The sequence below is a fragment of the Oryza glaberrima genome, chromosome 1, assembly GCF_000147395.1.
Source record: "Oryza glaberrima chromosome 1, OglaRS2, whole genome shotgun sequence".
Classification (NCBI taxonomy): Eukaryota; Viridiplantae; Streptophyta; class Magnoliopsida; order Poales; family Poaceae; genus Oryza; species Oryza glaberrima.
Genome location: NC_068326.1, coordinates 26386664 through 26458001, shown reverse-complemented (window position 1 = coordinate 26458001; position 71338 = coordinate 26386664). Strand labels below are relative to the sequence as shown.

The 71338-nt window shown below is 42.6% G+C and overlaps 5 protein-coding genes across 8 annotated transcripts; 1 reads left to right on the top strand and 4 right to left on the bottom strand.

The window, feature by feature from the left end:
- Positions 1-39599: 39599 nt before the first annotated feature.
- On the bottom strand, positions 39600-41252 carry LOC127785431 (flavonoid 3'-monooxygenase CYP75B137-like). Its single transcript, XM_052312914.1, has 2 exons — positions 40356-41252; positions 39600-40259 (listed from the first exon to the last, which is right to left on the bottom strand). The coding sequence occupies exons 1-2, from the start codon at positions 41250-41252 to the stop codon at positions 39600-39602; spliced, it is 1557 nt and encodes a 518-aa protein (XP_052168874.1).
- A 9801-nt stretch (positions 41253-51053) lies between these two features.
- On the top strand, positions 51054-52400 carry LOC127760351 (probable methyltransferase TCM_000336). Its single transcript, XM_052284590.1, has 3 exons — positions 51054-51501; positions 51610-51882; positions 51969-52400. The coding sequence occupies exons 1-3, from the start codon at positions 51100-51102 to the stop codon at positions 52302-52304; spliced, it is 1011 nt and encodes a 336-aa protein (XP_052140550.1). The 5' UTR covers positions 51054-51099; the 3' UTR covers positions 52305-52400.
- Positions 52401-52594: 194 nt separating this feature from the next.
- Positions 52595-58818, bottom strand: LOC127760286 (PH, RCC1 and FYVE domains-containing protein 1-like). 4 transcript variants are annotated; one of them, XM_052284520.1, is made up of 11 exons: positions 58666-58818; positions 58060-58124; positions 57842-57946; positions 57682-57771; positions 57498-57584; positions 57223-57339; positions 54506-56515; positions 54284-54430; positions 53669-54102; positions 53389-53577; positions 52595-53158 (listed from the first exon to the last, which is right to left on the bottom strand). In XM_052284520.1, exons 2-10 carry the CDS (start codon positions 58075-58077, stop codon positions 53433-53435), a joined length of 3153 nt encoding a protein of 1050 aa, XP_052140480.1. In that variant the 5' UTR covers positions 58078-58124; positions 58666-58818; the 3' UTR covers positions 52595-53158; positions 53389-53432. The 4 variants fall into 4 exon arrangements, with proteins under 4 accessions (XP_052140480.1, XP_052140479.1, XP_052140478.1 ...); XM_052284519.1 differs by adding an exon at positions 58483-58516 and having other exon boundaries at positions 52596-53577; XM_052284518.1 differs by having other exon boundaries at positions 52596-53577.
- Positions 58819-59313: 495 nt separating this feature from the next.
- Positions 59314-62073, bottom strand: LOC127765763 (bidirectional sugar transporter SWEET2b). Its single transcript, XM_052290717.1, has 6 exons — positions 61941-62073; positions 61775-61811; positions 61475-61694; positions 60380-60538; positions 60145-60264; positions 59314-60018 (listed from the first exon to the last, which is right to left on the bottom strand). The coding sequence occupies exons 1-6, from the start codon at positions 61984-61986 to the stop codon at positions 59908-59910; spliced, it is 693 nt and encodes a 230-aa protein (XP_052146677.1). The 5' UTR covers positions 61987-62073; the 3' UTR covers positions 59314-59907.
- A 1002-nt stretch (positions 62074-63075) lies between these two features.
- On the bottom strand, positions 63076-66948 carry LOC127753862 (uncharacterized). Its single transcript, XM_052279316.1, has 4 exons — positions 66628-66948; positions 65854-66335; positions 65649-65756; positions 63076-63579 (listed from the first exon to the last, which is right to left on the bottom strand). Exons 1-3 carry the CDS (start codon positions 66824-66826, stop codon positions 65655-65657), a joined length of 783 nt encoding a protein of 260 aa, XP_052135276.1. The 5' UTR covers positions 66827-66948; the 3' UTR covers positions 63076-63579; positions 65649-65654.
- Between the last annotated feature and the right edge of the window lie 4390 nt (positions 66949-71338).

The window sequence follows — 71338 nt, the reverse complement described above, 5'->3', positions numbered from 1 at the left end:
CTGCTGAACCTATCACTTGGCTTGAATTCACCGCTGCTTTTCAGAAGACGCATATACCATCGGGAGTGGTGTCTCTCAAGAAGAAAGAATTTAGGTCGCTCACCCAAGGGTCTCGCACGGTCACCGAGTATCTGCACGAGTTCAATCGTCTGGCTCGTTATGCTCCAGAAGATGTGCGCACTGATGAAGAGCGTCAGGAGAGGTTCTTGGAAGGACTTAATGATGAGCTTTCCTACCCACTCATGACTGGGGATTACCATGATTTCCAGAAGTTAGTGGATAAGGCTATTCGTCAGGAGGACAAGTACAACCGCATGGAGCAGAAGAAACGTCGGATTGCTCACTTCAAGGCACAACAAGGGAATAGTCAGAGGCCGCGTCTTACTTTAGGACCCCAGTCCATGCCACAAGGAGGTTCTTCGTCTGTTGTTCGTCCGCAGCGTCAGTTCTTCAACAACAATGCTGGCAACAACATCCGAAATCAAGCTCCACGTCCTGTGGCAGCTCCAACACAACAACAGCCTGCCAAGAAGGAGCAAGGCAGCAAGCCCGGAGTATGCTTCAACTGTGGTGAACCAGGACATTACTCTGACAAGTGTCCGAAGCCCCGACGCGTGAAGGTTGCCCCTACCCAGAGTAACTTTACCGCACCTACGCCAAAGGCTCGTGTCAATCATGTTGCTGCTGCAGAAGCTCAAGGTGCTCCAGATGTAATTTTGGGTACGTTCCTTGTTAACTCAGTCCCTGCAACAGTGCTTTTTGATTCTGGTGCTACACATTCATTTTTATCTATGAGTTTTGCGGGAAATCATGGGATGGAAGTAGAAGATCTTAGACGTCCTTTGATGGTTAGTACCCCGAGTAATCAAGTACTCTCTTTGCAACGTAGCCCCTCTGTCAGAATAGAAATTCAAGAAGTGCCATTTCTGGCCAACCTTATCTTGTTAGAATCCAAAGATCTTGATGTCATCCTAGGGATGGACTGGTTAGTCAGGTATAAAGGTGTGATAGACTGTGCCAACAGAAAAGTAACTCTCACCAGCAATGATGGTCGAGTTGTAACAGTTCATGCACTGTCCTCTGAGTCTTTAAGGTCAAGTCTGAACCAAATAGCTTTGGAAGAGATTCCCGTAGTACAGGAATACCCGGACGTGTTCCCGGACGATTTACCTGGTATGCCGCCTAAGAGAGATATTGAATTCAGAATAGATCTGATACCCGGAACAACTCCGATCCATAAGAGACCTTACAGAATGGCAGCCAATGAGTTGGCAGAAGTCAAAAGGCAAGTCGACGATTTGCTTCAAAAGGGATACATCAGACCGAGTTCATCTCCATGGGGAGCTCCAGTTATTTTTGTGGAAAAGAAAGATCATACCCAGAGGATGTGTGTGGACTATCGTGCATTAAATGATGTGACTATCAAGAATAAGTACCCGCTGCCCAGAATTGATGACTTGTTTGATCAGCTTAAAGGTGCCACCGTTTTCTCCAAGATAGATCTTCGATCAGGGTATCACCAGTTGAGGATTAAAGAAGAGGATATACCTAAGACGGCTTTTACCACTAGGTATGGATTGTTCGAATGTACTGTTATGTCTTTTGGACTTACCAATGCCCCCGCTTTCTTCATGAACTTAACGAATAAGGTGTTTATGGAATACCTAGACAAGTTCGTGGTGGTCTTTATTGATGACATTCTTATCTACTCCCAAACAAAAGAAGAGCATGAAGAACATCTTCGTCTTGCACTAGAGAAGCTGCGAGAACATCAGTTGTATGCCAAGTTTAGCAAATGTGAATTTTGGTTGTCTGAAGTAAAGTTCCTTGGTCACGTCATATCAGCCGGAGGAGTTGCCGTTGATCCTAGTAATGTGGAATCCGTAACCAACTGGAAACAACCGAAGACAGTTTCAGAGATTCGCAGTTTCCTGGGTCTTGCAGGTTATTACCGGAGGTTCATAGAGAATTTCTCCAAGATTGCTAAGCCCATGACACGACTGCTTCAGAAGGATGTAAAGTACAAGTGGTCAGAAGAATGTGAGCAGAGTTTTCAAGAGCTGAAGAATCGCTTAACATCAGCTCCTATTTTAATTTTACCTGATCCAAAGAAGGGTTTCCAAGTGTATTGCGATGCATCTAAGCTTGGCTTAGGTTGTGTTCTGATGCAAGATGGGAAGGTGGTTGCCTATGCATCTCGTCAGTTACGCCCGCATGAGAAGAACTACCCTACTCATGATCTTGAGTTGGCTGCAGTGGTTCATGCATTGAAAATTTGGCGTCATTATCTTTTCGGTACTCGTACAGAGGTGTACACCGATCACAAGAGTTTAAAGTATATCTTTACTCAGCCAGATCTGAACATGAGACAACGGAGGTGGTTGGAATTAATTAAGGATTATGACATGGGAATTCATTATCACCCGGGAAAGGCTAATGTTGTAGCAGATGCTCTTAGCAGGAAAGGTTATTGCAATGCTACGGAAGGACGACAGTTGCCATTGTAGTTATGCAAGGAATTTGAAAGATTAAATTTGGGAATTGTTAGTAGAGGTTTTGTTGCAGCCTTAGAAGCAAAGCCTACTCTAATTGATCAAGTTAGAGAAGCTCAAATTAATGACCCCGATATTCAAGAAATTAAGAAGAATATGAGAAGAGGAAAAGCTATCGGTTTCTTGGAAGATGAGCAAGGAACTGTATGGTTGGGCGAGAGAATCTGCGTCCTAGACAACAAAGGTTTAAAAGATGCAATCCTGAAGGAAGCTCATGATACTTTGTACTCCATTCACCCTGGTAGTACCAAGATGTACCAGGATCTCAAGGAAAGATTTTGGTGGGCAAGTATGAAGCGTGAAATCGCAGAATACGTAGCAGTATGTGATGTTTGTCAGCGAGTCAAGGCAGAACATCAGAAGCCCGCAGGTTTGCTGCAGCCTTTGAAGATTCCTGAATGGAAGTGGGAGGAAATCGGTATGGATTTCATCACTGGTCTACCCAGAACATCATCAGGCCACGACTCTATTTGGGTGATAGTCGACAGACTTACCAAAGTGGCTCATTTCATTCCAGTAAAGACAACATATTCCGGAAGTCGGTTGGCGGAATTGTATATGGCAAGGATTGTGTGCTTGCATGGTGTCCCTAAGAAAATAGTGTCTGATCGAGGTAGTCAGTTTACTTCACAGTTTTGGAAGAAGCTTCAAGAAGAGATGGGTTCTAAGCTGAACTTTAGTACTGCTTATCATCCGTAGACAGACGGACAAACCGAAAGGGTAAATCAGATTTTGGAGGACATGTTGAGAGCTTGTGCTTTAGACTTCGGTGGAAGTTGGGATAAGAATTTACCTTATGCGGAATTCTCGTACAACAACAGTTATCAAGCTAGTCTTCAGATGGCTCCTTACGAAGCGCTGTATGGTCGGAAGTGCCGCACTATGCTTTTGTGGGATCAAACGGGAGAACGTCAGGTTTTTGGGACTGATATTCTAAGGGAAGCAGAAGAAAAGGTAAAAATCATTCAAGAAAGATTGCGTGTGGCCCAGTCCCGTCATAAGAGTTATGCCGACAGTCGTCGTAGAGATCTAAGTTTTGATGAAGGAGATTATGTGTACCTTCGTGTCACGCCTCTTCGAGGAGTTCATCGCTTCCACACTAAAGGAAAATTGGCACCGCGTTTCGTGGGACCTTACAAGATTGTCAGTAGAAGAGGAGAGGTCGCTTATCAGTTGGAGTTACCCCAATGTCTAACAGGAGTCCATAATGTGTTCCATGTGTCGCAATTGAAAAAGTGTTTAAGGGTACCAACCGAAGAAGCTAATCTTGAACAGATAGAAGTCCAAGAGGATCTGACCTATATTGAGAAACCGATCCGTATCTTGGAAACAGATGAGAGAAGAACCAGGAATCGAGTTATCCGTTTTTGTAAAGTTCAGTGGAGTAATCACTCGGAAGAAGAATCAACTTGGGAACGAGAAGATGAATTGAAGTCAGCTCATCCGCATCTGTTCGCCAGTTCTTCCGAATCTCGAGGACGAGATTCTGTTTAAGGGGGGTAGGTTTGTCACACCCTAAAAATTTCAAATATATAAATTGTTGTTTAATTGGAATTATTAGAATTGATTTTAAAAGCCTAGAAGAGAAGATCTAATTTTAAATAATAAATTCCAATATAAAATGGGGCTAGATAAAATTTTATTAAATACTTTGCTTAATTCTATAATTCCTAGATTTTTCTGGGATTTATTTGAGCTAAGGAAGTATTTTTAATAAATGGAATTGCATTTCATGAATAATTTAAATGGAAAAAGGTTTTTAAAAGTCTCTTTTGGCTTTGGGCCGAAAGTCGGCCCAAAACCTTCTCTCTCTCCTCCTCGGCCCAAGTCGGCCCAGTCCGCAGCCGCAGCCGTCGCTCGCACGCGCGTCCGCCCGCTGACAGGTGGGGCCCGCCTGTCAGACTCGTCGTCTTCCTCGCGCCGCCGCCGCCCGAAACCCTAGCGCCGCGCCGCCGCCGTCTCTTTCCAAATCCGGCCGATCCTTTCCGTTTCCGGTGAAATCAATAGAGGGGAAATGATCTTCTCGATCTCCTCTACCTTTTCCCTTTTGGAACTTCGGCTAAAATCGTTTGGAAAGCGGAGGATTCGATCTCGAATCGGATCGGTCTCTCTCCTCCGAACCCTAGACTTTCCTTCTCGTCGCCGGCCGCCGTGGGCCTTCGCCGCCGTGTTCTTGCCCCTATAAAAGGATCCCCGGTGTCTCCGCTACCCGTCGCCACCCTCGCCTTCGCCTCTCGTCGTCCGTAGAGCCCTAGCGCCGTGAGTCCTCGCGCCGCCGACGTCGCCGCCGCTCCAGCCGTGCGCCGCCGTCGCTCCAGTCGTCGCCGTCGCTCGGGAAGGCCGCCGTCGTGGTCGCCGTCGCGTCGCCGTCCTCGTCTGCCCCTTCACCGTCGCTGTCGACCGCCGGAACATCGTCGCCGTTGTCAAGCCGGAGGTCGCCGCCGTTTCTTCCTCGTCGCCGACGTCGTCCGGTCATCGTCCGCCGTCGCTTTGGTCGTCGGTGAGTTCGTCTTGCCGTCCGCTACCCGTAGGTGCTCTCCGTTCGCGCCGCCACGCCGTCGTTCGCCGGCGAGCTCGCGCGGTTCGGTCGCCGCCGGAGATGACGTCATCGCCGACGTCATCGATGCCGTCCGCCGTGGTCCGGCCGTGGACCGGTCGATCTCGGCCGTTCGTTTTGGATGGATCGATCTCGGCCGTCCGTTCCTGTGAACCGTCGCCGTGCACCCGGTCCACCGCTAACCCTAGCCGCTGACGCAATAAATCCTCTTTTCCTTTTCAAAAATAATTCATTATTGCGTCATAATTCAATTAAAATCCATATAAGTGTTTTAATCCGATTTAATCTTTAAAAATTCATAACTAATTCATCTTAGCTCGGATTTAGTTGGTTCAAGTCTCTAAATTTTTCTAAAATTGAGATCTACATGTTAAAAATATCCACATGTACTGTTCATGCTTGTTTATGTGCTGTTTTGGTGTTTTGCTCTTTTCTGTTTAGATTCCGACGTTTCCGGAGAGTCCGTTTTCGCAGGAGAAGAATTTGAAGAGTTCCAAGGCCAGCAAGGCAAGTCACACAGATCCCAAACAACCCCTTTGAGCATGTTGATCCCGTTTAAAGCTATTGTTTCTATTCAACTATTGCATTTATTTTCGAATGTCATTGGGTGGAATTAACCTATTGTTTGTTATAGCCCTTTTGTTCTTGATTACTTTATTCCTTGATACCTTGGGTTCTTATAAATTGACTAGTTGAGCTTTATATATTGGTTCAGCTAGATATTAGATGTGATTGCTTAGCCATGCTTAGAAACATTAGCACACTATTGGGATAACTTATGACTCCCTATTATTTAATGATGGCTTAATGATAACTCATGATGGTTAATCATGATTGGTTAATTAATTAATTTGCCAACTAAAACCTGTTAATGGTGGGTTGTGAGCACATGGTTTTGATGGTCGTGCTCATGACAATTAAGGACCGGTTCACGAGTTTCGGTTGTGAAACATTAACCGTGCCAACCACAAGCCAGCGTGGGCAACGGCTTTACCTTTTGTATAGCATAGTTCATTGCGGGGCACCAGACTGAGAACTGGCGGAGATAAGCCCACGGGGGTCGCTGGGGAGTCCATACCTTGTTTATAAGGGGGTGATTATGATCCAGGAACGGTGCGCTGTGGTGGATTGTGTTGTGCGAGGGGTACTGTCACAGCTCCTTTCTGAGGTACCGTGGTGGTATCAAGGCGCATGGTGACATGTCGTGGGGCTGTGTCTTGTGGGTACAGTGGTACACCTCTGGTCAGAGTAAAACTATTCGAATAGCCGTGCCCGCGGTTATGGGTGGGTTTAACAATGTCTTTCGTGATTAGTCTCATACCTCTCATCATAATAAAAGATACTATGACTGGTAATAATTTGATTAGCTCCTGGTTTGGAATGGTATATTCCTGGTTTGGAGATAGAACTGTGCAGCCGGGATTGGTTGTTCAGAATGGTTGGGCCTATGCAACAGGGTATGTTGTATAGCGTTGGAATAATATTGTTTAATTATTACTCAACTGTTTTACTAAATTCTGAAATGTTTATTAAATGTTGTTTATGCAAATGAAACCCTATTATGCCATCCTTGGTTATCCTGTGCACTTGCATATTTGCTGCGTGGCTTGCTGAGTATGTCATATACTCACCTTGCAATCATTCATCAGAGGAGGAGTTCTACAGTGATGCTGATGGTGTGGAGGATTAGGTGTAGCCCTGGTCAAGCTGCCTGTGGAGTGGAATCGTCTGCGCCGTTTATCTTATTTTCCGCTGCTTAGATCTTTATTGATTGAGAGGAACTATCTACCTCTGTAATGACATTTTATTCGCTTATTAATTAGAGTAATAATTGTACTCTATTATCAATTTGTTATTGTGTGCCTCGGCTGATTCCTAGACGAGGGTTCGCGCACATGTAAGCGTTTGGAATTTTGGATAGAAATTCCGGGCGTGACATGTCACCAGCCAAATCGAGGCGGATACGGTAGGAGCTGGGGCCACGAGTTGGACATGCTGCGTCCGATTTGTGTTGGTTGGGAAATTTTTCGCTCTGGAAACGGAAAACGAAAAATAAAGCAGCTTTGATCTGGATTAAGGAAGCAACACATGACATTTTGGTGTTTCCAGCCACATAGACGGACTTGCGAACGGACGAAAGCAAGATACGACGATCAGAAAATTACCCTTTTTTAAGTAGATTAGAATAGATTAGATATATTACATATATACTTTTATTGCTCCTTTAAAACTTAGGTTTGAATAGCTCCATTTTTTAAATAGATAACGCCTTTATCTTTTATAATAATATTTGATCATTCATCTTATTTAAAAATTAGTGTAAATATGCTAGCCGAGCATAAGCCATACTCAATGTAAGATATAAAACATATCACAATAAAATAAACGACATTTATATATTTTTTTAATAGAATAATTGGTCAAACATCATGTCAAAAATCAATGCCATCATCTATTATGAAACAGAGCCACGGAGGGATTATAAAGGTAGGAATAGAATGACATACTCATTCGATTTCGGTAGAATTTTGAAGCACAAGAAAGCCTTAAAATCGGCATAAAGGAAAAACATAGGAATTCAAAACATAGAAAGAAGAAAACATTAGATGGCACTTTCCTGCTTAGTTTCCTCCTAAATTCATATATATGTCGATTGGAATTTGAAAGAAATTGGTAGCAATCAATCCTTTGTTTTAAAGAAAAGGACCGCTAGAGAACAGGAAACATTATGAATCTAATCCCCTGTTTTTCTCGTTCCCATGCTCTTTGCCTCCTCACCTCTTTGCCCCCACCGACAGCAACAAAAAATGGAGGAAGAGGAATATACGTTGAGAAGAAGAACTGTGAAAGGGACAACGGGAGAACATAAGACGAGACAACGATGTGTGGCCATCGGTCAGCCAGCCGACGACACCTTTGACTAGACACCTAATACCTATGGTACCTGATACGTGATACCATGCACCTGGTACCTATGGATATCGGATGATACATAAGTACCAGGCATGATACCTTCAAGTACCCATATGATACCTGATACCTATGGTACTTGGTACCTGATACCATTGCACCTGGTACACATGGATATTAGATGATGCCTAGGTATCAGGCATGATACCCTCGAGGTATCAGACCCCTGTACTTGGTACCAAGCATGATTCCTAGGTACCAGGCGCCACGTATTATATGGCGCCTGACACAATCAACCCCCCTGCCCCACCCCCACGCACATTCAATTTAAACAGACCACATAGTTAATTTTTAACTCAGCGACCTACCACCCCGCCACCTCCACGTGAACTCGATTTGGTGCAAGCTACACAGTTAACTGTTAACTCAACCACCCACCCCCACGCGCAAGTTAAATTTTAACTTGCCGACCCACAACCCAACCCTTTCCCCACACGCACTCGATCTAGTGCATACCACACAGTTAAATTTTAACTCAGCTACCCACAACCCACGCGTACTCGATCTAGTGCATACCACACAGTTAAATTTTAACTCGACATACTGACTCTATATTGTATATATATTACGGATTCTCATCTTAGAAATCGTCTACCCACTCTTTCCTCTTCCTCTCCACATTTTACGGATCAGCGATGACTTGTGGTTCCTTGTGCAGAGAGGAGGAATGGCGATGGCGATTAGGGGATGAGGAGTGGCGGCGAGGCAGTTCCAGTGATGGCTTGGCGACGAGGAGGACCAGTGGCAGTTCGGGGATGAGGAGGACCGGCGTCAAGGAGGAGCGGCGGATCCGGTGGCGCTGAGGTGCGTGGACGGGCACGATGGTGGCATGTGCGGTATCGACGGGTGACTGTGGGCGAGAGGCGATGCGGCAGTGGATCCGGCTGCCGCTCTACGCCCCATGCGCGCGGATCCAACGCTGTTGCGGGCGGCGCGTCCACGGATCCGGCGCCCCCTTCCTCTTTGGTTAGAGTGAAGATTAGAGTGAAGATGTAATATGATGTATGCTAGTGATATACTTAGGGTGATGTCAATTTTAGAGTTGCATAATTTCTAAATTTTACTCTAACGTTATGTTTGAAGCATGTGGTCCAAGGGATATTCTCGTATTTCTTAAAAATTTATCTTTCCAATTAAGCCGAAAGTGTCTTCTAGCAAATTATCATTTTTTTATGTTTTTCAGCCGAGACATGTTTTTTTGTCTTTTAGCAAATTACACAAAATTTGGGTGTCCTGTAGTAAAATTTGCAAAAAAAAAAAAAACTCAACCTAAAATGTCTTCTACTCCCTCCTTCGAAATGTCTAAGACCTATTTCATTCTTTGGTTTTTCTAAAAGTCAATGTCCTATTTATAGTCATTATGTGCTAAATTAAATTGTTGATAGGAACCCAAGAAGTCATTTTTTTTTCTTATTAGTTGCATGTTCATTGGTTTTGTCACATGGTGACTGAATTAATTGCTTCTTGGTCTTGGTGAAAAAAGAAATAGGACTTAGATTTTTGGAAGGAGGAAGTAGTACAATAAATTCTGGACAATGGGTTGTTTAGATTTGTCGTATTAAAAGATGTCACATCCCTTTTTAGGTTTTTTTTGACAAATGGAGTATCTTGGACTAATTCGCGAGACGAATCTATTAGGTCTAATTAATCCATGATTAGCCTATGTTATGCTACAATAAACATTTGCTAATTATGGATTAATTAGGCTTAAAAAATTTGTCTCGCAGATTAGCTCTCATTTATGAAATTAGATTTTTTATTAGTCTATGTTCAATATTACAAATTAGTGTCTATACATCCGATGTGACAGGGACTAAAAAAATTTTAGCCCCATCCAAACACCCCCTTAGATTCTTAGGGATGAAGTCACGTAACATGATTACACTATCCACTGGTGGAGAAATGCTCTTTACTCCCGATTTAGAACCCTTTGTAGTCCCGGTTTTCCAACCGGGACTGAATCCGGGACTAAAGATCGCTATCTTTAGTCCCGGTTCAAATAACTGGGACTAAAGATCGATCTTTAGTCCCGATTGGTAACACCAACCGGGAGTAAAGAGGAGGAAGCGACAGTTCCTCGAGATCCTTTTTTGTTAATTTTATTGTTGATTTGCTAATGGCTAATGTTAATCCATGTATTTTCTCCTGAATCGAATGGGATGCACATCCCCAAATCAACATCCCAAATATTAAGTTACTTATACACACAGATCAATACATCACAAATCCTACACACAGATTCAAAACATCACAAATCCTAAAAAACTACACACAAATTAAATACATCACAGATTATACAAATTATACATCTCAGATCCATGCGATGCAATGAATCACAAAATCTAAAAAATTATACATCCAGTGAAACAGAAATTATATAAAAAAAAGAAAAGCAAACGAGCCGGCGCCCGGCCGCCGCCCGGCCACTGCCTGACCGCGCGCTGCCGCGCCGCCGCCCGCCGCCCGCCTCCACGCGCGCGGCCGCGCCGCCGCCGCATGCCGCCCGCCTCCTCGCGCGCGGCCGCGCCGCCGCCGCCCACCGCCCACCGCCTGCCTGCCCGCCGCCGCCTCCCCCCGCGCGGCCGCGCCGCCGCCGCCCGCCGCCGGCCGGCTGATGGAAGAGGGCGTAGAGGGGAGGAGGAGGAAGGGCCGGCTGATGGGAGGGAGGAGAGGGAAGGAGGAGAAGAGGAAGGGGAGGAGGGGGAGGAAGAGAGGGGAGGGGAGGAGGAAGAGGATTGGATCTGAGAAGAGGAAGAGAGGGGATGTTCCAATCTTATCTAAATATCTATCTGGAACTTAACCGATCAGATGTGGGAGAGAAATATTTACTCCCGGTTGATAACTCCAACCAGGACTAAAGATCGATCTTTACCCCCTTCTTTTTTTTTTTTTTGCTAAATGGAGATATCTTAATAATTAGCTAAACTATAGTCCAAACGGTAAATAAAAAGACTATGCATTTATTAATGCAGCGGAAGCTAATGGTTTGACTTCACCATATGTCCATATTTATTTTTAGATGCTAAACGGAGATACCTTAATAATTGGCTAAACTACAGTCCAAACGGTCTATCGAGGTTATACATTTATAAATTCGGGGGAAACTATAACGCAATTGCTTGACTTCACCATGCATATTATATTTTTAGATGCCGAATGGAGATACCCTAATAATTAGCCAAACTACAGTCCAAACGGTTTGTCGAGACTATGCATTTAAAAATTCAGGGGAAGCTATATCGCTAGTGGATCCTCAATCATCAGTGGCAAATAAGAAAACTTCGAACGGCCTCTTGATCAGTTAGTGTTTTGTTTATATGAAACATATATTGTTAAATGACCTATATATGTAATTATATATATTGGTATAGCTCATTCCACTAGAATGGATACCCTCATCTCAATCGGACGATAAGCCCCATCTCAATCGGGCACAGTGTCCGTCACAGGCTAGAAGTCACTGATGTGAAGAGTTATCTCAATCGGGCAAACGGCTATCACGGATGAATCTATCTCAATCGGGCCCTAAGTAAAGCCCGTCACCGATAGCTTTGGCCTAGACGACCAGTCAAACTATAGCCCGTCACAGATGACATATCTCAATCAGGCCACAACTAGCGCCCGTCACAGATGTCTACTAACCTTTATCGGTCCAAAACTAGAGCCCGTCAAAGATGATACTCATCTCAATCGGGCCTAAACTAGAGCCCGTCACAGATGACTACTGGCCTCAATCGGGCCTAAACTAGAGCCCATCACAGATGACCATCATCTCAATCGGACATTTAGTTATGGCCCGTCATAGATGACTATAATCCACAAAAAAAATAAATTTTATTTTTTGGCTAGCCTTAGGCCTTTGCTAGCCATGCCCACTGCAAAAATGACAGAAACAAACACAGATATCCAATATCCCTAGCTCCCCAGCATCACCCATTCATATACATATGCATTCACATACACAGACATCAATATATTTCACACAGCCACACATTCACAGCCATCTCATATTTCACATCTATTCACATATTTCACATCCATTCAAATATTTATCATATTTCACCTGCAAAACCGAGTTAATTAGATCAAATATTTATTTAGCAAGTCTTAACATAAACATATGAAATATATACATAAATATAAGCATCACAGTTACATCATCACAGTTGCATAATAAGTGTTCATCATTGCCTAAACATAAAAGTTCAACATTGTTCATCATTTTAGTTTAAGCCTAAACATTCCTTTGGGGTTAATTATTTCGCGGAGGATGAAACTGGCTATCTCCTCGTGAACCTCCTCAAAGCTGGTAGGCAGAGACTTGGTTATTGTGCCCTACATTGTCATAACTCCAGATTAGTTGATCGATCATATATAAGTACTAAAATGTAGTTAGTCTATCAGAATTGAGACCACCGACCTCAAACTTAGCCAAAGTCTTCACCTTTTCTCTGTACAGAAGGCGCATGTTGTGGTACAAATGGAATCCGCACTGGTCACCTATTTGTTGCTTCACCGGGAAGTCCTTTTTGTGGATGAGGATGTCATGTCCTGTCTTCCTAAGGCCTCCTCTTTGCACGTATTGGGCCCACGCTTCATCTATCGCTAGTTGAATTGGGGTCCAATCATATGCATTCTTATCAATTTTGGAGTTCAGGTAGTGACATGTACTCCACTTAGGTGTTATGACCAGAAGGATCCAATGGGCACTGCGGCATTAATATAGTGAAAGTTAATTAAGTACTGAAGGAATGTGTCATGCTGTTGTGTATATTTAGATAACACACTTACTATTGATTATGGGCGCACATAATGTACTCCTTGTCTCGGCAGGACCACAAGATGTCGTAGATGTAGTTGACCATTCCTTGACGGTCATTCTGGAGATTTGTGACAGTGACTACTTGTGGATCAAGGAAGGCAACTTCCGATGCATTCTTCTGACACCATTGCTAACTTAACCTACACACAGAATAAACGATCTTGTAAGCGAGTTAATCCGATTGTTATTACCAGATTGAGTTGGGCGACAATACTTACAAGGAGTAGCACTTAAGGAGGCTTGTGTCCACCGCTCAGAGCCTGTAGAGGTCGAATAGATCCTTGAAGTCGACCACGATATAATTTGTTGGACCAAGGAATGGCTTTCCATCGTGCTCTCCAAGGATATCGGTAGCTTTATTCGGCTTCCTGGCGTTCGATTTCTCCATGTAGTATGCGTGAAGGTCCTTGCAAGCGGTGCCCATTGCGGCAAGCATGTCATCTCCAACCAATGGCATGCCTAGTTGGAACTCCTGTGGAGCGACGTATTTCTTCTTAACCTCTTTTCCCTTAGTCTCTTCCTGGCCCTTGCCCAGATCTAGCTTCCTTGGAGCTAGAAGCGAGGCCTGCACCTTTCCTCCCCTTCCTCTCCCCTTTGCTTCGAGTTTATCGAGAGTAATTCTCTGAGGGGAAGAGTGTGCCTTCCTGCTCTTCTTCATCGGTGGGGGTTCATGAATCGCCTTGCTGTCGGCCTCCGTTCGGTCCTTCCCAAAATCCGTGTCGTACTGCAACTGCACATCGTAAGATTGTGCATGACGATCTTGAGCAGGAGGGGCTGAAGGAGCAGAGGCGAATGTCTTTGGTGGACGACTGCCTGGTGCAGTGGTTGGCCTCGCTGTAACCCTGATCTCAATGAGGTCCTTGGGCCATTGGATGAAGGTACCATGGGCATTTCCTAGTGAGAGGACCTCGTCATTCGGTGGATACTTCAGTGGGAACAGCTTGTATTCGGGCTTCACTGAGTCGACTTGAACTTTTGCACAGTCGCCCCTAAGTTGCGCTCCATGCACTCTTGTCTCTAGGGTCGGCTTGTACGCAAGTCCCTCGGCTGCTGGAACCGTGAAGGTCGGCATCACCCTAACCGTGAGTGTGCAGCTCGTTGGTTCCTGCGATAGATTAATCAATTTTTTTAGAATATTATATATCATATGGATTCGTTAAGTCTTTCATGCATTGTGTGGAAGAAACTATTACCGTTATGTGGTCGACGGCGCTGTCGATCGATGTTGGATGTTCCGCCAACTTAGTTGATGTGCAACTGCTGCGTTTTTGGGTGGGACTTCCTAAGTCTTCGTGCGCAGCAGCAGCGGCAGCCTGGGGGTTCTGTTGCTCTTCTCGGAACTCTTGCCTAATCTTGGCATCGACTCGAGCTTTTCGTCGAATTCAGATGTCAGCTCAGCTCTTATCGACGCCCGGATCTTGGCTTCAAGGCGTGCATCTTTCTCCGCCTTGTTGGAAGTCCACTTCTTGTACTGCCACGCATAGTCTGGAAATCTATACTTCCAGGGAATGGAAGACCCAGCACCCCGTGTCCATCCACGGTGTTCCTTGTTGCCCAACGCTTTCGTGAGGAGGTCGTCCTCGCGTCTTTGAGAGCAGGCCTCTTGCGAGGCTTGTTGCTTGGCAACCAACTCCTTCTGCATTACAATTTAGTGGGGTTAAATAAACTGCACGATGGGAAACAATGCGAACATCTAGTTTGACTAGACACTTACTATAGCTTTGTACACTCGTTGATTTTCTGCATTTGGCATGAAGATTGTGCCATCATCATTCTTCTGGTACCTGGCCCTGGCCTAGTTCCTAGCCCGAGGGTGTGGGATATCGCCAAACACGAGCGGCGTGTTCGATTCCTCCGCTTCTTCATCCTCATGATGACATTCCTCTTCCTTACCGGCATATCCGACGGTGCCAAGCCGGTGCGGATGCTGGTTCCTGGTTTGGAGCAAGTGATATGCCTCGCTTCTAGCTCTGGACTTGGGGGTCGACTTCTTCGCATGGAATTCCTCCCAGACCTGTTCCGTGATGCAAGGAAATTTCTCTCTTGGATCTCGATTCGCCGGGTTGTAGACGAACTCGCCGACTAGCTTGGTCTTGAAGTTCTTCCAAGCATTGCCCATAACCTTGAAAGCAACCCGCCTGATACGGTCCTCATGCTCCGCAGGATAATCGAAGCTCTCCTTGAACATTAGCCAAGCAATGTCCTTCTCTGCAGCCGGCACGTGCTTGATGTCATCTTGCAGAATACTAAATTTCTGCCTCCCTATGACCCCGCAGATAGACCTAAATCGGCTCAATATTTTCCTTGGAGATGTCGGCAACCCTACTTGGTCCACCGCTGTTATGCGGAACCGTTCCTTAGGGATTTTGTTCCCTGTCCTAGGAGTACGTGCCCTTGAGGACCTACTAGTTGTCGTCGACATTGGTTCGCCTTGCTGAGTTATCGTCTTCTTTTTTTCAAAATAACGAAAATACACAATTCAGTGCTTCAATGGCTTAGAGTCTAAAGTTCTAAAATCACTTAGTCACATAAATAAACTAAATTGCACATCTCACAGATCTAATAAACTGAATTCAATATCACATATAAATAAATGAAATTGCACATCTCACATAAAGAAACCTAATATCACATCACATCTCCTTCTAAATTTCACCAAGTCACAACAATCGTAATAATCCTAATAATTCCACATATCATCAAGTCCTAAAGTCATACATTCACCACATTTCATCTATTCATCCGACCACATGCATTTCATCTATTCATCCACATGGGCGGTGCGATGGAGGACTAACCTTAGCACGGTGAGAATGGCCGGTGTGGCTCGGTGGAGGCGGTGCCAGTCGGTGGAGGCAGCGCCGGGCTTGATGGAGGCGGCGGGCTCGGTGGCGGCGGCGGCGGGCTTCGCGAGGGAGGACGACGGCGGTGAAGGAGGAGTTGGCGGTGGCGGCGGGCTCAGTGGAGGACGTCGCCCGGGTCGGTGGAGGGCGTCGCCGGTCGGTGGAGACGCCGGTCGGTCGAGTGGGTGGCGTCGGGCGTCGGAGAGGAGGAGGCGACGATGAGGAGGAAGGAGGTCGCCGGGCTCGGTGGGGGTCGGTGACGTGCGTCCGTGAGGAGGCGGCGGCGGTCCGAATGGCGGGCGAAGGAGGAGAGGCGGGCAGCGACGACGAGGAATGCCGACGCCGGTCTGTGTGGAGGCTCGATGGCAGCGGCGACGGGCTCGGTGGCGGCGGTGGCGGGCTAGATGGCGGCGGAGGGCTCGGCGAGGGAGGATGACGACGGCGCTAGGGTTTTGAGGAGGCGGGAAACTGTAGCGGGACTTAGAAAAATATTTGATCCGATCTGAGAAACGCTAGTTATAGTAGAGTGATGAGTCATCTCAATCGGTCTTTACTGTAGGCCCGTCACAGATGACTCATCGGTGACGGGCTCCATACTAATGCTCGATTGAGATGACATTCAGGCCCGTCATGGATGACTCATCTGTGATGGGCCCTAAGATAATGCCCGATAGAAATAGATTAATCTCTATCGGGCTTTAACTAAGGTCCGTCACCGATGACTATTTTTCCATTTTTCCAGACAAGTCTTTATATTTGTGAGTACAAAATATATAGCTGTTGTATAATAATTCATTTTATTAGTCATAATACATTTTCGGATAGTAAATGATTTCAAATTGAAATATGGTCAACAACAAAATTGTAGAGGTTATTAAGATCTACAACTTTTATTTTGGTCATTTGTCTATATAACTTTGTTCCCAACAGCTTGAAATTGATTTTGACAATATGACAATTGTAAACAGCATTTGTAAATATTAAATGATTTCAAATGGAAATATGGTCAACAACAAAGTTGATCGTCTCATCAAGATCTACAAGTTTTATTTTGGTCATTTGTCTATATAACTTTGTTTCAAATAGCTTGAAATTTATTTTGACAATATGACAAATCTAAACAGCATTTGTAAATACTACATGATTTCAAATGGAAATATGGTCAACAACAAAGTTGATACTCTCATCAAGATCTACAACTTTTATTTTGGTCACTTGTTCATCCAACAAAGTGATAGTTATATTATTCACAAAAATCACATTTCTCTCATCTCGTTTATAAACATCAACACAGATATCTCAATTTTGTAAACATTGGTACTATCACTTTGTCGGATGAAGAAGTGACCAAAATAAAAGTTGTAGATCTTGATAAGTTGTACAACTTTGCTGTTTATGGCTTTGCCACTTGAAATCATTTAGTATTTACAAATGCTGTTTAGATTTGTCATATATTCAAATTCAATTTCAGGCTGTTGGGAACAAAGTTATATAGAAAAATGACCAAAATAAAAGTTGTAGATCCTGATGAGAGGATCAACTTTGTTTTGACCATATTTCCATTTGAAATCATTTAGTATTTACAAATGCTGTTTAGATTTGTCATATTGTCAAAATCAATTTCAAGCTGTTGGGAACAAAGTTATATAGAAAAATGACCAAAATAAAACTTGTAGATCTTGAAAGGCTCTACAATTTTGTTGTTGACCATATTTCGATTTGAAATCATTTACTATCCAAAAATGTATTATGACTAATAAAATGAATTATTATACAACACTATATATTTTGTACTCACAAATATAAAGACTTGTCTAGAAAAATGGAAAAATAGTCATCAGTGACGGGCCTTAGTTAAAGCCCGATAGAGATTAATCTATCTCTGTCGGGCATTATCTTAGGGCCCGTCACAGATGAGTCATCCGTGACGGGCCTGAATGTCATCTCAATCAGGCATTAGTATGGAGCCCGTCACCGATGAGTTATCTGTGACGGGCCCTACGGCAAAGCCCGATTGAGATAGATTAAACTCTATCGGCCATAAACTAAGGCCCATCACCGATGACTCATTTTCCATCTTTCATTTGAAGTATTTGTATCTGTGAGTGCAAAATATATAGCTGTTGTGTAATAATTCATTTTATTAGCTATAATAGATTTTCGGATAGTAAATGATTTCAAATGGAAATATGGTCATTTGTAATAAAACAAAATTAGCCATATGAATGACTACACATATCACGTCTTTGCAATAAAACAAAATACTTCATTCATTACAATAGATAAGTACAAATGCATCGGTCACAAGGTTATGCCTTCCGTATGATCTGAACGAGCATATGCCACAGGCTCTTGGGTATCATCGTCAAGGTCAATGTGAGGTCTTACATGAAGATTATGGTTGTATTCTTCCTCATCGACGACGTTGTCAACTCCTACAATTCGGCGCTTTCCATCCCTCACGATGTGCATCTTCTTGTTTGAAGGGTCTTTTATGTAGAATATTTGCTCGACCTGTTTCGCAAGTACAAATGGTTCATCGGCGTATCCCACCTTTGATAGATCTACTAAAGTGAAACCTTCCTTGTCGGCTTTGACACCAGTGCGTAGATTCACCCAACGGCAGCGGAACAAAGGAACCTTGAACTTGATGTAGTTTAGCTCCCAGATCTCCTCGATGCGGCCGTAGTATGTGTTTGACCCAACTTGATCCTGGAATGCATCTATACGGACGCCGTTGTTTTGCACTGTGCTTTTGTCATCTTGTTTGACGGTGTAAAATGTGTATCCATTTATATAGTATCTTTGCCATGTGTCTACGGTCCAAGACGGTCCCATCCCCAACAACTGTACTGTCTCCTTTGGGACATCCGTGGACATTGTCACATGATTCTTGAACCATTCGTTGAACCGAGAATTATATTCTCTGTTAATCCATGCATCAGATCGCCCCAAGTTCTCATCTCGGATTTTCGCTAAGTGCTCTTCAAAGTATGGGCCAACTTCTGCCATATGTTGGAGCACAGCGTAATGAGCCTGCGCGTACGACGCTTGATCGGGCCTAATTCTTTTAATTCCGATGGTGCCAACACCTGACAACCTTCCCTCGTGACGAGACGCAAGAACTCCGATAGGATCGGCATCGGACATGTAATTGACACAGAACTCAATAGCCTCCTCGGTCGTGTAACCTTCAATAATGCTCCCCTCGAGTTTAGCTCTGTTACGAACGTACGACTTCAGAACTCCCATGTACCTTTCAAACGGCCACATTTCCCTTAGAAAAGCCGGGCCACATAGTTTTGTTTGCTTCACCAGATGAACAAGGAGATGAACCATTATATCAAAGAAAGACAGTGGGAAAAACATCTCCAGGTGACAGAGGGTATTCACAATATCGGTCTGCAACCCATCTAGATCTTCTGGATCTATAACCTTCTGTCCAATTGCATTGAAGAAGGCGCACAGACGTTGGATCGTGTGACGCACTTTCGGTGGTAGAATGCCTCTGATAGTAACTGGCAAGATTTGTGTGATTAGCACATGGCAATCGTGAGACTCCATTCCAACAAGTTTTAGATCGTGCAATTTAACATACTTACTTATCCTCGCTGAATAGCCCGATGGAACTTTAATATCCTTCAAGCATGATAACATTGCGATCTTCTCATCCTTTGACAATGTGTGGCAGGCTGGAAGGAGGTACACTATACCTGTCTCTGCATCTCGTATAGGCTGGAGTTCACCGCGAATATTCATGTCCTGTAGATCAAGGCGTGCATTCAACCCGTCCTTTGTCTTCCCGGGAATATTCAACATCAGGCCAACCAAACTCTCACACACATTCTTTTCTACATGCATGAGATCAATGCAATGATGGACATCAAGATCTTTCCAGTAAGGTAGCCGCCAAAATATGGATTTTTTCTTCCACATACCCTTCTCCTTTGTCTTGCTACGTTTTCTTTTCTTCCCAAACTCATTGCTTATGTCCTTGACCATATTGTGGACCTCATCTCCGAACAAATCTTTGGGAGCAGGCTGAAGTTCTCTCTTACCGTTAAAAATTTTCTTCTTTCTTCTAAATGCGTGACGTAGCGGGAGCCACCTCCGATGACCCATGTATACCATCTTTCGTGATTTCTTACAGCCACCGGCTTCGTGTATGTTCCTTGCAATCGGAGCATGCCTTCTTTCCTTTTATAGTTTGTCCGGAAAGATTTCCGAGTGCAGGGTAGTCATTAATGGTGCAGAACAATAGAACTCTTAGCTTGAAGTTCTCCTGACCATATGCATCCCAAGTTTCCACACCTTCTTTCCAAAGAATCTCAAGATCGTCGATAACAGGCTCCAGGAATACATCGATATCATTGCCGGGTTGCCTCGGACCTTGGATTAACAAGCACAACATAATATATTTCCGTTTAAAGCATAACCATGGCGGGAGGTTATATTTCACAATAAGAACTGGCCAAGTGGTGTGAGTACTACTCATGTCACCGAAAGGATTCATGCCATCCGTACACAGACATATCCTCATGTTTCTAGGGTCGGCAGCAAAGTCTTTGTATTTTCGATCGATATTCCTCCATTCAATCGAATCCGCTGGGTGTGTAAGCATGCATACCATCATTCCTTCTCTCCGTGGCGTGCCAACGTACTAACTTTGCTTTGTTCGGGCTGGCAAAGATTCTCTTGAAACGATCAATGATAGGTAGATACCACACAACCTTTGCCGGACCACCCCTCTTTGACTTTTTTCCTTCGTCAGCACTTTTCTTTCGCTTGTATCGAGAAGCCTTGCAGACAGGACAAGCATCCAAGTCCGCATATTGCTTGTGGTACAATATAAAGTCGTTTGGACAAGCGTGAATTCTACGGACCTCTAACCCCAGTGGACACAGAACCTGCTTTGCTTCGTATGTCGTCTCGGGCAATGTGTTCTCAGCAGGAAGCATAGCCTTCAAAATTCCTAAAAGATCTGTGAAACTCTTGTCTGTCCATCCACTACTTGCCTTCAGCTTCATTAGGTCCAACGTAACTGACAACTTAGTGTGTTTTGCTTTGCATCTAGCGTATAGAGGCGTCTCGGAATCTGTAACATCCTGAAAATTCCCAATAATAAAAATCACTAAAATCTCGAACTTTTTAAAACTTTTGCATCATGCTGGTTGTTACGATCGCTATTGCTTGCCAAACCATAAATAATCACAAAGGAAGTAAAGGAAAGATCTACATTTAAGCAATAGATATAATTTACGAGAATATGTATTTATTATTAACCCTACAAATATTAGTACACATGAAATAATGATCACATCAATGGCCCCATCTATAATAGAGTATCTCACTATAATATATAATTAATATGTGAAACACCTTATCAAGCTCCTCATAACATGAAAATCACTCATATAAAATAATGGTCATATAAATAAATTAAGCTTTATATATAAATAAGATTATGTGAGTTTTAATTAAACAATTAGATTAATATCGTACCGAGTCTCAATTTACTATTTACAGAATAAATGGATTAAGTCTATCCGTGTAAAATATATTGCTATACAAATAAATTCGACCAATCTACCATTGTATTATTAAGAACACATCACTATATTAAATTGAATATTACCCCAAAAGTCTTCAAAGATATATAAGTTCACTTTAGGGCCAATAATTTCAATTAATCTAAAAAGAATTTATTTGTGTGATAAATAAATAAATATGGGTGGTAATAGTTTTGGATAAATTTTCATGAGGATTTAGTGCTTAAATTTAGTTAACATTTATCTAAGTAAAATTAGAGCTTATAGGATTAAAATTGTATAGGAGATAGGCTAAGAGATGATTAATAGGAAAGGACACTGTTCATTGCACATGAGGTGTTTGATGGAGTTCCTAGCCACCCTAGCCCTCTTCCTCCCCCACTGCCGCGCCGCCCTAGCCGGCTTTGAGCCCCATGCCACGTCCCGACGCATCCCGTCGTCGCTCCGAGCCGCGCACCGCCGCTGCGCGCCGTCGCCGTCGCCATCCCGCTGCTGCGCCGCGCGTGCCGCCGTCGCCTCGAGCCCCACCCCTCCGCGCGTCACGTCGTCGTCATCATCGCGCCGCTGCCGCCGCGCACCGTCGCGCCGCCTCGCGCCCCGCACCGCCATCGCCATCGCGTTCCGTCGCCGCTCCCGCGCCGCGCGCTGTCACCGTCCATCGCCGCCGACGTCCCGTCGCCGCGCACCTGTCCCGTCGGCCCCGCGCCCTTGCCCCACCGCGCGCCTGTCACGCCGCCGTCGCGTCGCCCGTCCCGTCGCCCTCGCCGCGCACCACGAGCCGTCGCCGTCAGTCTCGCGCCCCGAGCCGCCGCGCGCCTGTCGCCATCCTGCCCGTCGCGTCGCCGCTCCGAGCCCCGCGCCGTCGCGTCACCGTCACCTCGCTCTCCGCGCGCCGCGCCGTCGCCTCGAGCCCCACCCCTCCGCACGTCACGTCGTCGTCGTCATCGCGCCGCTGCCGCCGCGCGCCGTCGCGCCGCCTCGCGCCCTACGCCGCCGTCACCGTCGCGTTCCGTCGCCGCTCCCGCGCCGCGCGCTGTCGCCGTCCCTCGCCGCCGACGTCCCGTCGCCGCGCGCCACGAGCCGTCGCCGTCAGTCTCGCGCCCCGAGCCGCCGCTCGCCTGTCGCCATCCCGCCCGCCGCGTCGCCGCTCCGAGCCCCACGCCGTCGCGTCACCGTCGCCTCGCTCTCCGCGCGCCGCGCCGTCCCATCGCCATCAGGCCGACCACCCCTCTCCCGAACCCTATAAATACCCCCTCCCTTTTCCCTTCCCTCCCCACGCCATTTCCCCTCTCCTCCCCTTTTTCCCCTTTTCTTCCCTTCCACCGACGCCGCATTCCGCCGCCGCACCGCCGCTGCCATGCCCCGGCGCCTCGTCGCCACCGCGCCGCACCTCGCCGCTGTGTCTCCGCCGCCGTTGCCGCCGGTCCGGTAAGCCCTCCCTCCTCCCTTCGTCACTGGTAGCCGCGCCGCGCCACTCGGTCGTGAGAGAGGGAGAGAAGAGAGGAAACAGAGGAGAGAGAGAGAAAGAAGAATAGAGAAGAGAGGTTAGAGTGGGCCCCATGTAATTAGTAAATAGTAATCCCCTTCTTAATCTTTATTAGCTAAGTCTATTACATGTGGGTCCGGGTGGTTAAAAAAATCTAGTTATGGAGGGCTTATAGTTTTGAGTCTATGACAAGCGGGCCCTACCGGGTTTAATGGCCGGTTTGACCCTAGTCAAAGGAGTCGGGCCCACCTGTCATTTGCCCATATGGATTCCTTTAGAAAGAAAAATAAAATAAAAGAAAAGAAAATAGGAAGACCCCACCTGTCAGTCACTATAGCTTGTGGATAAGGTTGTATTAAAAATAAATGAATTAGGAACACTACCATTTCGCAATTATTAGAATTAATTCAAATTTGAATCTTTACACTAGCATAACTTATTCATTTTAGCTCCGATTTGAGTAAAAATTGAACCTAAATTCATCTAAATTCATAAGCTATTCTAGAAATGCTATTCTAGAATCTTGCATACTCATATTTATCAAATGCTATATGCTTGGGCAATTACCTTTGGGAAGGTAATTGAGATGCGGCATGTGGAGACATGAGCGCCACTTTGCCATGATGTTGATGACATAATTTGTGAAAGGAGAAATAAAATTAAACAACTGTTTTTGACTGGGGCTGACGGAGGATTTTGGGTGGTGTCCGGAAAAGGCTAGTACCGTCCCCGGTCAATTAAGGACCGAGCCATGAAGTTAAGCATGAAACGACCCCCGTACAACCGCACTTCTCGTATGGGTATAGACCTAGCGGAGTAGATAGCTGAGCGGAGGCAGTATCCATGCATAGTGGTTTCTTGATGTGTGAGGCAGGGGCTCTACGGTGGGGCAGCCATTGGTAGGACCGCGAGGCGGGTGTCTACAGTGGTGTCGCCATCGGTAGGACTGCCATGTGAGAATCTAAACATAATTATAACTTAATGCATGTGTGAGTCTTCCCTTCCCGGGTGCGACAGAACTCCTCTCACTGCTAGAAACCGCGTACGCCTAGAGTGCATGAGGATGTAAAGTTCATGGAGCGGGTACTGCCAATACGAGGTTATCAAAAAGCTTTGCCGTGATGCGTCTCATGTGTTGGGACGAGGCTCATGTGTTGGGCAGTCGCGGAGTGTGGGTAAGGTGTACATCCACTGCAGTGTGAGTAAACCAAATCTATTCGAATAGCCGTGCTCGCGGTTATTGAGCACCGGGACGTGTATTACACTTGGCTAGACTCTAAATTCTTAACTTGTGTGGGATGGGTTATTGCATGATGATTTTATGCTGTTGGAGCCACTTCCTGAGAGGCGGGAAGGTGGACGTCCTCAGAAAACAATGACGACTCAATGGCGGGAAGCTATCCTTGGGATTACAATGGATGGTGGACAGAACCGTCGTTGTTTAACGTGAACACTGGTATTAAAACTTGATCAGTCTATGCTAGGTCTTAGGCTTGTGAAAAGAATTGCAAAACTAGCTTTATGCAAAAGAACCTGAAGCCATTCCTTGAAATACCCTCTATCATATGCATCGTTGCTGTGGTTGCTTGCTGAGTACGGTTGGTACTCACCCTTGCTATTTATATATCTTTTAGGAGAGTGTTGAAGAGAAGCCCTTGTCGGTACGCTTGCGTATCCAACAAGATGATCGGAGTGCGGTCTTGTTCTAGGTCTCGTTCCCCAGTCGACTGCCTGTGGCATATTAACCGGGCCCTTATATTATTTTGTCTTCCGATGTTGTTCTCTGATAGTTGTTGGCCTACCTGGCCCTAATGTAAGTATTTAACTCTTCTAGCCTGAATTCATTCATGATATGATGTGATCCAACTATGTATGTGTGTACCAACTACTGATCCAGGGATTGGTACGGAAAAACACAGAAGATTTCCGATTTCCAAAATCGGGGGTCTACAGAATCACTGACCAACCTGCTGAACTTCATGGAATCTCTCTCATTCTGGGTTGGGTCATCAACGTCACGTAACATGTCTTGCAGCAGATCGTGATCCACATCAACCATTTCACCGCCCAATGGAGAAGGTATAAACATGTCATGCTCATCTTCATCTTCCTGATTATGCGCACCACTTCTGTCTGCTGCTGCTCCACTTTCTGATTCTTGCTCTCCATGCTTCACCCAACATGTATAGCCCTTCATGAATCCGCGTTGTATCAGATGACCGTGTACGTCCTCTCCGCTATCAAACATATTCTCATTCTTGCAATCTGCACATGGACAACACATGTAATCACTGTTTCTTCTTTTTCGATCCTCCTCCGCGGCGTTCATAAAATTTATTACGCCTTTTCTGTACTCCATAGAATGACGTTTCAAATTTTTCGCATACATCCAACTTCGATCAATTGCTACAAAAAAAATAGAGGCACATCTTATAAGATCAGTTTTGCAAAAGTAAGACGTGATGAAATTGCTCAATTAATGATTAATATTACTCACTTGATTGATCCATTTTGATCACTTTTGGGAATTTTCTGTTTTCCTTGGAAAAAAGACAAAAAATCGCCCCCTACAGCCTCCCACCAAAATAGTGAACAGTGGGATACAGTTACACTAGGTGGAGGGGGGTATTTATACTGTGCAATAAATATCTGTAACGGCCCTAAAACAATCAACCGTGACGGGCATACAAGTAATCTCTATCGGGCCTTAATAAAAGCCCGTCAAAGAAGAGTGTCATCTGTGACGGACATTAAACTTATCTCAATCGGGCCTCTGGTTGGTGCCCATCACAGATAGCAGTCATCTGTGACGGGCTTCTTTTAGGGCCCGATTGAGATATGGAACCCTCATCTCAATCGGGCCTCAACTATGGCCCGTCACAGATAAGTGTCATCCGTGACGGGCTTTAGTTTTATGCCGATCTACCATGGATGTGCGACCATATCTCAATCGGACAAAACTTCGGCCCGATTGAGATTACTTCCTTGTGACGGCCCGCAAATTCCAGTCTTGTTAGGGGCCGTCACAGATGGAAGGATCTGTACTAGTGTTCCCACTAAGTGTAGCTAATGTTATTTATCTTTTCTCTCATAAAGTCACATCATCCTATTTTTAGCCTTTGGATGATAAAAATTATCTATGAGATAAATAGTCTCTTCTTTCTTTTCTTATATATAAAACCATGCAATCTCAATTTTTTTAGGATAAAACATGAAAATCTTGCACTATATTTGCAACCATGTGTAAATAATATAGAACATAGAAAGTCATTTTGTTTTGGTTCATAAAATATCTTGTAGCTTATTTGTATATATTATACAACTTAATTTCCTGCGGCAAGATGGCGGGGTTCATCTAGTGGTTACTAGGTGAAACCCCGCGCGTTGCTGTGGTAGTTTACTATAATAACAACAAATAAAATAATATGTAAGATAGCTTAAACAATATAAGCTTACATAAACATAAGTTTATATAAGTTGATGTGATTTAAATTTAAATAGTATGTAGAATGATGACTCAAATGTAAAAAAGTAAGATGATGTGGCTTTATGAGAGGAAAAAAGGATAATTTTAGACCATACATCTAAGGGCTAACAAATTTGAGATTATATAGCTTAACGAGAGAAGAAAAGAGAGATAAGTTGAACCATAAATTAATCATGTAAGGACTAAAAACAATTGATTGATATAACTTAATGAGAGAAAAGAAAAATAACATGAACTAAGCGAGGATAAACTATATATACAGGATATTATAAAAGAAATGATGGAGAGATATATTGAAAAATTATGTGGGATGATTTAGCATGCTTATATTTAAATCTCTAAAATTTAATAAATTATTAAATTATAGATAATATAGCATGCATGCATGATACTTGAATGTAATAATTATTAGTGGATGATGATATGGTATCTTTGCATGTTAAACTTTAGAAATTAGTGGGCTATAACATTATACTCCCTCCGTTTCACCATGGAAGTCATTCCAGACATATATATCTATCTAGATTTATTAACATCAATATGAATATGGGAAATGCTAGAATGACTTACATTGTGAAACGGAGAAAGTACTAAAGAGAGGATTGGAACAGGACCTGGCTACAAATTAAACGCCAATTTGTAGAGAGAAATAGGATGCCCTCTCCCGACATGCATGCATGCATCATATCTTTTCGCTCCCCTCACATATCTCTCCGGTTTAAGATTTGATTATACCGTTGAATTCATTGAAATCGAATCCTTAAAAAAACTCACATAATTATATTTTAAATAAAAATATACATAATTATATTTCTAATTGAAATATTTTTATATTTTACATGAAACATTGAGCGGTAACTATTAAAACATTACAAAATACCTACTGAAAAATAAAAGAACATCACCATAACATTCCAAATAACCTACTGAAATACTTAGTGCAACATTTAAAAAAAATCATTGCAATAAAAAACTTAAAATCTTCATCGGAATATTATATATAAGATATTGGTATAGATATTTAATTGCAAAGAATAGAACGCTATAATCAAATATCTCTACTACTTAAAAAGTGTGTAGTGGTGACGGTGAAGCCAACTGATAGACACGTTTCATCCTAATCATACGTTCGCGAGATCGAAATGACCAGATCGATCGCTTCCCTCCCGCATCCCCCGCCCCATTCCTCCCGTATCCACCCCCACGATCCCAACCCTACGTCCGCTGCCCGCACCACTTCCCGCATTGCCCCCGCCGCCCCCCGCGATCCCAACCAGCACCTTGTTGGTATTTCTTAACGACATTACTAGAAATATAATTCACAGCAATGGCGCAGAAATACTCCTGGTATATTATGGTTACAGAATTCATCCGCAAGCGCACGGATATACCATTATAGCATTTCACCAGAGAGCATTCCAAGGGTATCGTATTTATTTTATCCCGTGGGAAGATCATGGTAGAGAGAACTTGACTAATAATTTATATATTACTTGTGATAATCATATCCTAAGCAGGGGTTAAGATAATTCAAGGGTAGAGTGACACACAAGCAATTAAGCTACTCATTCTCATAAAAATGTCTAAGCTAAGTGGAAAGAAAAGAGAAAGATAATCTATTCCTATACTTTTAGTATACATAGTATACATGCATTCTGGTTATCTGATATACTAGCTAATACCCTCTATCCGATGCCCTCCTGGTACTTCGAGAAGCCACCCCTGACTGCCGAGTTCCTTACGACAGCCTGTCGATCATGTCCATACAACCGGGGCTAAATATGGAGGAATACCCTCCCCAGGAAATTAACTTAGGACTATATACACACGCGGAGGAATACCCGTACTGAGCTGTCACCATCAGCGGCCCACCTCTCATCCGCGGCATATAACCCCAAATAATGATATCCCATAATCCAGACACCACGTCTCAACTACCAGATACTACTTTAATATCATCGTCATGACATAGAGTAATTGCATATGCAAACATTATACCCGCACCAAAGCATCTACCAGATAAGCTAGCAGTATAATCAGTATAACATGAACATAATGTAAAGTAGGTATTCATATATTCGGAAAGTATTTCAATACCATAAATGTATAAAGAAAAGTATTCTAAATGAAGTACAAAGCTTACAAAAGAGGAAAGGAGAGCTACTAGGGCCGTACCCGAACTCTTCCGAAGGCTTCCGGACTCTTGATTTCTACTCTATTCCTATTCCACTAGCTTAATGTCACGCCCGGAATTTCTATCCAAAATTCCAAACGCTTACATGTGTGTGAACCCTCGTCCAGGAATCAGCCGAGGCACACAATAACAAATTGATAATAGAGTACAATTATTACTCTAATTAATAAGCGAATAAAATGTCATTACAGAGGTAGATAGTTCCTCACAATCAATAAAGATCTAAGCAGCGGAAAATAAGGTAAACGGCGCAGACGAATCCACTCCAAGGGCATCTTGACCAGGGCTACACCTAATCCTCCACACCATCAGCATCACTGTAGGACTCCTCCTCTGATGAATAACTGCAAGGTGAGTATATGACATACTCAACAAGCCACGCAGCAATTATGCAAATGCACAGGATAACAAAGGATGGCATAATAAGGTTTCATTTGCATAAACCGCATTTAATAAACATTTCAGAATTTAATAAAACAGTTAAGTAATAACTAAACAATATTAATCCAACGCTATACAACATACCCTGTTGCATAGGCCCAACCATTCTGAACAACCATCCCGGCTGCACAGTTCTATCTCCAAACCAGGAATATACCATTCCAAACCAGGAGCTAATCAAATTATTACCAGTTATAGCATCTTTTATAAAGATGAGAGGTGTGAGACTAATCACGAAAGACATTGTTAGACCCGCCCATAACCGCGGGCACGGCTATTCGAATAGTTTTACTCTGGCCAGAGGTGTACCACTGTACCCACAAGACACAGCCCCACGACATGTCACCGTGCGCCTTGATACCACCACGGTACCTCGGAAAGGAGCTATGACAGTACCCCACGCACAACACAATCCACCACAGCGCACCGTTCCTGGATCATAATCACCCCCTTATAAACAAGGCATGGACTCCCCAGCGACCCCCGTGGGCTTATCTCCGCCACTTCTCAGTCTGGTGCCCCGCAATGAACCATGCTATACAAAAGGTAAAGCCGTTGCCCACGTTGGCTTGTGGTTGGCACGGTTAATGTTTCACAACCGAAACTCGTGAACCGGTCCTTAATTGTCATGAGCACGACCATCAAAACCATGTGCTCACAACCCACCATTATCAGGTTTTAGTTGGCAAATTAATTAATTAACCAATCATGATTAACCATCACGAGCTATCATTAAGCCATCATTAATTAGTAGTGAGTCATAAGTTATCCCAATAGTGTGCTAAGGTTTCTAAGCATGGCTAAGCAATCATATCTAATATATCTAGCTGAACCAATATATAAAGCTCAACTAGTCAAATTGTAACCCAAGGTAATCAAGAAATAAGGTAATCAATGCAAATTGGCCATAACAAAGGAATAGGTTCACACCACCCGGAGACATTCGAAAGTAAATGCACAGTTGAAATAAATAGGAAATTTAAATATAGGATAAACATGCTCAAAAGAATTGTGTTTGGGATCGGTGTGACTTGCCTTGCTGGCCTTAGAACTCTTCAAATTCTTCTCCTGCGAAAACGGACTCTCCGGGAACGTCGGAATCTAAACATAAAAGAGCGAAAACACCAAAACAGCACATAAACAAGCATGAACAGTACATGTGGATATTTTTAACATGTAGATCTCAATTTTAGAAAAATTTAGAGACTTGAACCAACTAAATCTGAGCTAAGATGAATTAGTTATGAATTTTCAAAGATTAAATCAGATTAAATCATTTATTTAGATTTTAATTGAATTATGACGCAATAATGAATTATTTTTGAAAAGGAAAAGAGGATTTATTGCGTCAGCGGCTAGGGTTTGCGGTGGACCGGGCGCACGGCGATGGTTCACGGGAACGGACGGCCGAGATCGATCCATCCAAAACGAACGGCCGAGATCGATCGGTCCACAGCCAGACCACGGCGGTCGGCACCGATGGCGTCAGCGGTGACGTCATCTCTGGCGGCGGCTCGGGCACGCATGCTCGCCGGCGAACGACGGCGCGGCGGCGCGAACGGAGAGCACCTACGGGTAGCGGACGGCACGGTGAACTCACCGATGACCAAAACGGCGGCGGAAGATCAACGGACGGCGACGACGACGAGGAAGAAGCGGCGGCGACCTTCGACTTGACGACGGCGACGGTGTTCCAGCGGTCTACGGCGACGACGGAGGGGCGGACGAGGTCGGCGATGGCTTGGCGATCACAACGGCGGCCTCCCCGAGCGATGGCAACGACCGGAGCGACGGCGTCGCACGGCTGGAGCGATGGCAGCGACGGCGGCGCTAAGCTACACGGTGCTAGGACTCCACCGGCGACGAGAGGGGAAGGCAAGGGTGGCGACGGGTAGCGGAGGACCTGGGGATCCTTTTAAAGAGGCAAGAAGGTGGCGGCGAAGGCCCACGGCGACCGGCGACGAGAAGGAAAGGTTAGGGTTCGGGAGAGAAAGACGAATCCGATTCGAGATCGAATCCTCCGCTTTCCAAACGATTTAGAAGAAGTTTCCAAAAGGGAAAAGGTAGAGGAGGTCCCGAAGATCATTTCCCCTCTATTAATTTCACCGGAGAAGGAAAGGCGCGGCCGGATTTGGAAGGAGACGGCGACGGCGCAACGCTAGGGTTCGGGCGGCGGCGGTGGCGTGAGGAAGACGAAGACTGACAGGTGGGCCCCACGTGTCAGCGAGCGGACGCGCGCGCGCGAGCGGGCGGCTGCGGGCCGGCTTGGGCCGAGGAGGAGAGAGAGGGTTTTGGGCCGACTTTCGGCCCAAAGCCAAAAGAGACCTTTTAAAAACCTTTTTCAATTTAAATTATTCATGAAATGCAATTCCATTATTAAAAAATACTTCCTTAGCTCAAATAAATCCCAGAAAAATCTAGGAATTATAGAATTAAGCAAAGTATTTAATGAAATTTTATCTAGCCTCATTTTATATTGGAATTTATTATTTAAAATTAGATCTACTCTTCTAGGCTTTTAAAAAAAATCAATTCTAATAATTCCAATTAAACAACAATTTATATATTTAGGATTTTTAGGGTGTGACACTTAAGAATACTAAACTAACTTGAAAGAATATGAGAGAGCTCTTACTTGAGGTGTGTGAGTGAAGTGAAGTGAAGAGCTCTTTTTATAGGCAGGTAATGATGGTTGTGATGGTTGGAATGGTCGGTAATACCCTCCAACCGTTATTGGGGGTCAATCCCAACCATCCAGAAGAAGCCCTGCATCCAACGGCGGTGAGGGAGGTTCAGTCGAACAAGGGGCCGGCCCAACCAGCCCAAGTTTTGGCTGGTGGCCTCCTCCGTTGCTTTATTTTGTAGACTTGTGAATTTTGGCCCAATTCATCGTGTCAATTCTGAGTTCTTGGCCCATTCATGCATAAGTCTGATTCTCGACATCGTCCGATTAATTTATCGTCTAAGTTGATGTCGATTCTCCTCCACTTTATAGTTATTCTCTGTAAAAGATTAGTGAACCTAATACTAGTGGAATATTATTATTCTAACATATATATGCATTGCAAGCATAACTAGTTCTCCTCTATTTTTGTAATATTAACGGTTGAAACTGATCAATAACGACCGTCAACACACCTCCAACGCGCCACCGCTGCCGCCAGATCGGCGGAAATCCGCCCGCACCCCCACCCTCAGTGCCCCATCCCTCCCATCGTGCCATCCGTTGTCGCCGTCTTCCAGCCGCGGCCGCTGGATCGGCGGGAATCCACCCGCGCCCTCACCCCCAGCGCCCCATCCCTCCCGCCATGCATGGGGCCTTCATCCCGCGTCGCCGCCGCCTTCGGATCAACGGGAATCCGCCGCGTCCCTACCCCTAGTGGCTCCTCTCAAGACTCCCAATCCGTCTCCGTCTCCGCTGCTCCCATCTTCGCCCGTGCCACGCCGGCCAGAGCAAGATTAGTGACGGCGCCCCACGCTCCTGTCGCCCCCTACGCCTCTCATGTAGTCACCCGTGCCGCATCGACCATTGCCAAATCAGTGGCGGCAGAACCGTGGAACTCCAGCGGTGCGCATGATTGTCAACATCTCCTCACGGAGTCCAATCCCATCGATCCCCGCTGTGCTTACGGATGAAAACGGAGCGGATAGTTTCCGTCCGCTCCGGATAAAAATAGATACGGATACCTTTCGGATCGGATAATTCTCGGATAGTTCGGATACGAATACGAATACGGATATTTTCTCCCAGATACGGATACGGATATGGTATCGGGGTTTCCGTCGGATACGGATAATAATTCGGATATCCGGTGAACAGTGCTATTCGGATAACCGCAGAAGCCATGAGACATATCCCATTTCTTTCTAACTCTATAACCTTCAATATACCTTTATAGATTTTAATAGTAGTTTATCTCTTAACACTAGTCAATATTATTAATATTATTTAAATTTTAAAAAATATTTACAAATTATACTTCATTTTATATAAAATGAGCTAATTATATCTGTTGATATTTGTTTCTATTAGAAGTTGAGCTGGTTTTTGTGTTCCAAGGAAAAATTGTTTCCGTATTCATGTCTGATCATATTCAATTCTTATTCGTATTCGAGATAATCCATATTTGTTTCCATATTCGAGCTATCCGTATCCGGTAAAAAAATATGGAAACAAATATGGTATAAGCATTATCCGTCCGTATCCGTTCCGTTTTCATCCCTACTTGTGCTCCCCTGCGCTGCCTCTATGCGTGCGCACTCTTCCTGCCGTGTGATCTCCGTCACGCCGCCACAGAGAGTTGCCGTCGCCTCCCACCACGTCAAGGCAGGGGTCGAGCAGGCCGGCAGGTCATTGACGGCTGCGCCCAACGCTCTTGATAGGTACATTGCTTCGTGCCATTGCTCCCGTAGCGCTCGATCAAATGCCTTTAGTTTTTTTTCCCCAAAAAGTTCGAGGCAAAAATTCAGCTCAGCCTAGACATACATGCAGCCCAAAAAGTTCACCATTATTTAATTATTGCAATTTTCAATCATGCTATAAAAACAATAATGTTAGTCATACTCTACCATACTGCTAGCAAGTAAAAACAACACCTACACTGACTCACCTTAATGACAATGACAATTAAATTTAATGGTGGTTGCAGAATTATCACCCCACATACATGGTCAGGTTGTGACGAAATATCATACATACATCTGGTCAGTATAACACTATATCCTACCATTTATCCCTTGTTCTGCATTTTCATTGTAGATGGACCATTTCTGTACAATTAATTACAGGCACTCAACTTTTGTACTATGATCTCTGAACAAAGAAATTTTATGAAGGGGACCATGTTTCTAAAACTGACCATCTGGAAAAAAAAGTTATGACATTGCTTTTCTAGGATCAACAGTCAATTGCTACTAAATTGCCATGAGTCAATCCAATGAAGGCATAAATTTTTAATTATTTGTGTTCAATTCTGGTTTTGCCTTGATTTTTGGGAGATGTACTACTAACGTGCATATGACCAGGTGTCATGTACATTGTAGATAAGATCATTTTGTGAAAATTAAAACCATCTCATTTTGGTAGTGTCTGAGTTGTGAAGCTGCTGATGAAACATCCAAACTGAATGAAGTTTGTTTTGCTATAAGTGTGATTACTGCATTTAGGAGGTCAGCGGTAATTTATTTTTTTAAACCCTCTCGCTGATTTGGTTTTATTTCATTGAGGTAGATAATGTGCTAAATTTATTACAAATCAAAATTCTACCTTGCCCATCACCGTCGCTCTCCATCATGATCGACCTTCTCTCCACTCTCTCCAAGGTGAATCACGGAAACTTCTCTTGTGTCAATTTCATTCAGTTATTATGTTTTATTTTTTTGCTGGTTAAAAAGGATGTGCCTGCGCGTTTTGATTATTTTTTTGCTGTTGCAGAAGGCAAGCCAGAGCTTTGCTATTGCAGAAGGCAAACCACAGCTCGTGTACCTTTGCTGAAGCGTGAAGGCAGTTTTTCTTATGTGTTTCTTGTGTGAGATTGGGGTTTCATATATCTGTATGTGTGTGTTTGTGTGGACATCTAACTTACTGGTGTTTTGCAGACCTAAGTATCTTGGATCCACTTGTGATCGAAGGTCTTGACTACTTTTTGATCCATAGTATTTTGTCAAATAAATTTGATATGTAGCTTTGGTGTCCTTAAATGGCATGGCTATTTTATAACCGTAGCGGTGGCAGCTTGGAAATTTGCATTGCTCGTGTAGACAGGGACAGAATATTTTTTGGCATGTGCTCTTTTGCTTGGAGTATTGTGTGCTTTATATAGCGGATTGAGCTATGTCTAGAAGCGCTGAACAAGAATCCTTACAGAATAGGGGCACTGAATAAAATGTCTCTTCTCCGCATGACCCTGATTCTTATTTCCTTTTTTGGGATCGGTTTTATCATTCATATATTCAAGCATATAGGTGCAATGGTGAAGTTGATTTCATTCTCTGTTTTTGGCTTAGTGTCTCCTATATGTAGGATCGAATCACAAGAACTAAGCCAACTAGAGGAGGGTGAATGGTTGGTATACCCAAAAACCGAAAACTTTAGCGGAAATAAAAGTTACCCTCGAAATCGACGGAAGTCGGTCTGACCGAGATTGATCTGTCGGTCTGACCTAGTGGATGCCGTCGGTCTGACCGGTGTTGAATCTCTGGTCTGACCGCCGAAGTCGCCTGCCACGCCTGTCGCCGCCGCCGGTCTGACCGCTTCGCCACCGCCGGTCTGACCGCCGCTTGCCGCCGGTCTGACCTTCGGTATATCGCCAGTTAGACCGCCGAAACCCAGTGAAACACAAATCAAAGAACTCTAAAAGTATATGACAACTTTATTGATTCTCTCTGTGTTTACAAAGTGCACCAACAGCACTCCTTACAAAAAAAAATTTCGACTAAACTTGAAACCCTAACTCAAAACTCAACTCAATTACTCTCTAAAACGATACCGGAAAGCCTCACGCTCCCCCTCTATTTATACATGAGGTAGGCAGCCTAAAGTCACGAACCAAACTCGTACTAGAAGTCCTAATCCCTATAGGAAACCTCCTAGTACAAGAAACAAACTCTACATAACCAATCATACCAAATTTGGACTCCTTCCAAATTCGACTCCGCATCCCATACGCATACAATACCTCCATCGTATGCCATATGGAATCTTCACCAACCACGTGCATCAACTCTAGCCTAAGTATCCCGCATGATATCGGACCACCACGGACATCGTCTTACCACCAAGCCGACTCCCGGTCCATCACCGCAAATACTCTCCCGAGGCATCGAGTCACCTACACATGAAACAAACAAAGAAACCATATTCCGAGACCAAGCTATCACCAACTTGACTCATTGTTAGCAAACAACAGTATTACATACGTATAGTATCCATCTAGAAGCCATAACCATGAAACAATCACGGATATCCAAAGAAACAACCCGAAACCAAAACCGACACAGCGTCGGCCGGTCAGACCGCGGGCCGGCCGGTCTGACCGCTCAACACAAGCCGGTCTGACCGGCAACCACCGCCCGGTCTGACCGGTCCCGACAAAACAGCAAACCTTGTTCATCACCTGAAAATCAATTATCTCCAAAACCACTTCAACAGTAATCTCCAAATATCAAAACCAATAATCACATATGACAATTGTTCATCACAGAATAAGAATCAAAACACACGTTGATCTTACACTATATATTATGGTATTAAGAAAAATACATTTCAGTACATGCACCATGTTTTTGTCTTAATTTTCTGCTGTACAGTTTACCCATCTACCTTTTTGGTAGCTCTTGCACATCATGATCCCCACATCATAATATATATTTCAGTCATAGTTGGAGAGAAAAACTCGAATTTGTTATGAGCTTATGAGGATTTAATTGATACCAAAAAATGGTTTTGCAGAGTTGCATTTAAAATCTGAAGAAGTTACTACTGCAATGTATAACAATGGTGGGGATTCCGCCTCAAGATCGTCGAAAAGATCAGGTCTGACTTTCATCCACCCAGACATGGTCATAGTCATTACTCGATTGAGATCTTTTTTGCTCCTAATTTTACGAACCCTTCCCTTTGGTCCTTTTGCCGATATAACTAATGTAATTGCTGCCAAGTTGACAAACAAGCGTGCCACTGTTAACCAAAATGAAATCAATGTTCCAAAAGACCGTGACAACTGTGAACAAATCAATAAGGACTCTACAGATAAGATTCAGACAGCCCCAACAATTGGATTTGATAGCCTACTCATAATGTTTTTGTTTTTTAATATGATATATTTGTAAGGCTAACACCAACGTTCTGATTTTATGATACAGGCAATGAAAATGTTGTGTTCTGTCATGACGCCCGTGCATCTACCATCTACAGACAATGCCGAACTATCGTACGGTACACCCAACACGCATGCCATGCCTCTCCGGGCAGTACATTCGTATAACTCAAATTTAACATGTTGATTTATATAACTTTGCATAAATGTGAACCTGATTTCATTCTCGACCTCTTGTTAATGGTGTTACTGAAAATGCAGACGTGCCAATTATGTCCACTATTTTACCAACACCACGTTATATATTCTTCACAAGCCTTGTATACATTAAACCCGAATTTTGGGCGTAGGCAAGCATGAACTTGTGAAGTTAAAGTTTCTTTTATGTGCCATTAACTTGTGAAGGTAACTTACAAGGTCAAGGTTTTCTTGATCCGTAGGCTGCCTTGAACTTCATAGATGGCATGGCTATCCAGCTTTATTATCCTAAACAATAGTATTAATCTGTTTCAAGCATATCCTGGTGGCAGTGGACAGTGTAGGAGACGATGTGCTCAGCCAGGCGCTCAGCAGTAGTATTGAGTGTAAGTTTAATAGCTTCCCTGTTTTGCATTCAACCTATTTATTGTATTGCGTCTAAGTAGTGAGTGTTAGTTTTTTATATTTCTAAAGACTAGGGTATGGGTTATCTGTAGGTTGTCACCAAAGTTTAGCATCTTTTTAAATTTATAATTAATTTATATGAGATGTGATATCCTTGTTCTCTTTTTCTACGTTAGGGGCTAACGAAAGAGAGTGGATTTCATCCTATTATACTTGTGCTTAGCATCAGCTCAAAGCATTTGCTACAGTTATCAACAAGTGGATGAGTAAAGGAGGGCCAGCGGCGCGTAAGGCCGTCCACGGCTAGGCGCAATGAGCCCACGAGGAACAGGTGGCACGGTCTGTGCGTGGTGCGGGGCTGCACGGCGAGGCACACAGTTTGCTTGAGTGGGCTGGTGCTGTGAGCTGCAGAGATGTGAGCTACGGAAGGATGGATGGCGCAGGATTATGGATCCTGAATATTTGTGATGGTCCAATATTCAACATAATCGAATTGATGTTCAGTTTTTCACATATTCCATTGTTTTTTTTACATTTTATATTTTTCTTCTATCAAACCAGATCAACCTGTAGAAGAAACAAAGTAACGCAGTTTTTTTTTCAGTAACTTCTTTGCAGCAACCTACAATGTCGATACAAAGTTATCTTTTCAGTGCAAAACTTTTGTTCTCGCTGGTAATGTATGAAAAAAATATAAAGAATGAACATAGTTATTGTTTTTGTTATATCAAGGTTTTCCGTTGCAACGAAATTATACTTAATGCTTATGTAACGGGTCCTCCTGATACGCGAGTGATCGCGGGACGGACGCATGTGCGATCAGGAAACGGTAAAACAGAAAGAAGCCCACGCACGCAATCACTTGCCCCCAATCGCTACGGGTCTCCCTGCTGCATGGTTGCCGCTCCATGTGGGCCCATCGATAAAATTACAAACTAAAACAAATCGTTACGCGTGCATGGTTGTTGCACCACTTGAGCCAACCGATATAAATATTACAAAATAAATCGAACAATAAGTTAAAATTTACCATAAATAAAAAATCTACTATACTCACAAATGTTACCGTGTATAAATTTTCGTGTATAGATTTATTTACATGGCAACTTTGTACGCATAAAACATTTGTCCGTCAAACATTTGAGTCAAAATCCATAATCTGGATCAGACATAAACATTCAGGATATAGACTTTAAATGTGTACACTTTAGGTATATACACTTTTTTTATAAACTTTAGGTATATAGACATTAGGTATACAAAGTTTAGGTGTGTATACTTTAGGTATATAAATATTGGGTGTACAAACTTTAGTTGTATAAACTTTAGATGTGTAAACTTCAGTCGTATAAGCTTTAGGTGTATAAACTTACTAAAATAGTGGGAGGGGGCCTGATCGCTACGCGTGACCGATCGCACGGTAGTTTTTTCGCTTTTCTTAGCCCACATCCGTTTTCTTCAACGGACACTATCTTGTGTTTAAAAAAAAATTGTCCACATAGCCTTGTTTTGTTTTCCCAGCCATTCAAAATTCACATGTTTCGGCATAAATATTAGTGTTGTTTTGCCTAGAGAAAAATATATAGAGAGAGTCTTTATACATTTAAACTATATATAAACTTTAAACAAATACAAATAAAACGTCCAGATGGGCCTGGGGCAGACCACATGCATAGCATGCCTGCTCGATGGGCCTTCCGTGGAAAACATGCAAGCAAAACGAGAAAACACTATATAGAAAAAATAAGTGAGAGCCTGTGATTAATCAAATTGTTTCTCGTATTTGCCAAAAAGAGAAACTAAACAATCCTGGAACTTTAAATCTAATCGCGCGTGGCGAGCACGAGCGTGTTTACACCTAAATTTGGCACCTATGAACGAAATAGAGGAAAATTGTCAAAGTTTGGAAAGTGTCGGATTTCCTTCACAGCGCCGGTCATACCACAGGTATGTGGGCGGTCAGACCGTCAGGGTCCGAGTCGAGTCTGTTCTCATCGGGTCTCGGGTTTCCTTACTCGGAAAGGCATGTTTCGTGTTTTCATTGGTTTCTATCTCGAGTTGGATGTGGAGGAGGGCTTGTAAAGAGCAAGACCAACCCTTATTTAAAGGACAAGGCTGGTTCATTGTAAAACCCCGAATACAATCTACTTGAATCATTATTTCTTGACTACCAAGGGTCCAAGCCTAATCGATCTGATGGCATTAGAATAACAACACGTGCAGTACGCCAGTACGAGCGCGCGTTTGTAACATTTGTTTTGCACGTCTGTGGATCTGCTTAATTATGCAAGGTAGGCTTGGCTTCACACGCATAATAAAGCTCAGTCCTGGATAACCTTGGCGTCGGTATTGCTACCAACGGCGTGGCCTTCTTCATCACGATCCCAAACTTCTCGGACAGGTCAGGCTGAACGCCCTGCGGCAGCTTCCAGTCGAACGCCTGCAGCAGCATGGCGACCGAGTAGGCCGTCATCTTCTCCGCCATGGCTATCCCAGCACAGATCCTCCGACCGGACCCGAACGGGAAGTAGTCGAACTGGCTACCGGTGAAGTCCCACTTGTGGCCTTCGTCCCCAGCAAACCTCTCAGGGTTGAACTCGAGTGGTTCGTTCCAGACCAGAGGATTCCTCTGGATCGCCCAGACGTTGACGAACACGCGGCTGCCCTCGGGAACGTGGTAGCCACCGACCGTCGAGGCGGCGCTCGGGCTGTGCGGCACCATCAGGGGCAGCGCCGGGTGCAGCCTGAGCGTCTCCTTGATCACCATGCGGAGATAGTGGAGCTGCGGGAGGTGCCACTCCTCCACCACTTCGTCCCGGCCCACGACGCTGTCGAGCTCTTGCTGCGCCTTCTTTAGCACCTGAGGGTTCTGCAGCATCTCCGCCATGGCCCATTCCACGGTGTTCGACGTGGTCTCCGTCCCGCCGACCACCATGTCCTGTTGACGACGAACATGGTGATTAGTGGAAGCATTTTAATTTAGGCTTGCTGTACTAGGAACTTTGCTCAACGGTATGTTATGAACGAGTAATACCAAGAGGAGGGCCTTGACGTTGTCCATGGTGAAGGGAGCTTTACCGTCGCCGCCTTCCTTCTCCATCTTGAGCATGCATTCCAAGAAGTCCGTCGCCGTCTCGCCGCCGTCCTGCTGGGCTTTCATCCGCTGCTGTATGATCTTGGCGAACATCAGGTCGAACCGTGACCTGAACCGCTCCATCTTGCCCCGGATGCCCTGCAGGTCAAACGGCGCCAGCGCCGGGAAGAAGTCCGAGACGTTGGGCGTGCCGAGAAGCTCGGTGACCTCGGCGACGAGGCCCCTGAACTCGCTCCCCACTGCCGCCCTCTCGCTCTCGCTCCCGATGGTGCCTCCCCACATGGCGCTCGTGATCACGTTCATGGTGTTGAGGAACATCTGTGCGCCGACATCGACAGGCTCGCCGGACTTCGTGTGGAGGTAACGTAGGGTCGACCTGAACTCGTGCCGGCGGAGATCGTGCACGTTGGCGAGCCCCGACGGGCTCAGCATCTCGTGAACGCAGAGGCGGCGGAGCAGGCGCCACATGGGCCCGACAGGGTTGCCCACGATGTTCTGCACGCCGCCGAAGGAGACCGCGTTGCCGGCGTCCGGCATGACCCGATTGGCGAAGACGGAGTCCTGGTCACGGAGCACCTCGCGGGCTAGCTCCGGGGAAGTGACGACAATGTCCACCTTGGAGCCGAGGCGGATGGAGAGGATGGGCCCGTGCTTGGCGGCGAGGCCAGCGAAATAGGTGTGCAAGTTTGGGTCGATGAAAGGGAGGCTGCCAACGAGGGGAAGCCCCGCCGGTCCGGGTGGCAAGCGGCGGCTGCGCCGCCGGGTGACGACTAGGTACAGCACCGTTGGCACAAGCAATGCAGCGTAGAGAACGTTTGCTGGTGCCATGGGCTGCATGACTTTGGAGATGCGTCACTGTGAGAAGTAGCAGCAGTATCTTATCAAATGCCACGCTCTACCTAAGCGATCTATAAATGCCACTGTCAGCTAGCTTCAGGCCGAATTTGAAAGGTATCAGTCGATGAGGACAATTGAGATTCTTGTTTTGTCGACGTCTATCCAATCATTCTGATCCTTCCATTCTTTAATCTATTACTACTTGTTCAAATCAGTAGTAAAATATTCTCAATCAATATAGATGATTGGATTGAGAATTGGGCGGAGACAGGAGTAGGGCAGCTAGGGCTGCAGCCCTACTCCTGATCTTAAATATACATTGAAATTCCATTTTAAAACTTCAAAAACTAGAAGATAAAGGCAAAATTATATAAATTCAACTAATTGAGTCCTATGTTTGAATAAATTCTAGCTCCGCCACTTTGAGATCCAATGATCCTCTTGGGGGGTGTGTGGTGATGCCGGTGTATGTATGTATGTATGTGTGTGTGCGGCTAGCATTGGGTAAAGCAAGAGGGCCGGGATAGAACTAGACGATGCTCAAGGGAGAGGAAGATGGTAGAGACAAAATTTTCTATAACTAGATGCTATGGCAGCCGTTATTTGCATGTGATTTAAATAGTTATAAAAAAATTTAAAAAAAATGGTAACAACAATTGGGATGACATAAATCTATATAGACAAACATGCAAAGACTAAATTTGATTAATAACCAATGAAAAAAATAAAATCAGACAATGAATAATATTGTGCAATGCAGATAAAATTTGTTATTTTTATTTCTTCATTTGTAGCTCGAATTTAGACTTGCATGTGTGGATAAGACCATAATTAAGGGGCAAAAAGGGCTTATCTCAATTATAAATACTCATGTAAAGTACGTAAGGAAGAGATGTAGCACAAATAAGTAATTGTGCCTAAGTGAAAAAAAAATTAAGGTGGTTTTGAGTTAAGGGGACATTTCTAATGGCTTCGGATTTATAACTTAAAATTTAGAGTATACAATTTAGTAGTTTAAGGTGTGCTTTTTTAGGAACATAGATGTGAAATCATTTCATCAATTTAGTGTTTTGTGATGAACAATTCGTTGTGTGAATGTCTGATTAATTTTGGATGAAGTGTTCTGGATGAGAGAGTGTAGCCAGCTATAAATTTAGAGAAAATTCAATTCAAAGAAAAAACAACCCGGTAAAAAAGATAGCACAAGAAGTTTTCCCTTCCATCAAAAACACAGGTCGAACATATTTATCTCCTATATATAACACTTCTGTTACATTTTGAACAAACGACGTTAGACTGAAGTAGAGTAATATATCCTTAGAATATTTTGCCTTTCGTTTTCCTGGGTGAGCCTACTCGCTGCCAGCCTCCTGTACCCGTTTTAGCCACTGCCGCGCGGCGGCGCCTGAGTCCACGACGCGCCCGTGCCTGCTCTCGTGCCGAGCTGCACAGCTGCTTGATGCTCGCTCCTGTGCTTGCGCCGCTGCGCGGCCCACGCCGACCGACGCCTTGCCAAGCCTACTTGTCGGCCTCCCGAGCCGTTGCCACTATCACGCGTCACCGCCATGAATCCGCATCCGCAATGCGCCTGCACCACCCACTGACCCACACCACCATGCCTGCCCCCGTGCCGAACCGCCTCTTTGGCACTTGGCTCAGTGACGATGAAAGCAAAGAGCAAATTTAATTAGCCTAGGATTTCTCTACTCTGATCCAATCTAATGTCATTTACTTAAAATGGGACCGAAGTGTTACTTATCAAGAAAAATCGGTGACTTCTTCTAACTTAAGAGGAAAATTTCGTGTGGGTATTTTTTTTACCGGGTATAGCCAAAGCTATAGCGCGGGGGGGGGGGGGGGGGGGGGGGGGGGGGCCCCCTCCCCCGCTCCCCTTATAGGGACTCCTCCCACTTCTCCCCTTCCTTCTCCCCTTCTTCCCTTCCTACTACAGTACACCAAAAAAAATTAAAAAAAACAAAAAAATTATGTATAGAAATACTATATATAAAAAATTTGAATTCAAATTTAAATTTGAATCGGGTATGTAAGCTTTTAACTTATAAACTTTGGATCTATAAACTTTAGGTGTATAAACTTTAGATGTATAAAAATACTATATATAGAAAATATTTGAATTCAAATTCAAATTTGAATCGGATATAATTCAAATTCAAATTTGAATAGGGTATATAAACTTTAGATGTATAGAAATACTATATATGAAAAATATTTGAATTAAAATTCAAATTTGAATCAGATATTTGAATTCAAATTCAAATTTGAATCGGATATAATTCAAATTCAAATTTGAAACGGGTATATAAACTTTTGACTTATAAAATTTAGGTCTATAAACTTTAGATGTATAGAAATATTATATATAAAAAAATATTTGAATTCAAATTTAAATTTGAATCGTATATATAAACTTTTGACTTATAAACTTTTGGTATCAAAACTTTAGATGTATAAACTTGAGGTGTATAAACTTTAGGGGCATAAATTTACTAAAATAGGAAAGTAATACGGTGCCAAAAAAAGAAACCAGGTGGAGGGGGAGGAAGGGGGATCTGACCGCCCTGGGCGATCGATCGCTCGCCCAGTAGCATTTCCGAGCTATAGCACGTAGATGTGTTAACAGTGAAATTTGGTAAACCCCTAAGAGAATTATCACATCGTCAATAGTCGGATTCCTGCTATATTCGGTTAAGGAAATTAATCTATTAAAAGAAGCTTATCTAGAAGTGACCGAGTTCAAGGAGTATGCGGCATGGCAAGTTATCTACTTCCTTCGTTTCACAATGTAAGACTTTCTAGCGTTGCCCACATTCATATAGATGTTAATGAATCCAGGCATATATATGTGTCTAGCTTCGTTAACATCTATATAAATATGGACAATGTTAGAAAGTCTTACAATATGAAACAGATGGAGTATTAATTAGGAATAGTTTGTTAGTTTCCTTTTTATCTTTAGGAAAGTGTGTTTAGTGTCCTATAAGACTTTAGGAAAGTGTGTTTAGTGTCCCATAAGGACTTTACGTTTTCCTTCTATCATTAGGAAAGTTTTTTTCTTATTCTACAAGGACTAGTATCTCTCCATGGGTATAAATATGTACACCTGGGGTCATTGTAAACTATCTCTCGATCAATACTACTCTCGGCACATTGCCACCTTTTTATCTTTTCTACTGTTTATTATCCAGCGGAACTTGGCACCTGACGTGAGGCTGCATCGGTTTTCGATCGCCGGCGAAGGGGTAAGTCTAATGTTCCGCTGGCCCTGGCAATTGTATTGGCTTCATCGGCGTCGTTCAAAGCTGCATTGCTCTGGTTTGGCTGATATTGCCTACCTATTTATCATATCAATTCAGCTCTATCGGCTGCTTCTTGTTTTAGGGTTTCTGCCAGTATCGGCTAAATCATGTTGCTAGATTATATTAGCTTAGACATCTACCACCCTGAAAACTCGGTCAAGGGCTTGATTGTCTACATATTATATTTCTTTTCATACTTAATACTGCATCAGTTAAGTTTGATCTACTAAGTCGTGCTTAGAACCATAATCTCAAGCCTGCTTCTTGATTGCCAATAAGGGTTTCATCGGGGTTTCAGCCGATGAGTTATCTAGACATTGCATCAGCTTACAAAGATTGCATACATATTGGATTTAGCCGATCGCAACAAAGATTACTGTTTATCTAATCTTGTGGATTTAATGACATCGGACCTCCAGCTGATATATGCTTTAACCTTCGGATCGATGCTTATCTACCATATCATTATTAGCCGATTGGTTTCTACTTGATTATATTGTTATTTTATTATATCATCATCAGCCGATTGTCTATATATCATTATTTACATCAAGTGTCAGACTCCACATCAAACACATAGCCGATAACTCAAAACCCTATCACTATCGGCTGGTATCGGCATCGGCTGGAATTACTCCATCGGCTTGACAGCCAATCGGCTTATTGATCTGATGTTTATATATCTTGTCAGTTGTAGGACCAAACTGACTGGCACGCCTGCATCTCACCAAGATTTGGACATGTACTGGAGCTAAGCAGATCTCCCAGGCTAGTGTGTGTTTTTCGCATCAACACATTTTTGGCACGCCCAGTGGGACGAACAATATGTCTGATGAGGAAGTCAATGCCAAGAAGGAACAATCTCCCAAGCCGATGGTGAAACACTTCAAGACAAAGTTGATGAAGTAGTTCATTGCGCCTTGTTAAATCAGTTTGGAGTTTTCGCGGATACATTGCAAAATTTGATCAAGAGAACTGTTGACGAGTTAATTGTTTAAAGACGCCAGCTCGGGTTGCAGATTGCAGGACAACAACAAAATCGGTTCAGGGGGCAAGCACATCAGTATCAACATGATGAGCCATATCAATATCAGCCAAAAGAACTTTGTCAATATGGGCATCAATATAACAGTCATTTGGTCGATAGAATTGCAAAGATAATAGAGGAGCAGTTTGGAATAAAGACCAAGGAACAAACTTCTGTGTATCGGCTGCCATATCCTGAGTGGTTTGATAGGGTTTCATTGCCACATCGAGGTTCCAGACTTCTCCAAGTTTTTAGGGCAAGATGATATATCTATAATGGAACACATCAGCCGATTCTTAGTGCAATGTGGGGAGGCATTGGCTGAGGAAGCTCTGAGAGTTAGATTTTTTTTTCCACTGTTTTTGACTGGATCGGCCTTCACATGGTTTTCATCACTACCATTGAATTCTATCGGAGGATGGGCTGATCTTGAGAAGCAATTTCATGACTACTTCTTTGCTGGCATCGATGAGATGAAGCTTTCAGATTTGATATCAGTTCAGCAGCAAGAAAGAGAATTGGCTGTGGAATATATTTAAAGATTTCGTGATATCCGCAGCCGATGTTATAGTCTGAGCCTAATTGATGAGCAGCTAGCAGATCTTGCATTCCAAGAATTGTCAGCACCTATCAGAGATAGATTCTTTTGCCACGAGTTTGACAGTCTAGCTCATCTAACGCAGACAGTATCGGCTCATGAAAGCCGATTGCAAGAAGCGAAGGAAGATCAATTTTGGAGTTATCAAGACCAGACAGAAGATAATTTTGAAGCATGAGTTCTCATACTCCAAAATTGGGGGGCATGTGTTAACAGTAAAATTTGGTAAGCCCCTAAGAGAATTATCACATCGCCAATAGTCAGATTCATGCTATATTCGGTTAAGGAAATTAATCTATTAAAGGAAGCTTATGCAGAAGTGACCGAGTTCAAGAAGTATGTGGCATGGCAAGTTATCTATTAATTATGAATAGTTTGTTAGTTCCCTTTTATCTTTAGGAAAGTGTGTTTAGTGTCCTATAAGGACTTTATGTTTTTCTTTTATCATTAGGAAAGTTTCTTTCTTGTCCTATAAGGACTAGTATTTCCCAATGGGTATAAATATGTACACCCGGGGTCATTGTAAACTATCTCTCGATCAATACTACTCTCGGCACATCGCCACATTTTTATCTTTTCTACTTTTTATTATTCGGCGGAACTTGGCACCTAACGTGGGGCTGCATCGATTTTCAATCACCGGCGAAGGGGTAAGTCCAATGTTCCGAGCCCAGGCAATTATATTGTCTACGTCGGCGTCGTTCAAGGCTGCATCAGTGCATTCGACCTCTTGAATTGCTCTGGTTTGTATGATATATTTGCCTGCTTATTTATCATATGTCTTAGTTAATCCAGTCTCAGTATCTCAATTTAGCTCTATCGGTTGTCTCTCACTTTAGGGTTTCTACCAGTATCGGCTAAATTGTTTTACTAGATTAGATTAGCTAAGGCATCTACCACCTTAAAAATCAATCAAGGGCTTGATTTTCTAGATATTATGTTTCTTTTCATACTTAGTGCTACATCAGTTAAGTTTGATCTACTAAGTACTGCTTAGAACCATAATCTCTAGCCTGCTTGTTGACTGCCAATAAGGGTTTCATCGGGGTTTCAGCCGATGAGTTATCTGGACGTTGCATCGGCTTACAAGGATTGCATATAAGTTGGATTTAGCCGATGATAACAAAGACTTTACTGTTTAATCTAATATTGTGGATTTTATGACATCGGACCTCCAGCCGATGTATTCTTTAACCTTCGGGTCAATACTTGTTCTATCATATTATTGTTAGCCGATTGGTTTCTAGTAGATTATATTGTTATATTGATTATCATCAGTCGATTGTATGATCATTTACTTAAGCGCCAGATTCTGTATGGGACATACAGCTGATTGCTCAAAACTCTATCGGCATCGGCTAGTATCGGCATCAGCTGGAATTACTCTATCGGCTTGTCAGCCGATTGGCTATTTGATCTACTGTTTACATATCTTGTCAGTTGCAGGATCAAACTGACTGGCACACCCACACCTCACCAAGATTTAGACCTGCACTGGAGCTAAACAAATCTCCTGTATCAGTGTGTGTTTTTTTGCATCAACGACGTGGAAAGAGGTGATACAATATTTTATTTTGTAGGTCTTCATCGGATGAAAAGATAGATAATGGTGGACTTAGGTGGTATGACTTACCTGTAGCTAGCAGTTATAGACTTGTCGTTCTATTTGTACATGCTCTAGGCCTTGTTTTTTTTGCCCTTCATGTCACATCGAATATATGGACAGATATTTAAAGTATTAAACATGGTCTAATAACAAAACAAATTACAGATTCCGCCAGAAAACTGCGAGACGAATTTATTAAGCCTAATTAATCCGTCATTAGCAAATATTTACTGTAGCCCCACATTATCAAATCATGTCGCAATTAGGCTTAAAAGATTCGTCTCGTAATTTACACGCAAACTGTAAAATTGGTTTTTTTTCACATTTAATACGTGTCAAATATTCGATGTGATGGTGAAAAGTTTTTTTTGTTTTGGGAACTAAACCGCCCCTAACACAAGTTTTGATTCATTTTTTTAAAAAAAAAAAGAACAGAGCAACTAGGTAGCGCCTCAAATAAGACAACAGTATGATCGCAGCTGGTCGAAAAAACAGAATGCATCACTATGGTATATTCCTTGTAAGTTTGAGGGAATCTGGCCAGCCGGCCATGTAGAACTCACTTAATATTTTAGTGTTCAATCTTGGTGGTAGTATTATTCGTATAGTACATGCTGAGCATCTCCCTAAAACTATTCGATCAATAACATGCTTAGTAGTTAAGAAAATCTGTAATGATTGTCAGGTATGCCCCCATCAGCTTGTGTCTAAATTTCTATCCAGGGGCAGTTGAAGCTAGGTATCAAAACTACTGAGATACCAAGGCCAAAATAAGACAAATCAAAGGAGACCATGTACTTGTTTAAAATTTAGAGAGATATGTGCACCTATCAGGGAATTGTTTTTTTTTCTTCGAATTACTTATATGTAAAAAAAAAAGAAGAATTACCTCCCATCTGGATGTCCGCTGCCATAGTTACTTCGACCACCCCAGGCAATAAAACTGAACTTTTAATACATTAAATTAAGCCGAACCTCTAACACGGTAAGCGCATAAAAACTACTCCCTCCGTCCCATAATATAAGGGATTTTGGAGGGATGTAACATATCCGGATTTTGGAGGGATGTAACATATCCATGATACATGGTCAGAGGATATGTCACATCCCTCCAAAATCCCTTATATTATGGGATGTATCATGGATATGTCACATCCCTTCAAAATCTCTTATATTATGAGACGGAGGGACTCAAGTTTGTTGGCGCGTAGAACAAGCTGTTGATATCTATGGTTCGTACTTTCATACTCCTTCCGATTTTTAATATTTAATACCTTTTACTTTTGACAATGCATCTGACCATTTGTTTTATAAAAAAATATAACTATTATTTGTTTTGCTACAATCAGTTTTATCATTAAACTTACTTCCAGTATGAATGATCAAGCATATGTCCAATAGTTACGTCAAATATTAAAAACCGGAGATACTGCAACACATGCACAGTGAATTTGTTCAAAAAGGAATTAACACCTTTGTTTTGGATACTTGTTGCCAGATCTATATTGAAACTTTTATCACTTGATTTTTGGCAAATTGATTAATAAAGCATGTGGATTTCACCAAATTCAAATGATACCACAAAATTTGTTAGAGAGTGCCAATTAATACCATGACTTCCATTTATACCACATAACTAGATAATGTCACTTTTGCCCCCTTTCTAACTCTCTTACCTTCACTTTTTACTCCTAAATATCATGTGGTATTAATTGGTACTTTCCAAATTTTATGGTGTTTTTTATTTTGGCCAAATCTTTATGCTAAGAGTTGAATTCTCATAAAAATGTGATCCTTGGATTTTTAATACACAACACCGTTGACTTGAAACATAGGTTTGACTAACCGTCTTATTTAGAAAATCTTGTACAAATATGCTTAAGGTACATTTAATGATAAACCAAGTAACAACAAAATAAATTATAATTATGTATTTTTAAAAATTAAATGAATGGTCAAACATATGTCTAAAAGTCAACTGTGCCATTAAAAATCGGGGAGAGTATCGTATAACCACATAACTTTCATTCATTATAACCTAACTATTTAAAAACAATATAAAAATTGAAACGGTAATTGTAGCCAATACTGAAAAATATTTGAAAATGGAAAAAAAATCATTTCGCCATGGTAGCGCAATCCACTGAATTCCTTATTCCGATTGCCTGCCTTGCCTATAAATATCACCTCAACACATAGGCTATATGTATTAACTTTTTCTTACTAAATTCTTACTAGCACTAATGTTATTAAATTCTTGCTAACATCGATGTGTCATGCTATGAGTATATCTAGATTTTTTTTATAATTTTCATTTGCCTAAATCAAACGGTTGAAATGATTGTTAGTAAATATTTAGCAAGAATAATTTAGTACATGTACCAGTGCTCTTAAAAAATCACCTCACCACGCAGTACTATGCAGAGTGCAGGACTTCTTATTTTCTTTCTTTCTTTTCTTTTAGGGACAGAGTGCACGACTTGAGCCAACCTGGAGTGGAGATCAGAAATCAGATCGATCGTCCTGAAGTAATGTGCAGTGCATGTATTAGAAAATTTTGAAGGTAAATACTCTGGTTCGCCTCCGAAAATGTTTACGGTCAAGTCCACATAAACTAACACAAATAATTAACTGGATTGAGTTTCCTCTAATTTGCCTTCTCTCTAACTTAAATTACTGATCTGTGGGCCTTTTACGCAGCAGGATCATAGGTCAGTGACTTTAACTTAGAGAAGTAATTTAGAAGATCTTCAGACTTTGGCCTGAATATATATTACAGCATGGAAATGACTCGCCTGATAATAAAATCGAAAGTACTTTGCTTGCAGCTGTACTTGTAATAAAGTCCATACTCATGCATTAAGAGATAGACGACGAGTAGTTTGTATAGCAGTAGAGCACCAATTAATCGCAGCACAAATGACTGTTCCTTTTTTTTTTTCATTTTGAAACAGTCCAAGATTGATCGATCCAGTACTGCGCAACATTATATAGCATAATATTGCGTGAATTCTTGATCAGCAAACTGCCGGCGATGTCTTCTTCACTCCAGTGCCCCGACGACCCGGCGCCATCCATGAACGTGGAGGCCGTCCTCCACATGAAGGAAGGTGTCGGCGAGACCAGTTACGCCAAGAACTCTACGCTTCAGGTCAGCACTCCACATCGGCTCGTCACCATCCATATCTAGTTATCTACGCACACCGCATACGCCCTTGGTTAATCCTTGGAAAAGTTAATTGGCGCTATGCATGCACGCACGCACGCGCGCACCCGTGTTGTTCCTGCAGAAGAAGAGCATGGACACCGTGAAGAGCCTCGTGACGGAGTCCGCGAGGGACGTGTACGCGTCGCTCAAGCCTGAAAGGTTCACTCTGGCCGACCTCGGCTGCTCGTCGGGGACGAACGCTCTCGGCATGGTGGAGGAGATCGTCAGGAGCGTCGCCGAGGTGTGCCGCGGGTCGTCGCCACCGCCGGAGTTCTCGGTGCTTCTCAACGACCTCCCCACCAACGACTTCAACACCATCTTCTCCCGCCTTCCCGAGTTCACCGGCAAGCTCAAGGCCGACGCCGACGCCGACGCCGGCGACGACCCGATGGTGTTCCTGTCCGGCGTCCCCGGGTCCTTCTACGGGAGGCTGTTCCCCAGCAAGAATGTGCACTTCGTCTGCTCCTTCTCCAGCCTGCACTGGCTCTCTCAGGTACGATGCGCGCGTCGTACGAACATGCAATGTTCGATCGGTTGATTTTTGTGATGATATCCTTGTCAGTTGTCTAGATCATGTCGTTTTAAAATGCACATTTCTCAGGTTCCTCCCGGTCTTTTGGATGAGACGAACGGGCCCGTGAACAAGGGGAAGATGTTCATATCGAGCACGAGCCCTCCAGCCGTGGCAGCGGCGTACTCGAGGCAGTTCCGGAGAGACTTCAGCCTGTTCCTCAGGTCACGCGCCGCCGAGGTCGTCGCCGGCGGCCGGATGGTGGTCTCCATGCTCGGCAGGGAGGGCGAGCGCCACGCGGACAGGAACACGACCCTGCTGTGGGATCTCCTCTCCGAGTCGTTCGCCGCGCTGGTGTCACAGGTGAGCCAAGTTTTCACATAGCGTCTTCGGTCGTGCATGACACGCGCAATATGCATTGACGCCGCGTGTGGCCGTACGCCGCGCAGGGGGTGGTGGAGCAGGGCAAGGTGGACGCGTACGACGCGCCGTTCTACGCGCCGTCGATAGGGGAGATCGAGGAGGAGGTGCGGCGGCAGGGGTCGTTCAGGATGGAGGTCGCGCGGGCGTACGAGGCGAGCCTGAGCGGCAGCGGCGACGCGAGGAAGGACGGAAGGACGGTGTCGATGGCGGTGAGGGCCATCCAGGAGTCCATGCTGGGGCACCACTTCGGGACGGAGATCGTCGACGCGCTCTTCGCCAAGTACACCGAGCTCGTCACGGCGACCATGGAGAGGGAGGAGGTCAAGAGCGTCCAGATTGGAGTGGTCCTCACGAGGCTGTGACCTGTCAGCTTGGAGACTCAGGGAGCCCTATGTGTATGTGTTGACTTGTGCCGTTCAGTGTTACAAAAGAAAGTTCTCAAAACAAACCAGTTTTGTTTCTTATGGGACGAAGGGATGTATGAACCTAAGCAATGTATGATGGTCATCGTTCCTAACTCACCTCCTTTATTTTTCACACATATATTTCCTAAACTGTTAAATAGTGTTTTTTTAACAAAATTTTTCTATAAGAAAATTGATTAAAAAAGCATATTAATCTATTTTTAAAAAAAAATAGCTAACACTTATGAATCGTTTCGTTTTAGTTCCAACGTCATCCACCGAACACAGCCTAATGTTCGTGAGAACATCACCTAATTCGGTCATTCTGAAAGAGTTTAATGGCCTTATCGAATGAAGAGCTCCCCCCGTCATCAAAATTTCTGACTTTTTAAAGTCAGTTTGGTCACTTAATTCTTTTGGTATATATTTAAAAAAATTACAGGAGTGAGTATGTACGGCGGAAAAAACATACTCATGCATTTTCATATAACCAAACATCCAGACTACACATCTTAGACAAAAAAAACCTTTGGTCAAAATAAGTACAGTTTGACTCTATGCTTGTCAGGGAGTCATTCCTTTTTCACAGGCTCACTCTATGCCTCACCAGAGATAGTCAATACTTTTTTCGGGAATACGCCACAGGCGCATTTTTTCTATTAAGAGAAATAAAAGTTATTTACAATTAAAGATCGAAAAACAGCAGGGGACCGATACTGGAAGACAGAAACAAAATGGCCTGGGATTTGTGAAAGAAATGATGGGATTGCCGAGTTTGCCGCCTGCCAGAGCGCCGCTTCCTCCGTCATTCCCTTCGCAACATCGACCCAGATAGTCAATACTCAATACTCAATACTAATTTCTCACCTAGAAAAGAGTTACTTAACTCCGACTTGCTTTTAATATGGTCTGTAACTAAACTAAGTTTTGGCACTAAATAAAAATTATCCTATACTTTCGACATAAGCAGGTATTTTTCTCCGAGCAATAACCAATTAGAAAGTCGAAATTTCCTGTCAAGACTCGCTGTACAGTGTCTCACCAATTTGAAGCTTCTTCCGCAATTTGTAGAAACCTCATTAAAAATCATGAGTGATGTTCTTCCTCGTTAGAAGATCCTGTTTTCGTTGATGTTGTTTGAGGAACAGTCGGATGGCTGTACTTCTTGAAGACCCGCTCTTGGTTTTCCCGCCACCATTCTTCAGCCTGATTCTCTGCAAATTTCTTCTTGCTGTCCGACAAATTTAAGGAGACAGAAAATTTTAGATGGAAAGGATGTAGCAGTTTAACATCTAGATTGCAGCATGGATAGGGAGATGTACCTGAACCGGACCCGCTTGAATACTTTGCTACCATCCTTCAGCTGGATAAGTGTGACATATACACCAGGTTCAAACTGCTCAATTAATTGAACTTCTCCATGAGTATCATGCTTCGGTACAAAATCGTTAGGAACCATTGCGTGGTGTTCCATGCCACGATGGGAAGGGGGTTCACTTGTAAGTGAAATGGCAGAGCCACTTGCAGAACTGGCATCTTGTGACATGAACAAGTAGCGTGTACTTCCTGACCTATGATTGGAAAAATCATGTAATGCATTTCCACCACTAGACAGTTGAATACCATCATGATCCATAGGATTTAGAAGCTCAGAAGGATGACTTCTTTGCTCCCTCAGCAGTGCCTGCACCTGATTTTGTAAGGCTTTCAAGCTTTCTGCTGCATCGCTGGGCAGTTCATGCACTATACCATTGAGCTGCAGAAGAGTGGATGATTAGGTATCCGGTGACATGAAATAGTCATTAGATTCATTCCTCCAAACATGGATGATATTCTGTTTCTACAGCCATTTAGTAAAGAAAATAAATTCAATAGAGAAGATCCCTAATAACATCCAAGATCTGAACCACAATATTATCAAAAGGATTTTACTATACCTCGTTATCAAGAAATTTAACAAACTCGACCACAGCACTGCATCTAGTATATTCTTCCATGGCCATAGAGACAACTGTTTTAGTTTTCTTATCTGATATCTGAAGCTGCTCGTGTTGGGCCTCGCACTTTTGTTTTAAGCTATCAACCTATTGAAAACACAATGGTTTATCAGAATAGCTAGCTGTAACAAGGTACAGAATAAACAGCAGTTTCATTCTTGCCTGAGATTGCAGCTTCAACATTTCTTGATTCAGCAATTCGTTAGACTTCTGCAAGTTATCTATATCAGTTTTAGGGAATTGCGGGATTGCAGGTGCAGGTGATTTTGTTTTCTTTGTGTATGGAGATGGTGTTGAGAGTGCAGGTACTGCAGGTGACATAGTTACAGCTGGTGACATCGCCGTGGGTTGAAGAGCAGAGAAGCTAAGATCTTTGAACTGTAGCAAGGAAGAAATTTGGGATGCTCTCATATCATTTCTTGCAGCTTTTACCTCTGTATACTTGACTGATTCCGCTGGTGCTGTTGTCCTGGAAGGCCTTATTTCTGGCCTCTCAAGCTTCTCTCTCCCATCAATAGAGCGACGAGTAACAGCATTTCTTCTGTTAGAATTGTTGCTGCCGGTCTCTGCGGCTTTCAATTTTAGAAAGCATGAATCACACACACGATGTGGCTTGCCTGGAGTTGGTGCTAGAGCAGCCTTCAACACTTTTCTTGAACTGCAAGCATGACAATGAACCAGCCCACAGTTGTAGCAATCATGTCTCTTTCTAGTGAAACCAAATGCTTGCCTGCAACCCGTGCAGACAGATTGATCTGCACCTGATACCCACTTATGTATGCAAATACATGTTGTGAAATTTGAACCACATGATATACTCTTGACATGCCGATCTTTAAGTGCTTCAACAAGACATGGCTTCTTCCTGTCCTTGAGATCACCATGACCAAGTCTTCCATTGGCACCCATTCCCCATGTATATACTTCACTTCTTGAAGTCAAAACTGTAACATGAGAAGCTCCACATGAAATCTCTTCAACCAACTCACTAGCCAATCTATCTTGAACTAAGCAAGGCTGCTTGCCATCAGATTTTGGATTTCCAAGCTGGCCATTGCTGGAACTACCCATGGTAAACACACGACCAGATGTAGCTAGGGCAACAGTCATATTATGTCCACAAGCCAGCTGATGAAAATTGTACTCTAAAAGCGCTTGAACACATTTAGGAACTAACCTAGGCTCTTTGTCCCCATGGCCAAGGCGGTTCTTATCTCCATCACCCCAGGTATATAACTTCTTAGACATCACATTTGCACCTGTCTGATTAGTAACCTCCACAATTGCTGCAGAATGCCAAATTCCACATGCAACTTTGATCGTTTTGAATCCACTCAAGGCTTCTACCTCTTTTGGGTATGCTAAAGTTTCACGGTCACCATGTCCAAGAACACCAAATGTTCCATCACCAAATGTGTAAAGTTTTCCACTTGATGTGGTCAAAGCAGAATGCCATGAGCCACATGCAACAGATAGAACTTGAAGACCTTCTAAGGGCCCTGAGACTTTCTTTGGAAGCCAGTAGCTAACTTCAGTGCCACACCCAAGCAGTCCGACATTGTAAGAACCATCCCCCCAATTGAATAGATCACCGGAAGTAGTCACAGCACAAGTATGGAATTCTCCACATGAAATAAGATCAACTACGGTTAGTGATAAAGACTCGACAAGCTTGGGGCGACTAATATCAGCATCAGTTCCGTGACCTAGGCGCCCACCAAATTCCTCACCCCACGTAAACACCTCTCCTTGCCTGGTAGTAAGAGCTACATGTCTCGTACCACATGCTATCTGATTAACATCTAACACGACATCAGATTCTAAAGGTTTGGGGATCAAAACATCTACTTTTGAGCATGAAGAGCTTGTGTGCCCATCTGATGGGGTTACATCAGTCCATACTTCACCCCAGACATAAACATCACCAAGGGATTCTATGTCATCTGTTCCAGAACCTTGACTGTAAGAACTAAGGGCACTAGAAATACTAACCCGGCTACTGTCTGCAGCACTTGTTCTTATCATATTTAGACGATCAAATCCCACATCTGATTTTCTGAAACTAAATGAATTGGTTCCACAGTAACCAGCTGAGTTAAAACTGCGTGAAATATTTGAAGTAATATCTAGTGTTGAATCATAGGAATGGCGATCTTGATAATAAGTTACTTCCTGGAAAAAAGAAGGAAGGCGCACTATATTAGAATATTTGTAAAGACTTGCTGTCTCAGAATATACTATACATCCTAATTATATAGGGGCTTATAATTCTCGAAGAGGAGCAGAGTTAGTTGATAGAACGAGGAGAAGAGTTGGTAACCAAAATCTAGATAGATAAAAGATTCAAAGTGGATACCTAGCTCCCACATGTTACAGAGCGGAGTAGAGTACATAACTAAAAACTAGATTGATCAAAGTAACATTTTAATGATGTATGATTTTAGTATGTACATATCTTTTTTTCAGTAACAATCATAGAATTTTGGTGGATGAGTTAATTGTTCAGAGCAAAACAAAAGATAGGGAGCTGAGGCAGTCTTAGCCTGGACTCATCATCCTGGAAAAGTTTATGTTCCATCTTGTCTAGAGGGTCTGCACTCCTAAAGTTTAGGTGCTTTTGTTTCATGTACATTATTGTAAGCTAGTAACCCCTACTTTTACTTTTGCTGTATAAACCTATAACTTTCATTATAAATTGAACTAAATTTCTTTTCTCGAAAAAACTTACGGTATTATGGTATTTGTGCGTTATATGCATATCTACGATGCTTGAGTCATTTTTTCCTTCTAAAATGGTAACTGTATAGCAAAACTGAACCATGAATATAGTTGCGTACAGAGGCACAGAAATTCCTGTAGGAAGGTCGAGCATAACTCACTTCAGAAAATGATACTCTATCCTTGTGTTCGTTAATCAAAGATTTTTTGCGGAATGAACTTATTAACCCCTCAAGTGCTGAAAACCAGACTTCAACTTCAGCTTGATCCTTACAAACCTGCAGAACAGAAAGAAGTTCATACTAGGAATGTCCTCTGCAGTGCATGCTATCATAGACTCAACCTATGCTATGAATCGAAAAAAAATAAGTATTTATCATAAGCTAATGATTGGGACTTAGATTGAGTGAATTACATAATTTTATCTTTACCATACCAGATCAAGTGAGCGTTGCCCGTTTTTAAATATGAGGGAAAATGATAAATAATCCTTCTCAGGGTGTAAAAACCTCCCAAACACAGCCTGGTGAAAAGTTGATTAGTAGGATAGCAAGGTACCAGCTTGATGGAAGTTTATGCTCTTTTGCAACTATTGTTGTTTAAGAATATGGAGGACTTACAGTTCTCTGTCCAGGAATGATCTTAGTGACAGAAGACAGTCTGAGGAACTTTTCCTTTTTGTGAGAAAACCAAATTAAAGATGTTTCATCCTGCAATACATAAAGGTCAAAGGGACATAATCAAATTTGGTATCACCGACATCAAGCAATCGGCACATACTTGGGGCTTATCGCTTACGCTAGAAAGTCTGAACGCACGGATCTTGGGTTTTCCTCTCCGGCTATACTTGATGAGTTTAGTACCTTTCTTTAAAGTAATAAGGGCCTTGAGAATATTAAACATGGAGCATTAGTGTTAGCCAATAGTTTGACACATGCACGCACAAATACAAAAGGAGATCAATAAAGAAGGCATCACAATTGTGTCTAGAATTGTACAGTTTCATCTGGTGTCATCTAAACAGCAACATGTCAACATCCTATTGTCAGCTTTACACAGTCACCTGCATAAAAATAAACAAAAGAGACCAAGCTTGAGTAGCAGTATCTGTGTATCACAGGAACCGATCAACCCACCCGCCCTCCAAATCACATTTGCATTCAGCAATCAGAGAAATAACAAGTAGGCTGCACAGATGGAAATGTCTGTAGTTTGCACTTAGTTTTTCCCCCTAAATTCGAAGACATGCAGGTGCTCGGTTGAATCAGAATTATTACTTTTTGAACTTTTGTACATTCTCTCTTTTCTCTCTTTTTTTCCTCCACCCCCCTTCCTCATGTACCTTACACTCATTTATATCGATGAAATGGCTGACTCTACCTTCTTACGTCAAAAAAAAAAAAAAAATCAGAAGAACTCACATATTTGCGCCGGCCAGCTAGCGTCCGAGTCTACCTGCATGAACCCCCAATCCCCATGCATTTCAATACAGCACTATCATCCGCAATGACATACAAATTTGCATCTAACATCATGACCTAATTAATCACAATGGAATCAAAAGCCAGACGAAACAGACATCAGAGTGCAGGGAGACGGCTCACAGATTAAAAACTGGGGGATTTAGACTCCATCGAACCAACCAAAATGCTAGCCCAGGCATCCGCTGCGAGGGGCTGATCTCTTCTAAGGGCGGAGACGAGATTAGCGGCTTATTGGGCGGAGGAGGAAGAACACAGGGATGGTTGGTTAATCTGCGCTCCGTTTGGTCCGAACGCCACGAGGACGAGGAGGAGAACGGAACGGGATGGATTCCACGTTACGGGCCAACTGAAACGTGTTTCGCTGGATGGGCTTGGGCCTAATTAGATCTATAAGGCCCGGTACATTTACCACTGTTTTACATTTGATTAGGTCTATTTTCCACTTGTAGAAATCGGAATTCTAGGGTGAGATAAAATTTTGAGCTGTCCAAAAAAGGTGCTTAATTGTTTTTTATTTGTGCGAGGAGATATGAATTTTTATTTTTTTGTGTGAAATTCAAGTTCAATAAAACATAATACAAAATGTAGCTCAACTAGTTAGGTTTCTTATGTTAGAACCCTGGATTCAAATCATATATTTGACATGGATGCTCCTATTTACGGCTAATTATTATTTTAATAGTAGGTGACGTACCTATCGACAACGATGCGTATGTGATGACTTCGTCAATATCAAGATATGTCAGTCCAATATTTTGGAAGTGCTCGTAGGGATAGGATATGTGTGTATATTTATAAGGATAAGAGTGTGTGTACATTCATAGCCAGGATGGTGCAAACATGTCGTACACCTTCCTCACGGACGAACCAAATATCTCGGACTTGCCCTACGTGTCATAAACATTGGCCACTGATTGCAGTTTACCAACAGCAGCAAAACAAAATTATCATCTCAACTTGTACATATATGACGTGGCCATTGATTTGTTGTTCACACAGTTTGGCGAGAAGAATATTGCAGTTTACAAACAGCAACGAAACAAAACTATCATCGCAACTTATACATATGTGACGTGTCATAATTGATAACAAGAAGTGAGGCTCAATGTGCATAGCTGAAATAATTTTGCACACCAAGTATTCAAGGAAAAGGAGGGAATCAAATTAAAAAAAATCCATCATTTGCCCCCCTGGTGTGCAAAACTTTCCAACATGTTTGAAGAATGCAGTTTGAAGTACAGCTTCCAGTACCAACATGTGAAGACTGAGCCAAAACTGTACAATTCACCATAAACCCACTCTTTCAGGAATCCAAACCATGGCAAAACCAGCTGATCGATCAATCATTCACTCCGGTTTTGATCATGCGAGCAGCAACGGTGCAGATGAATCCTGGCCTCTCCATTTTCTGCTGTAGTAAGCGTAGAGCGCCAGCTGCATTGCTCCCAGGATAAGTCCAAGCCCATTAGGGAACTGAAAAATCAAAATGGTTAAAAAAAAAAAAGAATCAAGCTGTCAGTACAAGATCCATCAAGCTCATAAACATGCATGTCGATTCAAGAAATGAAGTGATTTAAAGCGATACAAGATGATGCTCACATAAATGAAGAAATCTCGCAGCAGCAACCCATACAATGCAAAACTGGTGCTCATCAAGAACGTAGAGAGTGACAGATAGAACGGCATGAACTCCACAGACTCTGACCGAATCACAACTCCCTGTAGACACAAGGATGGATGGAGCAAGCAAAGGTTAGTGAGATCCCTCAGTTCTATTAAACATGCTGGAGGTGATATTGATCAAGAGCTCAGCTTGATCGAGAGGCATACGTACCATGACAGCTAACGGAGAAGCGAACATGGAGATCAGCGAAGCCATGCTCACAGCTCCCACAAACTGCTGCCGAAGCGGTTGATCAAAGAAAAAGACGCTCGCATGTGAAACTAGCGCAAACCCGCAAACTACCAGCACCAAGAGCCCTATGATCTTCATCTGTGGAGGAATTGGAAAACATTATCCATCATCTTTTCCTTTCTTGATGGCATATTGGCATCAGACAAAATTGAAAATGTACAGCACTAGGCTACTACATTAGCAATCTATTACTGCAGTCTACAAGTACATTTTTCTGGGGGCCTTTTACAGTACATTTTACTACTGGGTGTAGTAGTGTAGTAGAAACTAAATCCGACTCTTCATTTGTTTGGGTATTTTAGGGCTTTTAAAAATGCTTATTAGGGTATTTTTGACTTTCAACTCTAATTTCAATTATAGAAGGGTATTGCTCATAATCTTGGCGCTGCAATTATCCTAATCGACGGATCCTGGCAAGGTCGCCGCGCCGCCGGCTGCTTCATCGCCAGTTCATATAACTTCTCACCAGCGTGGCGTCTTAACCTTCTCACTGGTGTCTTGAACAGGAGTAATGCTTGATCAATTTATTTTTAGGAATCCTCCATCAATTTAGACGGCACATGTGTATATGCATGTACTAATTTGAAGAAAGAGCAGCGATGCATTCCAACCATGTTTGCATTCATGCAATTAGGGATCGGCGAACCGTCCTTCTCTCCGGATTAGAAGCAACAAAATCAACAGAACAAAAACAAAAACCCGCATGAACACTTGCACGTTCATCACTAGGACAGGCCCACCTACAGTCTGAGAAAACCAAGAGATGGCGTAAAAAATAGAGTAGATTAGAAAAAAAAACTTAACCGGTAATTAACACATGCGAAATTACTTCTTTACCATGCAAAATTTTCCAAATCTACCCTTGGGGAAATAATACTATCCATAATACTCAGTGTAGTAGTGGCGGATATGATCCGTTGGATGCAACGAATGGATGATCCATGTTTACCCAAGGGTACAGTAAAAAAAATTCTTTTTCTGAGACAAAATTGGTTGCAGGATGGGAAGAATTACCCTCGTCTTCCTGCTGTCCGCGTAGAAGACGAAGAGGCAAATGTAGGCGAGCTGGAACACCGCTCCAGTGCCGTTGACGGTAGCGACGAGCAGCCTGCCATCGGCGACCCAGGGAAGTCCATACCACAGGCAGATGAGGCAATTCAGCAGCGACAACAAGTAAGGGAGCCCGTCGAATCGCTCGGTCGATTTGGCCTTCAGGATCCTCTTAAACGTCGTCCTGAAACAAGAAAAATTCAGTTATGAACTTCGGCTACGAATCAAAGGATCAAGAAAAAACCAAACCGAACGTGTGCTTACACTGGCGACAGGAAGAGAGCAAGCGCAAAGATGTTGCCTGCAGCGACAAAACAAAAGGAGGCGGCCAGATTTTCAGAAGATTAGCAAGCCTCTTTTCGATCCAGACCATTTTGCGATAGGAACTTAAGAAGAATTGTAAGTGCGAGATCGAAATGAAGTTCCGTACCTGCAAGACCAGCAGCAAAGCAGGAGATATCATACAAGGAGTCCATGGTTGTTGGATGCGGGATGACACTTGTATCTTCCCTTTTCTCGTGTCTGCCTCTTTGTGCTAAAATTCCGTGGCTATTATAAAGAGCAGCACGAGTCGGTCAGTGAGAGACACAAAGCGCCACAGCCACCAGTTAAATTTTTGAGTAATCATTAAGAGTTTGCTCCTGAGAATATCCCTCTTCTCCTTTCACTCATATGGTAATACTGCAAGAATGAACAATCCCTGTCTCCAGTAAATCTCATGATCTCTGTATATTTCTTCTGAATTCCACGGAGTGATTAATTTCGCCAAATGCAAAATTACACCACTCGCTGGCGAAAAGCACGTTGCGAGGGTTTCTGTCAGCAAGGAAATTACCGTAGTTACTGCAGTCCTTTTACTACGTAGAGGACTATCGTTTTCCGATGATATAAAGAATCTTCAGTGGCGTCCGGGTGACCGAAAGGCTGGATACCAGGATCGTCGCCATGAACACGAATCGACCATGTCGCTGTACGGAGTACTATAGTACACAGCTCGTGGCTGTTAGAGCTTTGGATGGTTGCACGGCCACAAACGGCTCTGGAAAACTGATGATTAGGGCGAAATATTCTGGTTCACACGCTGTGTCATGTCACCTCTTAAAAACGACCCGCTAAAATCTAGTAGGATGGAGGAATGAAAAATTACGGCCCCCGAGTTAATTAGGACCACCAGACTGACTCAGCGCAGACGTGTCATGCAATTTTGCGCTCAGAATTTCCAAGGAAACGTCGTTAATTTCATTAAATGTTACTGGAGTACCATGTTTCAGACAAAAATACACGTATAAGAATAAGAAATCACCATGCTACTAATATATCCATGCTGCTACTACATTTTTGCACGTGACGTTCAAGCCGACAAGGCTGTAGCTTTCTTGCACCGGTAGGAGGTAGCCGCTGCAGAGACGCTGTCATTCCGGACCGTCCCCTTTGTTCAACGAACAAATTGTCCGGTTTTACTAAATAAAATTCGTATAGCAAACACCATGTGGAGCCATGAAAACAATGGCATGATAGATGCCATGCCAGGATTTTGACAGGATGACACATACCGGGCAGGTCAGTGAGCAGAATCAATGAATGTAACCCACACGTCTCATTATTTTCTTTTTCATAGTGAGTGGTCTGATGTGCCTGCGAGCTATCACGGAGCAAGACTACACAATGGAACACCTAAATAGTTTCAACGTTACTCCTTTCAAGGTGACCGAACCATAGAAGGGGGCAAACCGGATGACACCCCCCCAAAAAAAATAAGTATGAAACAGAAAGAACAAAATTTCTTTGCTGACGACTCAACTCAACTCTTATGCTACATGAACATAACCTAGATGATAATAGACAAGGGTGTAGATTTCAGAGTACTACGCGACTCAAGAATATTAACCACAACCAAGGGGATGTAACTTTGCACAGCACGGTGTAGAAACATGGGCCAGAGAGAAACATCAGCTCGATGTTATCCATTCTTCAACTCCATTCATATGAGCATAAACCAGACTAGTTACAATTACCATCAGCTTTGAACAACTTCGCGTCTACTGTCTTCTTGGCTTCCAAGTTCCAACCTGGTATGTGGGAAAAACAAGAGAACTTTTAAGACAACATAGAAGATTAGAAGTACATGTTATTCTCAGTAATAAATACTACGAAACCAAAATAGTAAATAAACATCATGTCCCATTAGAGCAAAGATAATAAGATGATGTAAGCGGGCTCTACATGTTGCCACATCATATTTGTGCTTATGTGGAGAAGAAATAAGAGGAGAGATGAAAGGCGGGCTACAGATTGCAGCTCGTGCTCCAAGAACTGAGAGAAATATGGAGTGCACAATAATGGTGCAGTATATGTATCTATAGTTAACTATTGTATGAGTGGTTTATTAAGTTAGCTATATATGATGTGTTATTTTTTAGAGCTAATAGTTGGCTATATTATTAAACTTGCTCTTAGTACTTTCTCAGATAAATCATCTGAGCCCAAGAAAAATTCCGATTTAGTCATTTCCTATACGATTGTCATCCAATTTCATTTTGACATTACACAAATTTGAGAGGTTTGGTATCCACAACCTCAAGCATACCAAGCATTACAGCTGGACTGTATCTCAAATGGAATTGGCCAGCTATGATAGTTATCCATGTTATCCACAAGTACAAAATAGTTGTTATTAGGAACAGAGGTAACCATTTTAAAGATGAGGGGAAAAAGAGCAGAGAAATAGTTCAGAATACAAAAGGTGCATCCTCGTATTTTCATGTGGTAGACATCACAGTATTGCTGGTAGCAAAATGGTAGGGTAAACTTTAGTCTCTTTGGATGCCAAGTTGGATTGCCAACAGAACATAATTATGTGTAAAAGTCTAAGAGAGATCATTCAGCTATTTTGGAAATTAAAACTTGATTTAACCAAATCAACAGGGAAAACAAATTAGAACATGTAAAACTCCAATCATGTTCATATGCATAGCATGAATATTCTCCACTAAGATGTAAACTTGGGGCATCATGTTCCATGTGCATAACATATATATAATAGACAAATCAAATAAATCATGTGTTTTCAATTTCTCGTAGTTACAGTGTTACCATTGTGAGCAATAGTTCAATGCTATACCATAATGCATATCCTTCCTTAGTTTATCAGCATTGGAACAAACACTGCTTATGAAATGACTCGATAACTATACCGGGTATCTCGTTTCTTAAGCAACTAACAGATTCTCTGCAAACAAATTGACTAACATATAGCAAGCATATCCAAATATTCAAAACTAAAAAAATATGTCCACGTGGCATATCAAAATTGATCGTAATCATACAGCTAGTTTTATCAAAATTATGTTCAGTTAGCTTTTACTGACACTGGGCATCTGATTTCAAAAGGTAGTTTTAGTTTTGAGCTCACTGTCCACTTGGTAAGGAAAAGCAAACACTAAGAAAACTCTATTTGATCAGCTAGATGTTGCAACCTTAAACAGTCCAATGATTTACAGAAGCGTTTACAAGAAAAAATGTATTGACAATCAAATTAGAAAAAAAAAAAGGCATTGAAAGGTTAAAATAGCATGAAGCTTTGGGAGATTAGTTGACAATTGTATAACTGTATTCTCTAATATGGTCTGATAAGCCTTACACAACCTTAAGTCATCAGTCATTAACATTCTTCAGCTCCTTTCTACAGGCACATCAGGAGACTGAACTGGACAGTTTTTTAGAAACAAGGAAAAGAGGGTGTCCTGACATCATTGCTCTGACTAGGTTAAAAATATGGTAGCCATTTGAAAAAACAAGCAGCAAAGCACACAGAAGCGCAAAGTGATGCAATTATAAAACATATAGAATAATCTTGCTGCTAATAACATTAGTCATGAATAAAAAGGCATAAACGCAGCTATAGTACCACCTTCATTCCTACAAAAGAATCAGGCCCGGTGCTTATATTAACAAACATCGAAATAGTCCTAGAGCATGAGCAAAGGACAGAAAATTAAAAGAAACAAACAATTTAGTAAAATATCTGTTATTTTAAGCCTCCCCAATGACATCTAACAGTAATGGTAATGATATATTCTTTCCACAAAGCATCATCATCATAAAAAAAAAAGATAAACCATGATACAGCGATACAGACCTTAATCTATCTCTCCGAACCAGAGAACGCATCAAATACCCCACAGCAATTCCACCATGTTGCCCGCTGCCCTGCTGCAGCCACAGCCACTGCAGGTCCCCGGGCCACCTGCAATCATAAGGGAAAAAATAATGAACCAAATGAGACCTCTCGATTTCAAAACATGGGGACCGATGGCATAGCACGCGATCGCGAACAGTAATACCTCTGTAGTATCAGCTGCACCCAGAGACCGTGACACCTCCACCACATCCTTGACCAACACCCCACCGCTCTTCGTCTCCGATTCCTGCACCGCAGGCGGCGCAGCCGTCTCCATGACCACCACCTCATCGCGCTTCACCTCCGGTTCTTGCACCGCGGATACCGCAGCCGCCTCCACGACGAGCACCTCCTCGCCCTGCGGTTCCGGGTCATGCATCGGATGCACCTTGGCCACCAACTCCTCGCGCTTCACCTCCGGTTCCTGCACCACCACAAGCGCCTCCGCCTTACCCTGTTGCTCCTGCGCACCTGCGGCGGCTTCGGGCGGCAAGGCGTCCACCATGACCTCCTCCCCGGCCTCGACCACCTCCACGGGCACCTCCGACGTGGCGGCCTTCCTCTCCTCCTCGTCCGCCTCGGACGCGGCGGCCCTCGGCGTCACCATCTCCTCGGAGCTCTCCATGGAGTCCTCGCTCACATCCACTGCACCCACACACCACAGCATCAGAAACACACACGCATCCATCGTAATATAGCGGAAGAAAGGAAGCAATCAAAAGAGAAAGAAAAGGCGGACAGCTCGAAAGAGGAGGTGGGAACGTGGCCGGAGAGCCAGCGAAGAGCACGGGAATGCCACCCTCGCCGCAAGAGGGAGTGGGGGGAAAAGGCGATTCCTCTCCCCGCTGGTGCGGAAAGCGGCGTGCCGTGGGGGGGAGACAGATCTACACGGGCTTAAAGCGGGGGACGGGGAGGGAAGGGTAGATGCCATCCATACCATGAGGAACGTTTGGTCGCGACGGTAGGTGGTGGTTGCCGTCGCTGGCGGCGTCGCGGCGGCGGCTGGAGTCATTGCTGCCGTTTTCGGCGGCGTTGTTTTTGTTGTTGTTGTTGTTGCCGCCGTCATCGGAGCCGGCGGGGTGGTCCCCCTGCTGCTTCTTCTTGAGCTTGGCGCGCTTCTTGGCACCCTTCGGCATGGCGGGATTCGACGGGACGGCGCGGCGGAGGGGAGCGAGGCGGCGAGGAGGGGAAGGGGAGGCGAGGCGGAAGGAAGGGGAGAAAAGAGATGGATTTGATTCGATGTGGAGGGAGGGGGATCGGCTCTTTTTTTTAGGTTTTTACACCGATGACGCGTCAACCTGGTTGTTTTTTTCAGGATAAAAAAAATATCGATATATACTAACAGCACATAGGCAGCCCGTTATATCGATTTTTTTCGTTAAAAAACGATTTGTTTTACTTTTTAAGTTCTTTTGGTTTTTATCTTTATATTTTGATTGTATAAGACTATAATACATCTTCATAATCTTTGAATTTCGTTTTTTTAGTTCAGTTTATGTAATGTGCAATTATAGACAGTTTCTTATAAAAATATAAATACAAATTATAGTGTAGTTATATTTAATAGCTTCACATTTTTTTAAAAAACACTCTATAACTTACCTACAATTACATTGTAATTATTATATAAATTTTAAAACTTGTATGGTAAGTTTCAATATTTATATGTAATTTTCTAATACGCAATGTATAAGAGAATTATGATTAAAAGTAGTTTCACGTGGAAGAGGGGATGGAAGAGATGGAAGCATACATATAAATAGGAGAGAAAACAATTATAGGAGGAAAAAAGTGATTGAAATCAAGTGAAAAGTGTAGCGTCATATTTTTAACAAACACGTTGTAAAAAAACTTATAATATACTTCCTCTAGTCAAATTTATTTGACATCAGAAAAATGAAGCTCTGCCAACGTGAAATATTTTTAACTAGAAGGAGTATATTTCTTTTACTTCATGTGTACTAAGTTTTTACTTCTTTATTGTTTTATTGCAAAACTACATATATTTTAATAATACTACCTGGATGGCCCGCATAATTTTGCGGCTAGCTTTCCTACAGAATTATATAATTTTTTTACACATGGTTTTCTTTTAAAAAATTAAAACAGTCATCTTGTTGTTTTAGGATTTTAAAAATCAGATAAGTCTCCACCCCCTTACTTCTGTGCCACGTTTTATTTGGCCTACCATGACTCCATTTCATCCTCATTGGGACCTTTTGAAAATTAGACCTTATAGTTTTTATAGTTTATTGTCCTATAGAATTCGTCTTTATAATTTTTATAAATTCCGTCAAATGCTGCCATTGTACTCCTTCCAGCCCCCCCCCCCCCCCCCCCCCGCTGCACACTCTTATTGAGATTTTTAAAATCGAATCTGATCATTGTTGTTTTATTTTACTTTCTAGAAATCATGTCAACCGTCGCAACCCTATGCCTTCACGCTTCACGGTCTGCCCGCCGCCCCTTCTCTTAATCATCATTCGAATTTTATTTTATAGTTTTTATATGTCTCATCAACCACTACCACCCTACTTCATTACGCCTCGCCCGACGCCCTCTTTCCTCTGTTTATTGTTATTAGCCATTGTTGTGTTTTAGATAGATTGTTGTTTTAATGTTTCTTTTTTTTATTATGATTTATTATTATTTCTAAATTGTATCTTTTTACTTGAACTCTCATTTTTTCTAACATTGGAACTTATTTTATTTTTTATTTTGAATTTTAATTAATATCGTTTTGTTTCCTACACATATTTTTTTTGATATTTCTTATTTTTATTTCTAAATCGCATTCCTAGTTGAACTCTCCATTTCTTTTTCTATGATTAATGTGAGAATTTCCAGTCTTTACATATAATAAAATTATACAAATAAACTTATCCCTCTTTATTGACTACTATTGTTATTTTTTCACATGAGATTAATGTGGGCCTAAAATTATTGTGCATATTTTAGTTGACAAATTGATAAAATATACTGCATAAGATGGATCGGCGCATGTGGTCTTATAGTGGCAGCTATATGTCTGCATGAACTTGGAGTGTAGATGAACTTGCTTTGGACTCTGCTTTTTCCCCTTTTCTTGCTCACTCTGAATCGGAGACATCCTAGGCCAAACACTGGGACTTTGACTCTATGTACGTATGTACCCGATAGAGTTTGTTTTATAGTATATTTTCTATTCGTACTGGATATAGTTTGTGTCATAGTTTTTTTTTTCTGATAAATCTATGCCCTTTAATTTGGATCTATTACAATCTAATGGTGTAGCTTTTTTCTCTCTTTCTCCGATTAATGTAGGAATTTCTAGCCTCCACGGTGAACGTAGTGCTTCCTTTTAAAGCTGTCTTAATAATATAATTTTATGATAAATCTATGCCCTTTAATCTGGATCTATTATAATCTAAGGTGTAGCTTTTTTTCTCTTTTTCTCCGATTAATGTAGGAATTTCTAACCTCCACAGCGAGCGTGGTGTCTTCTTTCAAAGTTGTGTTAATAATATAATAGATTATAAAAAAAATGAAGAGTTAAGGTATTGTATAATCAATTACAGATTTAGCATCAAATTTATTACAAAACATATATATTTAAGACTGAGTATCATAAAACTATAAATTTAGTGATAAAACTATCACAAAACTACAGGTTGAGAACCAACTAAATCACAAAATTAGAATGCTTATAGCTCCAACAGAATATAAGTGCTAGGGATTTAAACTCTAAAATATTTTAGTTTTTTTTCTCAAATAAATGTTTTTTTAGTGCCTACGTGATGTTCTCCATATAACTCCTTGTTACAATCCTTTAGAATTGGAATTGAACGAGTAGTGCAGATGGACTAGCGTTCTACAAGTGCATGGGTGGAGCCAGGTGGGGGCAGCTTAGGATCGAGCCCCACACACCGCAAAAAAATTGCATTAGCAAAGTACTAATTTTCAGTTAAAATTTGCCCAAAAAAATTATATTCCATGGTTGAGCCCTATGATTGAGATATTCCCACCTTCGCTCTTGTACGTAAGTAAAGATGTCAAATGAGAAGAATTGGTTAGCACCTTCATCTATGTTTCGGAGAGTAATACAACATATAGGTTGTTTGGCATTGTGGTGGATTCTCATAATCACACTGAGTCCACCAACATCTTTTAGGGTGGTGTAAAAGTAGTTCATAAGCAATAGAATATTTCATTCAGCCACCTATTATCATTGTGCAACTAATCCATATAGAAAAAATAACAAAAGATACCCGTATACATATGGTCTACCCATATGAAATAAATTATATTATCTATCTCTACTCATCCCTCTTATCCTAATGATATATTGTATCTATATACATATGATATATTGTATCTATATACATTGTGGAGATTGCTATGTGTAAAAACTATTTATGTGGGTCCCATCTATATGGATCACTTTACCATATACATTGGTGCCCTTACGCATTTTAGCATTGGCAAATTGGTTTTATTTTAACATATATTGTAAATGATAATATTGTTGGAGTTTAGAAGTATAAAGTAATCGAGTAAATAATCAAAAGTTCAATAACATATTTTATATATAATCATAATTTGATCAGTAAAACAAAGAACAACAATTATAGTTTTGGTTTTACAGAAACTTAAAAAATAAGCAACGCGCATCATAGCACCGCAAGCTTAAATTGTACCATTGAAAGGAATGCAGGGGATCAAATTTGATGTTTATTTGGGGAACCATCCATGATAGTTGGATTCAACCGTTATACAGGCTGAGTTCGGGAGGTGGAGTCCGCACGGGAAATGGTATTACACATTAACGCATAATTAATCAAGTATTAAACATTGAAAAATAAATTAATATAAACTTTTCTATAGAAAGCTTTTATAAAAAACACACGCTCAGCAATTTGAAAAGTGTGCATGCGGAAAAGAAGAGATATGAGTTGGAAAAGAAGGAAAAAGAACACAGCCATAATTCGATTCTTGGTTAATAAACAATTCACGCCAGGAATTCCTATGAAACAAACGAAATCAACATACCAAGGGTTAGTAGTACGTGATTGGAAAGAAATATACACCAGAGTAAACTCTCACAATACTATACTTCATAATAAAACAAAACCTAGATGGGGATGTAACAACCATATCGTCCAGATTTGTTGTGCTAGAACAAATCACATCCTCTTCTAGATTGAGGGGATGTTTAGATGGAGGCTAACTTTACCACAACTCCATTTGTCATAACTATGACAAGCACACAAAGTGTGACCAACAGTTTGTTAGTCACAACTATGGTAAACTCTGCCTAGAAAATAAGAGTATGACATGTGGACCAATATGCTAATAAAGTGTGGTTTAACTTAACTGTGGCACTCAACTAAATACTAACCTAAGAAATTGTGTCACGTCTAAAGTTTGCTGTGCTAAACTACAGTCACTAGCCAAACAGATCCTGAGTTTTTTTATTTTGGGACTGATGGAGTTCGTAACATCGCCCTTGAACTAAGGGGTTGTTTAGTTCTCACAAGAAAAACATCGAATGTTTGGACATATGTATGTAGTATCAAATGTGGATAAAAAAACTAATTACACAGTTTACGTGTAAATTACGAGATGAATCTTTTAAGCCTAATTACGCCATTATTTGACAATATTGTGCT

What these genes read in the sequence shown, in the direction of transcription:
- LOC127753862 (XM_052279316.1), bottom strand. Translation starts at nt 66,826, where the DNA reads ATGCCGAAGGGTGCCAAGAAGCGCGCCAAGCTCAAGAAGAAGCAGCAG. An exon ending in GCGACCAAACGTTCCTCATG is followed by an intron (nt 66,336 to 66,627) that starts GTATGGATGGCA and finishes GTGTGGGTGCAG; the next exon opens with TGGATGTGAGCGAGGACTCC. An exon ending in GTGCAGCTGATACTACAGAG is followed by an intron (nt 65,757 to 65,853) that starts GTATTACTGTTC and finishes TTATGATTGCAG; the next exon opens with GTGGCCCGGGGACCTGCAGT.
- LOC127760351 (XM_052284590.1), top strand. Translation starts at nt 51,100, where the DNA reads ATGGACACCGTGAAGAGCCTCGTGACGGAGTCCGCGAGGGACGTGTAC. An exon ending in GCCTGCACTGGCTCTCTCAG is followed by an intron (nt 51,502 to 51,609) that starts GTACGATGCGCG and finishes CACATTTCTCAG; the next exon opens with GTTCCTCCCGGTCTTTTGGA. An exon ending in TCGCCGCGCTGGTGTCACAG is followed by an intron (nt 51,883 to 51,968) that starts GTGAGCCAAGTT and finishes TACGCCGCGCAG; the next exon opens with GGGGTGGTGGAGCAGGGCAA.
- LOC127765763 (XM_052290717.1), bottom strand. Translation starts at nt 61,986, where the DNA reads ATGGACTCCTTGTATGATATCTCCTGCTTTGCTGCTGGTCTTGCAG. An exon ending in CTTTGCTGCTGGTCTTGCAG is followed by an intron (nt 61,812 to 61,940) that starts GTACGGAACTTC and finishes TTGTCGCTGCAG; the next exon opens with GCAACATCTTTGCGCTTGCT. An exon ending in CTTCTCCGTTAGCTGTCATG is followed by an intron (nt 60,265 to 60,379) that starts GTACGTATGCCT and finishes TTGTGTCTACAG; the next exon opens with GGAGTTGTGATTCGGTCAGA.
- LOC127760286 (XM_052284520.1), bottom strand. An exon ending in GCGTAAGCGATAAGCCCCAA is followed by an intron (nt 57,772 to 57,841) that starts GTATGTGCCGAT and finishes TATGTATTGCAG; the next exon opens with GATGAAACATCTTTAATTTG. An exon ending in ATAGAGTATCATTTTCTGAA is followed by an intron (nt 56,516 to 57,222) that starts GTGAGTTATGCT and finishes TCTTTTTTCCAG; the next exon opens with GAAGTAACTTATTATCAAGA.
- LOC127785431 (XM_052312914.1), bottom strand. Translation starts at nt 41,252, where the DNA reads ATGCAGCCCATGGCACCAGCAAACGTTCTCTACGCTGCATTGCTTGTG. An exon ending in ACGTCAAGGCCCTCCTCTTG is followed by an intron (nt 40,260 to 40,355) that starts GTATTACTCGTT and finishes CGTCGTCAACAG; the next exon opens with GACATGGTGGTCGGCGGGAC.